This window comes from Ricinus communis, chromosome 4 (genome assembly GCF_019578655.1).
Source record: "Ricinus communis isolate WT05 ecotype wild-type chromosome 4, ASM1957865v1, whole genome shotgun sequence".
Taxonomy (NCBI): Eukaryota; Viridiplantae; Streptophyta; class Magnoliopsida; order Malpighiales; family Euphorbiaceae; genus Ricinus; species Ricinus communis.
This window is the reverse complement of record NC_063259.1, coordinates 21,083,848-21,155,936: the sequence shown is the minus strand read 5'-3', so window position 1 is coordinate 21,155,936 and position 72,089 is coordinate 21,083,848. Positions and strand designations below refer to the sequence as shown.

At 31.0% G+C, this 72,089-nt stretch overlaps 4 protein-coding genes and 1 pseudogene across 7 annotated transcripts; all 5 read right to left on the bottom strand.

Annotated features, from left to right (window-relative positions):
- Positions 1-4,122: 4,122 nt before the first annotated feature.
- LOC8265482 lies at positions 4,123-5,899 on the bottom strand (annotated as a pseudogene).
- A 6,830-nt stretch (positions 5,900-12,729) lies between these two features.
- On the bottom strand, positions 12,730-14,693 carry LOC8265481 (berberine bridge enzyme-like 18). The gene has a single exon (XM_002523102.4). It carries the CDS (start codon positions 14,648-14,650, stop codon positions 13,043-13,045), a length of 1,608 nt encoding a protein of 535 aa, XP_002523148.3. The 5' UTR covers positions 14,651-14,693; the 3' UTR covers positions 12,730-13,042.
- A 15,858-nt stretch (positions 14,694-30,551) lies between these two features.
- LOC8265480 (patellin-4) lies at positions 30,552-32,999 on the bottom strand. The gene is made up of 5 exons (XM_002523101.3): positions 32,768-32,999; positions 31,578-32,674; positions 31,358-31,482; positions 31,122-31,266; positions 30,552-31,029 (listed from the first exon to the last, which is right to left on the bottom strand). Exons 2-5 carry the CDS (start codon positions 32,649-32,651, stop codon positions 30,766-30,768), a joined length of 1,608 nt encoding a protein of 535 aa, XP_002523147.1. The 5' UTR covers positions 32,652-32,674; positions 32,768-32,999; the 3' UTR covers positions 30,552-30,765.
- A 3,987-nt stretch (positions 33,000-36,986) lies between these two features.
- LOC8265479 (twinkle homolog protein, chloroplastic/mitochondrial) lies at positions 36,987-53,441 on the bottom strand. The gene is made up of 21 exons (XM_015721782.3): positions 53,056-53,441; positions 52,767-52,885; positions 52,160-52,215; positions 52,020-52,077; positions 51,827-51,937; positions 50,262-50,345; positions 49,705-49,785; positions 47,672-47,737; positions 47,469-47,585; positions 45,288-45,335; positions 45,107-45,192; positions 44,952-45,012; positions 44,386-44,568; positions 42,362-42,493; positions 41,804-41,865; positions 41,127-41,225; positions 40,826-40,957; positions 39,801-39,897; positions 39,590-39,724; positions 39,163-39,230; positions 36,987-37,300 (listed from the first exon to the last, which is right to left on the bottom strand). The coding sequence occupies exons 1-21, from the start codon at positions 53,321-53,323 to the stop codon at positions 37,246-37,248; spliced, it is 2,118 nt and encodes a 705-aa protein (XP_015577268.2). The 5' UTR covers positions 53,324-53,441; the 3' UTR covers positions 36,987-37,245.
- Positions 53,442-59,057: 5,616 nt separating this feature from the next.
- Positions 59,058-66,611, bottom strand: LOC8265542 (primase homolog protein). 4 transcript variants are annotated; one of them, XM_002523099.4, is made up of 13 exons: positions 66,352-66,608; positions 66,153-66,274; positions 65,835-65,890; positions 65,670-65,721; positions 65,479-65,589; positions 65,012-65,092; positions 63,581-63,661; positions 61,545-61,610; positions 61,334-61,450; positions 60,935-60,982; positions 60,752-60,837; positions 59,948-60,008; positions 59,058-59,327 (listed from the first exon to the last, which is right to left on the bottom strand). In XM_002523099.4, exons 1-13 carry the CDS (start codon positions 66,494-66,496, stop codon positions 59,238-59,240), a joined length of 1,116 nt encoding a protein of 371 aa, XP_002523145.3. In that variant the 5' UTR covers positions 66,497-66,608; the 3' UTR covers positions 59,058-59,237. The 4 variants fall into 4 exon arrangements, 3 of the variants coding, with proteins under 3 accessions (XP_002523145.3, XP_048229381.1, XP_048229382.1); XR_001535489.3 differs by having other exon boundaries at positions 59,205-59,327; positions 60,735-60,837; positions 66,352-66,611; XM_048373424.1 differs by lacking the exon at positions 63,581-63,661 and having other exon boundaries at positions 66,352-66,611.
- Positions 66,612-72,089: the final 5,478 nt, after the last annotated feature.

The window sequence follows — 72,089 nt, the reverse complement described above, 5'->3', positions numbered from 1 at the left end:
TCCTTCAAACTTGCTCTTCATGGAATCCCACACTATTTTGGCTGTACGTCTGTCGAGAATCTACTCAAAGGTTACTCTATCAATAGCTTGATAAAGGTAATGCTTTACCTTGTGATCCATAACTCTGGCAGTTTCAAGGTGCTCCCTCTGTGCTTCAGTTAGCAACGTTCCAGCAGATGGCTCTTCGAAATCATTCTCCACTATGCTCCATAGTCCTTTGGCTCTCAGCATGTTCTCCATCAACTCGCTTCAGTGGTTGTAATGACCATCGAAGTGAGGGAGCTTCATCTTCTCTTCAACCATTTCTTTAAAAACTGCAACTTTTTTTTTATTCAGCCCCTAGTAATGGCTCTGATACCAATTGATAATGTTAAGAACAATATGTAACTCAATACTAAACAACTGGATTTGAAATGGGAAAAGTATTCCTATTTTATTCAACAGCCTTGGCTTATGTAGCCATACATTCAATAGAAATTCCTAAGAAGCAGCGAACATGTTTAATTAAAAAACAAACTCTAAACTAATCCCTGAACAAAATGGTTATTAAATAGAATTGAAAGACCAAGTAACGACATGCATGACTTGGTAAACTCTTAAGTCTTAAGCTTAAGGAATTAGCTATTTCAATAACACCATTGAAGTTATCATCATGAACTTCTCCTCTGTAATATTTAGCTTCCTGTTTAGATTTAAAGGAAGAAACTCTAAGAATCGCAAATAGCCAATAAAAGATGCAATTGAAGATCATGAGATAATAACAGGCGTTATTCATTTCAATTGTAGAGATTCAAGCCCATGTGAAAAGGGAGGAAGCGACGAAAGGTGGCAAGTGAACAAGAGATGCTCGAGAGCGAGCACAATGGTAGGGTTTTCAAGCTAAATCCACTTGAATTGGAGAAAATTCCATACATTGATTAAAAATTAGCATAGGCATAATTGCAAGAGACCAAGAGAAACAGAATATAAATTGTTGATAAGGGATGAGCTAAAAAAAAACAATCTGTGTAATGATTAGAGAGAACCAAACACTGAAGATTGCACCTGACTTAAAGTTGAAAGAATTGAGGATGTAAGAAATCATCACACCATGAGTCAGAATAGCAACAACGAAAGCATTGTAGAGGTCAAGGAGGAAGGCATCACTGAGGTCAAAGAGGAAAGTAACATAAGGGACAAGAGCAAGAGCCAGAGCAGTTATAGTGTTGTGAGCAAAAAAAGAAGGCAAAAAGCAAGATCTAGAAGGAAAGAAATGGAAGTTGGAATAAAGGGCAGTGGTAGGGCTAAGGTTAAGGTCAGGAGAGTAAGAGGAGTAGCTATTGTTGAAGGATGAGAAAAGAGCACTAAAGGAGTAAGACCAACTGAGTCAGCATCTATTGTTGACTCATCTCTTTTTGTATTTTTTTTTCAATTAAAAAATGATATAGTCAGCAAAAACTACCATTTTTAGTAGTCGGGTAGTATTTTAGAAAAAAAAAATCAAAATTTAATGCTTTCTATAATAATATTAATAGTACTGATTAAAATTATTAAAACGTCCAAAATTAAAAAACTTCATGTAATTAGGCCATATAAATATAAATAAATCTATTTTATGAGAAATTAAATTTGTATTAAAAGGACAGAGAGTGTAGCCATAGATCCAAGAAAAATTGTTTATACAAAGGAGAGTCACAAAAATTGTTTTTACGAAGTGAATAACATTTTTACAATCAAAATAAAAACTCACAAGAATTTCCTTTGAAGATAAAAACTTTTGTTGGTTTAAAAAAAAATAAAATATTTTTTTTATAAAAATACAGTTTTAACAATTCTAGTCCATTTCACATGCACTTCCACTTCTATTTTAATCAGAAGACTTCAAATCACAAATATATGTATCTATAAATCAAAATAATTTCTTATAATAAATTTTGAAAAAGGTGAGTTTTTTTAAAATAAAATTCAATAAATTTTAAAAAAGTCAAGATGATAATATTTTTTATTTTATATAATAAAAAGAACTAAAATGAGAAAGATAAAAAAAAGAAGTTGGAATCCAAAGAAAAAGAATAACAGTTCAAGAAAAGAAATTAAAGACAACTAGTAGTTTACCCATATGTTGCACGGTTGTGGTTATTATTTTAATTATAAAATCAAGTTGATAGATATAATTTAATAAAATTATCAATATTTAATATTAATTATAAAATTTTTGAAAAGTAGCAAGCTAACTATTTTTAAATGTTCTTAATATTTTCAAAGTTTTAAATTTTATTAATGCAAGAATATAAAATTATTTTAAAAATTATCTATTAATTAATTTTAATATTATATAAATTAATAATTGATATTATGATTTTCTAGAAATTTATTATATAATTAAAAAATAATTTATTATTGAGTATAATATTAAAAATATAATTTAAGATGTTATTTTCTAGAATTAGAATTATTATCTAATTATAAAACTAATTTATTAGTTAATATAAAATTAAAATATACTTAATATGTTATTTCTTAGGATAGAATCAGTATCATTATTTGATTATGAAACTATTTATTATTGAATATAATATTAAAATATAATTAATATATTTTTTTTAGTATTAGAGTTAGTATTTAATTATGAATATAATTTATGAATCAGTAAATTAATAAAAAACTAAAAATTACACCTAAGCTTGAATTTCATATGTCATAAGTAAGTAAACATGTCAAAATAAAAATTTTATGTGTCAGAAATTAAGCATATGTATCAAAAAATTATAAATCTTAGAAATTAATATTATATATATATATATATATATATATATATATATATATTTCTCTAAAAATCAACGAAATAGAAAAATATATCAACAAAATCATTCAAAGTAACTACTTCTACATTACAAAAAGCACTTAAATTTAATTTCTTTTTCTTCATGTTTATATAATGTATTTTTTTGGATTAATTTTTTTCTTCATACAAAAGAATAAATGCAAATCAACTTGTCAATATCATTTATATTTCTTTTTTCAACTTTATTATGTATATGTATTATTGAAGAAAAAGAAAATAGATTATTTAAAGTTGCTTTTATGGAAATATATATATTGAATATAGTTAAATTCTTATTATTTGTTGTAATAATATAAATTTTTATTTTATTTGATATTATTTTTAAAAGATAGTTTATCAATTTAATATTTTGGAACATATGAAATGTTTCAAGGTATTGTTTAGACGTGCTAATTTATTTTTTATTAATTATATTTGAGTTATTTTGTTCCTCTTAAATTATTTTATTTTAATATTGCATCTTATTTTTATTTCTATTTTAATTTACGTAGCTATCGTATTATAGAAAAAAAAAGCCTCAATGCTTGTACAAATACTAAATTTTTTTTACGAATCTCAATATACTAAATCAGACAATAACAAATTATGCAAAAATTTCATTAGATGACTCAGTAGAAGCAATAAATTTTAAATGAAGTATCAACTGTTTGAAATTACTAATTCAACATGGCCAGACAATATTCATATACTAATAAAAATAAAATATTAAGATTTTAAGGACATCTTAGTAAATTAGTATTATCAGTGAGGATTTCGAAGATTAAAAGAAATTTAACTAATCAGTCCTCGTTACTAATTATTTTTTCTTACTTTCTCAAATTAATCGTATGCTGTGTAAATTCTATTGATTAAAGATAATTTTGTAATTTTAAATTTAATTTAACCTTATTTATATATGAAAATATGTCTTTCGACTTAAATTTGTATCAATTATTATATTTTTTATTATTAATGAGGCTAGACTAGTGTTAATTAGTTTTGATTATAATTAATTCTTTAAAACAAAATATTAAAAACCAGATTTCATTATAGCATTAATTTTCATTTATGGAACTAACAGGATTTTTCCATTACAGAAAAATCCCTCTCCTCGCACATATATCAGGCATAAATGTTAAAGAAAAAACGTAAAATTGTAGAAGAGAAAAATACGTAAAAATATCATGATTATAAAAAATAATATAATCCGTGTAAATTCCTAAAAAGAAAAATCCTCTATTGGCAATATCAGAAGTTACAAAATGAATTTTTATTTTTACACAATGAATATATTTAACATGCACGTTAATCTTTTTTTCTTTTTTTTTACAGTATAACTTTATTTGATTATGCATGGAATAACCCAATTCCACACAAAAACATACCAACTTAAGAGACCCTAAATGCATGGATGACCCAGTGTAGAGAATACAAACATCCTTATTATCAATTCTTTTAGCTAATCAAATTATCCATCTAATATCTAATTTTACCAAGAAGAGAGAGGCTGGATGCTCTGTTCGTTCCTGAAAAAGTTGGCAGGATCAACTGTAGTCTTGACATGCACCAGCCTGTCGAAGTTAATCTTGAAATACTTTATTCCCCAAATGCTTGCTTGCTTGTAACTTGTGTTGCCCAAGTTGTTTATCCCAATGTCAAGATCCCTGTAGTTGATATATGCTGCTCTTGGATTCTTTGAAACATAGGGAGCCAAGAAACTGTAGAGCCTTCTGATCCAGCTTATATGCTTTCTTGTTGCTACAATTCCTTCCTCGTCCCAATACGCCAGGTGCTGAATCTTGTACAGATTTCCTGCCCTGTGTGGAAATGGAATGCTGGATTCTGAAATCTCGCTCATTCTTCCTCCGTACGGGCTAAATATCAGTTGACCTGCACCGACATCCATTTCGGAGAGCCTCTCCCATATGCCTTCCAGTGCAGTTTCAGGCATTGGTTCTTTGACATAATCGGATTTTGCTTTGAAATTCCTCACGGATGGCTGAGTCCTGTTAAGCAAAATATCCAAGGGTGAATTTGAAAATCCAGCAAAGTAGAGGATGGACTCGATCCAGCTCATGTCGATGCAATCTTCTCTCACCAAACCCAGTTCAGGGAAGCTCTCTTGCATCAAAGGAAGAAGCCTGTCGACTCCACCGAGAAACAAGGAGTTAAATGCTGCTCGTACCGTTGTTTTTCCTTGTTGACTGGTTGAATTAACTCTCTCTATAATTACTCTAATGAATAGATCTTCATGAAGCTTTTCTGCTATATATTGCCACCCATTGACAAGTTGAGTTGCATTTTGTTTCAAGGTTTTTTCCACCGTAAATACAGTGACAGTAGCTGGAACTGGAACCAAGTTAATCTTCCATGAAATAACGATTCCAAAGGTATTTCCTCCACCTCCTCGAATTGCCCAGAAAAGATCCTCACCCATTGAAGCTCTGTCAAGAACTCTACCATTAACATCAATCAATACTGCATCAATTATATTATCCGCAGCAAGCCCATATTTTCGCAACAACATGCCATACCCTCCGCCGCTGAAGTGCCCACCAATACCGACGGTAGGACAAACACCTGCTGGAAAAGCTAGAGTTCTGCTTCTCTCGGCATACTATAATATAATTTGCCTATAGTTGCACCAGCTTGAACCCATGCAGTGTTCTTTGCCGCATCAACAGTGACGGATTGAAGATTGATCAGATCAATAATGAAAAATGGAAGAGCAGAAACATAAGAAAGCCCTTCGTAGTCATGGTCACCACTTCGAACTCTAATGTGCATGCCATATCTTTTAGAACATATTGTGGCAGCTTGAACGTGGGATATATTCAAAGGGGTAACAATAACTAGAGGTTTTGGAGTGGTACTTGTATTGAACCTTGGTTCTGTATGGAAAATTGCTCAACAGATGAATAGGAAGAGTTGATTGGGGGTGTATATGACTCTGGAGATGGAAGTGGAGTCTTGAGATTGAAGGTGAAGACATTCAAGAAAATCTTCATGGGTGTGAGCTGAAGTTGCCCATGAGAATGACAAATGAGAAAAAACAAGAATTGGAAGGATATAGCTTGGAAAATTCATGTCTGTCATTGGCTTACTTGCTTAGGGTTTGTTTTGTGCATGTTAATGTTCATGTGCAACCCCTATTTATACTAGGGCAGATTGAAAAAGGGGATTGCTTTTGCGATCAAGATGAAAAGAAAAATGTGAATGAGAATGACTCAGTTTGCCACAGTAAACACCAGGCATAGTTTTTCATTGACCTTTAGTTACTATTTTTTCATTCACGTAATGAATTTGTCTTACTATCTAAATTAGGTACTAAAATTGTGCAATTTGGTTTCTTTCTTTCTCAACTGTGGTTCAAAAGAGGGAGGCAGGACAAGCAAAAAGCGAACGGCTAATCATCAGTTTCAACTAAAAGGAGTAGGGCTGCTGCTAATTCATAACCAATCCGAACGTGTATGATCTTTTTCTCTCTTAATTAATTACTGATTACATGTAAATATTTTGTTAAATTAGAGTCCACGGATAAATGACATAGTTTCTGATCTTCTATTCTTACTCATAGGCCCGGTTTAAGGCTCTAAGAAATAGGGGCCCTAAAACATTTGGGGTATTTATATAATTATTGAATCAGGCCCGGCTCAATCTGGTTTGTGGCTCTAGGTAATTTCTTAATTTATAGTTTTGTTAATATAAATATATTTTAAAAATTATTATGTTTTTTATCTATTGAAATGTAAAATTATTAATTAAATTTTTATATTTAAATCTAGATACAATTAAATTATATTATTTTTTTGTAACATGGTTGAATATAAAAGAGTTATTAATTTTAATTTTAAAAAAAAAAGAAATTTCCATTAAAGATACCATAATGAAAATGATTAATAGTATTTATATAAGTTATCCGTATATTTAAAAAAATAATTCTTTTATAAAATCTAATATTTTAACTAGTATTTTTATTTTTTTATTTATAATTGTCTTTTATAATTTTTAATTTCAAAAATAAATTATAGAGAGTTTTTTTTTCTTTTTTGAGTTTTTCTGACTTTTATATGTGATTATTGAATATCCGTTGATTGTTTGTTTTTCCCTTTTTGTTTCCTGTCCTAACTTCCACCAAGTAAAATACAAAACCAAAAAAAAAAAAAAGAAATCTCACCTTCTTTAGCTCAAGATACACCGTACAAGAAATATGAAAGGAAATATCTTTTGGGAGGTTTCTTACATATTTCCTTCTCCTTTGTTGATAAATCAGAAATTTTATTATCTATCAAATAAGGAGAAAGAAAAAAGGTACTCATATTACTTTTACTTTTATTTTATATTTTTTTGTGGATTTATGGTGATATTGAATTTAAATATACACAAATATTTATTTATGAAGCAGTGAAAATTGGCCAATTTAGAAATTACGGTACTATTATGTCTTTGAGATTACAAACATTTGAACCATGTGTATTGGTAACTTATGATGTGAATTTAAGCCCCTAAAAGACCTAAACGTGTTATTTTTAAAATCTTGCTAGGTGGAAGTCTTAATTTTGTGATAATTTTAAAGTTATGCCTATAAAAGAATCAAATATTGATAAATTGAAGCCCTGGAGCCTCATTTTATCTTGAATTCGAGGATTTAGAGCTTCAAATAAGAAATAATTTTAAGAACCTGTTCACCTCAGAATTTACAACTTCAATATAAAATCATTGTTTTATGATTCCATATATTAAAGGTTTATCCCAATTAATAAGAACACATATAAATATATTTGCATGCATCATTTGATAAATTTACATGCATGTATTAATTATGCGAAATTGAAATAAAATGCCAATTGCCTTATTTTGCCATATTTGTATTTTATCCTTGATCTACTAATTTTACTTTTCATTTGTTTTCATATTTAAAGGCTATTAAATTTATAAGAAATAAGAATGAATATGTGTACCTTTTAACTTGGTTTATTTAGATGTAGATGTTGTCATAGACTCCGTATGAACTTCTAGTTCCTCTTTCTCCAGCCAACTTGTCACTGATGTAGCTGCTGCATATGTATCTTTTGCTCAAGTCCTCCAATTATATTTTATGGTTGTTTTTGTTATGACTTCACCCATGAGAGCTATTTTCACTCGGTACTAACTTTATTTTAGATGTGATATGGCTTTGACATACTATGTTTGGCTATTACTTTGACTTTATAATATAGCCATGCTTTACATGTATACAACCAATTCACTCAACACTTTGCACATTACTCATTCTATCTATGTATTTATTTGTACTTGTCTGCATTTAATATAGCCATGCTTTACATGTATACAACCAATTCACTCAACACTTTGCACATTACTCATTCTATCTATGTATTTATTTGTACTTGTCTGCATTTTAGTTAAAAATTTGTGCTTTTAGCCGTATGGTATTTACTAGAAATCAGAAACAAAAACAACACAAATCACTCAAGATTTAAAAATGACCATAAAGCCTACTTTTATTAAAATCAAGCTTTCTTTTCAAAATAAAATAACATAATACTAGCCTTATATTTGGCTTCGTATAAAGCAAAACATCCTAAAAAAATATATGTAACATAGAAAATATAGAAAACAACATAAATCCTACCAACTACTAGCGGCCACTTCATTGGCCTCATACTTTTATTTCTTACTTAACCATTTTCCTACATGGTAGGATAATATTTCTTCAGGTATTTGCATTAATCTTTTTTTGCCTAGCCCTGAAAAACTGGATATGCCTCTATATCTCTTGCCATGTGAATATGAAATTTCTTAGCAAAGTAGCATGCTAAGTGAAGATTGATCGTGTTAAATATTTAGAAAAAAAGCCTCAACTTAAAATTAACAACTAAATTAGCCAATTCACTATATTCATATTTAATAATATGTTCTAAAGTATAATGGCTAAGAATCCAATAACATATAGGGTAAGGGTTGTCAATGTCAATAAAACTTGAGTAAGGCTTGTGAAAATCCGGTCAATCTATTTATCTCAAGCCAAGACTACAACTCTTGCCCTACATCTCTTACAGCCTCTATTTATCTACTCACTGTTGTCTTTGTGGGTGAAAAGGTTGGTTCAATGTAATCCTATATTGAGTAACTATTAAAGGATTGCCCTCGGGTCTCCCCATATATTCAAACCTTTACCTGCCACATCATACATAGTAAGTTGATTGACATAGATCTAGTGAGACAAATATGGCATGTCATTATTATGGCCATTTGGGATTGCCATCCTAACATTCTCCTTATTTTGTGGATGTGCATATCTTTCCTCAGCCCGGAAGGCATGCGATTAAACCACACTAGTAACCTCCACATTATTCTTAGGAATTCTATCATTATTAGTAGAAGATTGTTCCCCGAGTTCCTTTTAGGTATGTTTCTCTCTTGACATTTAAATTCTTACTCCTAGGACTAGTAGGACGACCAACAGTTAATTTTTCATTTATTTCTTAAGATACTTATTTTAGATTTCTTCAAAACACTATTAAAAATTCTAACAAAGGTTCAGTAAAAGGATTAGACATATTAATACATAGACATCCAAATACATCGACAATAGGTGGTGCACATAACTCTTTCAATAGGTGGTAGCGCCTCAGCGTGCTGAAATGTGCCTTGCGGCACAATCTTCTTCTCTAACTACTCCACCATGTGAGGAACAGAAACTTCAGGTTCACGTTCTGCTTCATCAGCAGCAACCTAGCTTCCTTGAGACTCCATTGGTTCTTTTCCATACTATTTCTTATTCTTAGGACCATTATAGAACAGTGTCCCACTGGGGTGTCAAATTATGTTGATTGCAAAATGAATTTACAGGCGTGCCATATGTATGTGGTACACGAACCATCATGAACTGTGTTTATGGATTTCAAACTCCTTTCAGCCAAATTTTTTTCAATGTTCTACTAATTTGGCAATAAAATAATTGTAAATTGTAAATGTGAATTGCTAGAGTAAAATTGATTGTAAAAGTTCAAATACAAAAAAGTTTCATTGCTTAGTGAAAAAATTCAAAGAATTTTGTTATTCTTGAGTTTGATTTTTTTTTTTTTTTTTGTGATTATTGGATGTCCATTGATTGTCTGCTTTTCCTTTTTTCTTTTTTTTTCTGGTTTCCTGCCGTAACTTCCATCAAGTAAATCTGCAAATGATAAACTATCCGTCTGAATTGAATAACTGTCGTCCTTTTTCCTCTTTTGTCAACATGTATACCATGAGTTAAAATTTCAAGAGTAACTGTATGGAGAGAGTTTCAAATAACTTTCTAATTGAATCTCTCTTCGCTCACCTTGTGTCAAAAATAATTGTTGTTCATATTTTAATTAAAATAACTAAAATAATTATTTTAATTAAGTTCTTTAATTAATAACTTTCACAGATTGAGCTTAATTTTGGACTGGGCTTCATTAATTTTTGGGCTCGATTTCTTTATTTATTGGGCTAAAAAAATAATATAAACAACATCAAATTTCTATTCATCTCCTTTTTTTTTTCTTAATTCTTTAATCTTCTCTCTTCCCTCGTTCTCTCTGTCTTCTACTCTAAAGTGTGCTTTCACAAAATTATAAAATTCATTAAATCAAAATTTACTAGATTGATTCAAGGCAACAGGTAAGATAATTTAGTATCATTGTTCATATTAATATTTTTGAATAAAATATTTCACATATTTAGTTAATCATACTATATTTTCAATTGAAAGTAGATGTGAACAATTTAAAATATATGAAAATAGTTTTGGTTCCTTTTATAATGCATCTAAGTTAAAATTGCTTGGTGATGATAATATGATGAAAAATTGTTTAAATTTGAAAAGTTTTCTAAAACATGATATGCTTTGTAATATTGATGATTTTGATTTATTTTCAGAATTAAAAATTTTAAAAGAAATTATAAATGGAAAAATAAAAATACCATTTGAGACACTGAATTTTATAAAAAAAAAATATTTTTCAAATACATGAATAGTTTATAGAATACTATTCATTATTCCTATTCTGCACGATATCTTTGGCGAAAAGAAGTTTCTCAAAATTAAGATTATTTGTGTTCAACCATCTCATAAGAAAAACTAATTTAGCTATATTATCAATTAAAAAAGATTTATTTTTAAATTTGAATATAAAAATTTAATTACTGATTTGCATCTCAAAAAGAAAAATAATTATTAAATAATCTTTATAATATATTAGAGAAATAACTATTAAATAACTTTTATAATATATTTATACTGTAGAGGCTTCAAATTGAATCTCGGCTTGGGCCACAAAGAGTATTGAGGCAGCCTTGCTTACTCATTGCTTAGGGTTTGTTTTCTGCATGTTAATGTTCATGTGCACCCCTTATTTATACTAGGGCAAATGGAAAAGGGTGATTACTTGTGATGAAGATGAAAAGAAAAATGTGAATGAGAATGGCAAGCTTTTCTTGTGAGAACATTTCAAACACATCCATATTGGGTTTTCTTGAAAAAGAAATGGATTTAGAGTGGGTCCATGGAAAGTTCAAATCAATAAATGAAGAACAAGAACATCTGACTTTTGACAAGTTATATTTTCTTCATATACTATATATTCAATTATGGGATAGTTTTAGGATAGGTTTGTTTCTTGATAAAAAAATCTTATCTATGTTAATTTTAATTTTTCAAGATCCATTTCAAGTCCTAAAGCTTTGAATACATTGTAAGAAAAATAATTTACAACAATAATTTATCTCTGAATCGTACTGATAAATTATAATAATGTGTCAAGATTGAAAGAAGAGTCAATACTTCACCAAAAAAGAAAAATAGTTAATAAAAATGGTAATACAATTAATTATTAATGTTACATGAATTGAAGGATGTTTTCTTTTGTATGAGGGATGTTAATGCACTTTTTTCCAATTTTAATTTTATATATTTAATATTTAAGATGTCTCACTTAAAACCCTAGCATTTGAAAAACAGTTTACCTAACTTTAAAATTGCTGTTAACTGAAGTGGTTTAATTAAATTGTTCTTCAAGTATTTAGGGTATAAAGTATGTAATTGCGATTTAACAGTATTTATCTATATATGAAATTCTTATTTACATAAAGACGTATAAATTACAATAAATAAAAATATAACATGTATATATAAATATTTTATAATTTAATATTAAATAATTAATATATATTTTTTTTTTATTAAAAAATAATAAATATATCATACTCATCTATGTATCGGTTTAGTTACTAATCTATATCTTTTTCCTATAATCACGTCTAGGGCCTCACTTCGGATAAGGCCAGCGGTACCTGCCATCAAACACAATTAATGGATATTATTCCATCTAGTAATTAATTCCTGTTTATTGTAATTTCAGATACTTCGTTTGACCTATTCATAAAGTATTTATTTCATTTAATGTAAATTTTGTAATTATTATATAATATATTAAATATAAAATTCATTTACAGATTAAATTTGTTTTTAATCTTTTTAACAGATTTCAATAAAAGAAATTTTATTTTTATTAAATAAATTCATTAATAGATTTCAGTCCATTAAACAAAAGAATCATTGTCTTTCCTAGTCAAATTTTAATATCAAAAGCACCCAAGTGTTAGGAAGATTCTAATGTTCTGAGACTAATGGATCCTCAATAGGTTAATTTCCTAGCGGATTGATCACATAGAGTTAAATTTCATCAAATATTACTTTGGGAAAACAACATCTTCGCAAGGCAGACCTTTGGAATTAAAGATGAAAAGTCTTTGTACCTAATTAATTCGACTGCTTGACTAATATTAAAATTTCTGCACTTAGTTGAATTGTATAATATTCATGAACTCAAAGTATATAATAACGTCAAAACCATATAGGAAAAATAAATAACAAAAAGTAAATTAAAGTAAATAAATAAAGGAAATTTCTTTTTTCAAACCAATAAAAAATAGTACAAGGACACATAAATTCAATGGCAATATCAGAAGTTACAAAATGAATTTTTATTTTTACACAGTAAATATATTTAACATGCACGTTAAACTTTTTTTTTTGTTTTTTTTTTTTTTACAGTATAACTTTATTTGATTATGCATGGAATAACCCAATTCCACAAAAACATACCAACTTAACAGACCCTAAATGCATGGATGACCCAGTGTAGAGAATACAAACATCCTTATTACCAATTCTTTTAGCTAATCAAATTATCCATCTAATATCTAATTTTACCAAGAAGAGAGAGGCGGGATGCTTTGTTCGTTCCTGAAAAAGTTGGCAGGATCAACTGTAGTCTTGACATGCACCAGCCTGTCGAAGTTAATCTTGAAATACTTTATTCCCCAAATGCTTGCTTGCTTGTAACTTGTGTTGCCCAAGTTGTTCATCCCAATGTCAAGATCCCTGTAGTTGATATATGCTGCTCTTGGATTCTTTGAAACATAGGGAGCCAAGAAACTGTAGAGCCTTCTGATCCAGCTTATATGCTTTCTTGTTGCTACAATTCCTTCCTCGTCCCAATACGCCAGGTGCTGAATCTTGTAAAGATTTCCAGCCCTGTGTGGAAATGGAATGCTGGATTCTGAAATCTCGCTCATTCTTCCTCCGTACGGGCTAAATATCAGTTGACCTGCACCGACGTCCACTTCGGAGAGCCTCTCCCATATGCCTTCCAGTGCAGTTTCAGGCATTGGTTCTTTGACATAATCGGATTTTGCTTTGAAATTCCTCACGGATGGCTGAGTCCTGTTAAGCAAAATATCCAAGGGTGAATTTGAAAATCCAGCAAAGTAGAGGATGGATTCTATCCAGCTCATCTCGATGCAATCTTCTCTCACCAAACCCAGTTCAGGGAAGCTCTCTTGCATCAAAGGAAGAAGCCTGTCGACTCCACCGAGAAACAAGGAGTTAAATGCTGCTCGTACTGTTGTTTTTCCTTGTTGACTGGTTGAGTTAACTCTCTCTATAATTACTCTAATGAATAGATCTTCATGAAGCTTATCTGCTATATATTGCCACCTATTGACAAGTTGAGTTGCATTTTGTTCCAAGGTTTTTTCCACCGTAAATACAGTGACAGTAGCTGGAACTGGAACCAAGTTAATCTTCCATGAAATAACGATTCCAAAGGTATTTCCTCCACCTCCTCGAATTGCCCAGAAAAGATCCTCACCCATTGAAGCTCTGTCAAGAACTCTACCATTAACATCAATCAATACTGCATCAATTATATTATCCGCAGCAAGCCCATATTTTCGCAACAACATGCCATATCCTCCGCCGGTGAAGTGCCCACCAATACCAACGGTAGGACAAACACCTGCTGGAAAAGCTAGAGTTCTGCTTCTCTCGGCAATACTATAATATAAATTGCCTATAGTTGCTCCAGCTTGAACCCATGCAGTGTTGTTTGCTGCATCAACAGTGATGGATTGAAGATTGATCAGATCAACAATGACGAATGGAAGAACAGAAACATAAGACAGCCCTTCGTAGTCATGGCCACCACTTCGAACTCTAATGTGCATGCCATGTCTTTTAGAACATATTATGGCAGCTTGAACGTGGGATACATTCAAAGGGGTAACAATAACTAGAGGTTTTGGAGTGGTACTTGTATTGAACCTGCGGTTCTGTATGGAGAATTGTAGAACAGATGAATAGGAAGAGTTGATTGGGGTGTAAATGATTCTGGAAATGGAGGTCGAGTCTTGAGATTGAAGGTGAAGACATTCAAGAAAATCTTCATGGGTCTGAGCTGAAGTTGCCCATGAGAATGACAAGAGAGAAAAAACAAGAACTGGAAGGATATAGCTTGAAGAATTCATGTCTATCATTAGCTTACTTGCTTAGGATTTGTTTTGTGCATGTTAATGTTCATGTGCAACCCTTATTTATACTAGGGCAAATTGGAAAAGGGTGATTACTTGTGATCAAGATGAAAAGAAAAATGTGAATGAGAATGGCAAACTTTTCTTGGGAGAACATTTCAAGCACATCCAGATTGAGTTTTCTTGAAATAAATGGATCTAGAGTGGGTCCATGGAAAGTTCAAATCAAGAAATGAAGAACAAGAATGTTTGACTTTTGACAAGTTATATTTTCTTCATCTCCTGTATATTCAATTACGGGATAGTTTTAGGATAGGTTTGTTTGTTGGTAAAAAATCTTATCTATGTTAATTTTAATTTTTCAAGATGCATTTCAAATTCTAAAGCTTTGAATACATTGTAATAAAAAAATATATATTTTTACAACAATAAGTTATCTCTGAATTGTACTGATAAATTATAATAATGTGTCAAGGAGATTTCGTATTTTATGCAATAGAGTACTAGAAAATGAAGAGTTAATAATAATGTTAATACAATTAATTATTAATGTTACTTGTGGCCGGTGATGAAGGCCAGAGGTGGCTGGTGGTGGTTAAGTAAAGGAATTGAAGGTTGTTTTCTTTTGTATGAGTTTATTATAAAGGTCCCAAAAATAATAATAACCTTAAAAAAATAAACACAAAGTAAAAATAAAAATAAAAATAAAAATTTATTTAATTTATTTGAAAATAGCATATTTTTCTTTCAGTGCGAAATTTCATTTCCTTATAAACTTATATGAAGGAAAAAGATGTCAATAATTTTCAGTTTATCAACTGAAATCTTTTCGCCTATATATTTGAAGAAGAACTTATTATTGTCATCTCTTGTTTTTAGTGATTAAAATATCTGAAAGAAATCATTTCTTAATAATCTTCGCAAGATATATCATAATCTAAAAAGGAAAAAGACTCAAACATAAGGCAACGAAAAACAATTACAGGAATGCTTCATTTGTCGTTAGATAAGTTTAAGCTATCGTGTTATTTTAAATAAAATTAATTATATAATACTAAGGGATATCATTTATTAAGCGTAGTATATTATGAAAATTTTAGTTGATTTCTTTGTTTGAGTTACGTGAGAAAAAGAAATATCTAATTAAAATTGTATTTTCAAATTAAAATATGTATCTATTGTCAGATTAAGTAACACACATCAGTTTACTAGGATCTGATGTTCTTTTGAGTTAGTTTAGTCAAAGGTGTTGCTATACTCGAGAAGTCTTGCACAAATTGGCGGTAGTAGCCTGCCAAATCTAGAAAGCTACGAACCTCTGTCACCATGGTCGGTTTCTCAGTCAGTCACCGCCTCCACTTTCTCGAGGTCCACTTGAATACTCTCTCTAGACACAACATGACCTAGAAAAGCAACGCTTTCTAACCAACACTCGCACTTGGAGAATTTAGCGTATAACCGATGCTCCTTCAACATCTGAAGTACCATTCTCAGATCCCACGTGTGCTCCTTTTTGCTTTTAGAATACACGAAGATATCATCATTGAATACAATGACAAAGCGATCCAAGAACGGCTTGGACATCCGATTCATCAAATCCATGAAGACTGCAGGAACATTAGTGAGTTCAAACGACATGACCAGGAACTCATAATGCCCATAATGCGTGTTGAACGCCGTCTTTGAAATGTCTTCCTCACGAATTCTCAACTGGTGATACCCTTATAAATCAATCTTGGAGAAGCATGTGGCTCCTTGAAGCTGATCGAATAGATCATCGATGCGAGGAAGCAGATACTTATTACGAATTGTCGCTTTTTATTCAGCTCCCAGTAGTCAATACAGAGGTGCAAGGTACGATCCTTCTTCTTCACGAACAGAATAAGAGCGCCCTACAGAGATGTACTAGGTCTGATAAAACCCTTATCCAAGAGGTCCTGCAACTGCTCATTTAACTCCTTTAATCGACTGGTGCCATTCAGTAGGGTGCCACAGAAGTAGGAGTTGTACCCGGTACCACATCGATGCAAAACTCTATTTTTCTATCAGGCAGCAATCCTCGTAGCTCTTCTGGAAATACATTGAAAAACTCACAAACCACCGGAACGTCCTCAACTCTACCTTTTTTTTGTCGATGTATCATTGACTAATGCTAGATATTATTAACACCCACGACGAATCATCCGTTTAGCCGTAATGGCTAATATGAGATTCGATGGGGTAGGTATCTGCTCGCCTTTAAAATGAGACTCTGAGTCTCTCGAAATTCGAAAAGTTACTTGCTTTTTCCAACAATCCAACATGGCATAAATCATAACCAGCCAATCCATTCCCAGAATTACGTCGAAATTCATCACGTCCAACAGAATTAAAATTGGCAATCAAATATCGACCCTCAACTAACACCGGACACGATTGAAACACAATATCGGTCCTTATGGCATCACTTAACAGCAAAGTGACTGACATAGGAACATGAAGTCTAATCGGTTGAAAACAAAACCTTAAAGCAAAACCAAGCAATATAAAGGAATGGGTAGACCCAAGGTCTAACAAAACTCCAACATCAAAATAGCAGACTGGAATAATACCTAATACCAGAGCATTAGAGGTTCACGCATCCTGAAGGGTGAGAGTGAACGCTCTTGCATGCCCACGGCCTAACTACTGAGAGCCCGAAGCCAGACTCTGAACTCTGCCCCTTGATCGACCTCCCATAGGTCTACCTCCAAAACCACGATCCTGCTAGCCAACAAACTGAGATCCATCCTGAGAATATCCAAGAACTGTTAAAGAAGCTAGTCGGATCACACTAGCGGGCGAGTCCTTAAGGAAAACTGGCTAACTGAAATAGCAAGGACATGCTCGAGCCATATGGCTCATCTCGCCACACCTGAAACAAGCTCCATTGTAAACTAGGCACAGTCCTTGATGTGATCCGCCACACATCTGACAGGTGCTGGCTCTAGAACTAGAGCTGCTGTAACTAAAATTCTGCTCACTGCCATTGAAGCGTTGTCCTGGCCTAAATCCTTAGCTACCCTTCCGATTGTGTCTACCCTTCTTGTGAGTACGATAGCCTCTCTGCCGGCCTTCTTGTCAAAACTCTTGAAGTAGCCTCCACTGCCGTAAAACGACACAGCTGGTTGCGCACTAATCTGACCTTTAGTCTTGGTCTTCCTTTTCTTGCCTTCATCCCCTGGCCAAACCCTCATAGGATCATCTCTATCTGTCTGGCCATGTTAGTCACCTCTAGGAAGTTGCTCCTCCTAGACTGAACCAAGGAGACAAACTATAGACCAAGTCTCGAAATATACTTGTTGTTCTTCTGCTCCTCGGTCCCTACAGTATAAGGCGCATACCTACTAAACTGCACAAACTGTCTAGTGTACTGTGCCACTGACAGGTCTCCCTTATCCAGCCTTTCAAACCTCTCTCTATACTCCTACTTCGCATTGAAAGGGATGAAGTACTTCTCGAACCTGTTCCTGAACTGTCAGTATGACATACCATCCAAAAATGGATGAATATAATCCCTGAACCACCGAGATGCTATCTCCTTCAAAGAAAAATATGTTATCTTGATGGTCATCTTATCTGAACAGTGCAAATCTGATGCCCTCTTCTCAATCTCGTCCAGGAAGTCTAAAGGGTCCATAAATACCCATCAAACTCCATGGATCCTAGCTTAGTAAATTTAGACATGGGAACCTCGTGCAATTCCGATACGGACCTCTGACTCCACTGAACCTTGGGCGACTGCCTCTTGAAAAGCCAACAACTACTATAAAGCACTCTGCATCCTAGTCATGCCAACTACAAATACTTCAACTAGGACTCTACCAAACTGGATGCCTCCTGAGCCTCGCCCTGAGTTGCCCCTCGAGGCCTACCTCGCCTCTTGATATCACAGGCTGGGACTGCTGGGGCCGACTGGATGGAATCCTCATTTTGGGCCTCTGCTGCTGCTGCTGCAGTCTCTCGAGTCTCAACATTAACAAAAACTAAAAATAAATAACAAGATATCAAAATAACAACAGACTCTCTAACATATAGCATAGAGACTAGAAGCAACTGAAACATGCAAGGACAAACTCGACCCTAATTCTGCAGCATAATTTTCAACTTTAATATGAATTTATTTATTTAAAAACGGATTTTGCTCATTGAAATAAAAAAATGAATTTTTTCTCCATTATTGACTTTTGGTGGATTAAAAGGTTATTCTATTAATTAGAGCAAACAAAGATCAAAGTTTTTTATTCTTTTTTTTTTTTTTGTTGAAAGTTCTCGGTAATACTATGACTTTTAGAGAATTATTTAATCTTTAGATAACTAAAGAAAGGCAAAAATGTAAAGTATTTTAATTTTTGACAGTATAACAAATAGCAACGTTGCACAATAGCAACGTCAATGAAATTTTATATTTTAAATATTCACAAAAATATTCACGAAGAACATTTTCAGTAATTCTTAAAACTCGATCATAAAATCAACAATTTTAAAGCTTAATTGTATAATAAATAAAAACTTAATTAATTATCTAAAGAGAAAGTTAAAATGGTTTAAATTAGTGAGAAATTGAAAAAGAAAAATGAAAAACTTTGTCAGGGGAATAAGTTTTGTTTTCCGGAAATTAATTGAAGTCGAAGAAAATAAAAATTCAAAGTTCAGTATAAATTCAATAAACTTTGTTTGCCGGTTTACATGAATATTTCATAAGTTTGCATGAAGACGATTTCATTTGCCAATGACACTTGCATGAGGTTTGCAGATGTACACTCTTTTGCCCTTGAATTGGAATTTCTTTTTTCTCTCTAGAAATTCATTTGTCAACACCCAAGAATTAAAAAAATATATATATTTCCTTAGTCAATGATCATTAATTATCAATAATATAATAATAATGAAATAGCTATGCACCAAAATAAAATTAATAAAAATATAATAATAAATAAATTATTTCTCTAATTATATATAAATATATATAATAGTCAATTTACGGAAATTACAAATATTTTAAACCTTTTCCTATCACGACCGTCTTCCTTTCTTCCGCATTCATTCATCTCAAAACAAAGAGCCAGCCAACCTCACCAATTCCATTCCAATTCTCTAAGATAGAGCAGGATAGCTGCCATCAAGCTGCCCCCTTTATTTAGTTGCATGAGACAAATAATTATAATAATTAATCATTTTTACGACCATTATTATTATTATTATTATTATTATTGTAAAATTAAATTTAAAAGAAATTTTATCCTTTAATATCACTTTATAATATTTTTAAAAAAATAATAGTAAAATAGATATTAAGAAATTAATTTATTGATTAATATAATATTAAGATATAATTAAGATATTATTTTTTAAAATTAAAATTAGTGATAATATAATATAATATAAGAGATTTAACACGTCTTATTTTCTTTCTTGATAATAAAACTTTTCATTTAAAACTTACAAGAAAACCCAGAAAGAAAAAAAGAAGATCATACTATTCCTGGTGCATTTCGGCATAATCTTCTGAAATGAGAATTAGGGTTTGCAAGAGAGAACAGGAGCTATTGCTGAGAAATTATGCGGTTGGACGACGTATATTCTCATCATATTCTTATACGAAATAGTCTAACTTTGTGGTTCTGCTATTTTATACAAGAAAACTCTTGATTTTGGTTTAATTTTTTGCAAAAAGAATTCGTCAATATTGTTTGCACATGTTTTCTTTTTTTCTTTAGTTAGAAGATATATATATTATTATTTTCTTTTATTTATTTCTTAACATTTAAATTCTAATGTCATTCGTATTTTAATTTTATGATCAGACTAAAAAAAAACTATACAATATGTCATTGTCGATTAGGTGCATAAGTCATTCATGAATTTCACTCTTTGACCGACTTAAAATTCAATCTGACTCTAATATTAATTTCACATGCAACCTCTAATCGTAGCCATATATATCCAAGCATGGCTGTAACTTAGATGGCTCATTCTACCCATTGCTCTACTTTCTATTCTCAGTAATATGAGCTCTTCAATATAAATTAAATAGAGATTATTGAATCATAGAATAAAAATATTGCTTTCCCTAATTGAAACTTATGTATTCTCTTGCAATCTTGTATAAGAAATAGTAGCAGAAGAGAAGATTGAGAATCAAGAAGATGAGAGAGAAGAATTAGAAGAGAGATCAGAAAGAGAAAGTATGAGTTAATGCTATTATTCAATTCAATTACATGGTGTATAACATTGTGCCTAATTTTGTTGTCCATACTAAGAACATGAACCACAAGATGCATATATATTAATTCTATTATACACTTTTAGGACAGATAGATACACTTTTAGACTATAGTCCATGAACCATAAAACGCATATATAGACCCGCGAGGGCATATCCGAGTTGGTTGGTTTGAAAAGTAATGTTGGGAGAGGTGGGCTAAGTTAAATATAATAATATATTGGTGCACACTTTCTATATCTCCTCTTTTTACAAGATGAACAGCTTAGCTTACAGCACAGTGTGTTCGGCACCACACTGACTACTTGTGCATTGAACTTACCGTAAGAGGTCTGAGAGGTATGACCCTTCTATTAATCACTAATATCTTATTCTTTAGTTTGTGTATAAAAGTAACAATTAAAAAGATATATGAATATGAAAATAAGCTTATATATAAAATCCAAGAAGACATTGTCAATCCTATTGATGTAATGAAATCCCATCTCTCTTTTATGGCTATGATATGATCTTCTCAAGAAGGTATAATGACATGGAAGGTCATAATATGAAGTAGAGTCAAATCACTTTTACTTGTCTTGCAGGTAGAAGCTGTAAATAAAAAATATACTGAAAAATCTAAATTTAATACTACAATGTTCAGAGTCTTACACTATATAACTGTAAATATTAAATCTATTAAATGGGTACTAGAAAAATTATGTTATACTTTTTTCTTTATGATAATAGCATCAAACAATAGATAAACCGAACCAAACCCAACATTATCATAAAAGCTTTGTATTAATATTTATATACATAGCATATAACATTAGAAGTAAAGATGATTTAGGAGTAAAGCCTTGATAAAAACATATTAGAAGAGAGTTAAAGATTTTAAATTTCTTTTCAATTTCGGATAATTTATCTTCTAAAGTCGTATTGCAATATTTTTAATAATTAATAAATATTTATATTCTTAAATGTAATAAATTAATATATAAATATATATATATATATTTTAAAACATACTAATTATACTTAGTTCAAATATATTTTAAAACATATTAATGGACTTAATTATTTTATCAAATATAATATTTATATTTTATTCTTTAGCAATTAGAAATTATATATTAATATAAAAATAAGAGGTTAACCTTCAAATTAGAATTTTCTTAATTATGCTGATTATATTCTATTATAATTAAATATTTATTTTAAGATATGTCACGAGATTTTTGAAGGTTCCACTAAGAACTTATTCCACCATAATGCAGAAACTATATGTACATGAAAAAACAACAAATGTAGAATGGGAAAGAGAGGGGCTTAAGATGTTACAACACTTTTCGCAATTGGTTGGAAAGGGAACAATATTGAAAATTCTGCACGACATGGATAATCCTTTATTCTGTTGTTGTGAAATTTTATAGAATAATAATGAATTTTAATGTTACAACAATTTTGAGTTTATTACAATTTGAGATGGAAATATATACATGCTGAGATTCTGAGTCTTCTTTCTAACGGTTACTTCTGCATTTTTGGGGAAAAGGTGGAAGTGACCTTTCCTGCAAAGCAGGAAAGGATGCTCCCTTTTTCCCTTGATCAGGGATGAAAGGTATGCACAAGTAACCTAGCTTGTGCAGCCTCTAAGACCAAAAAGGTGCTGCTATTTTCTGTTTTCTTCAACACTCCCCCTCAAGGTGGGTTCGAATAAGTTTATCGAGCCCATCTTGCTGAGAATCGAGTGATGATTCTGATTGTCAAGAGATTTTATGAATATGTCTCCCAACTGATCTTGACTCTTAATATAAGGTATTTCAATTTCTCCTTTCTCGACTTTTTCTCTAATAAAATGGCAATCCACTTTGACGTGCTTAGTTCGCTAGTGAAATACTGGGTTGGATGCTATGTGACGGGCAGCTTGGTTATCGCAATGTATTTTCATACGTTCTTTGCTTTCAATTTTTATATCCTTGAGAACTTGTTTGATCCAAATGAGTTCACTAGTTGTGGATGCCATTGCACGATATTCGGCTTCAGCACTTGATCTAGCAACCACACTTTGTTTTTTGCTTTTCCATGTTACCAAGTTTCCTCCGACAAAGACAGAAAAACCAGTGGTTAACTTCCTGTCACAGCTTCCAACCCAATCTGCATCAGAAAAACCAACTATGTTAGTGGAGTTGTTTTTCTTCATCCAGATTCCTTGTCTGGGTGTTCCCTTGAGGTATCTAAGGATCTGGTCTATGGCTTCGAGGTGGCTGGAGCGAGGAGCATGCATGAACTGACTTACCATACTAACTGCAAATGAAATGTCAGGTCTAGTGATAGTCAAATAAATCAGTTTTCCTACCAGCGCTGATAATGCCCTACGTTGGTTAAGGGTTTTCCATCTTCAAGGTTGAGTTTGACTTTAGTTTCCATTAGAGTGATGGCCGGTTTAGTTCCTATTTTTCCTGTTTCCTTTAACAGGTCAAGGGTATATTTCCTTTGAGATAGGAATAATCCCTTGTTAGATTTCGCCATTTCTATACCAAGAAAATAAGAAAGTTGGCCTAGGTCTTTGATATCAAATTCCTTTTTTAGGCTCTGTTTGACCTTTTCTATCCCCTGATCATCGTTTTCTGTTATTATGATGTCATCAACATATTCTAAAATAATAATAGTATGTTTATTAGTGTGTTTAACGAACATAGATGAATCCGATTCACATTTATTGAAATGAATGCTTAATAAAAAAACGGCTAAGTTTGGCGTACCATGCTCTCGGGGATTGTTTCAGGCCATAAATTGCCTTTTTTAGTTTACATACCAGGGAAGAATCTGAGATTGACTTATGTCTAGGAGGTAGCTTCATGTAAACTTCCTCTTCTAAGTTTCCTTGTAAGAAGGCATTCTTGACATCTATTTGGAACAGATTCCAACTCTGATTGATTGCTATTGAGAGAAGGATTCTGACCATATTCATTTTAGCTACAGGAGCAAACGTCTCTTGATAGTCAACTCCATAAGTCTGCGTGAAACCCCGGGCTACAAGTCTTGCCTTGTATCTTTCAACGGTTCCATCACTATTGAACTTGATTTTGTATATCCACTTACATCCCACGGGTTTTTATTTGGTGGAAGTGGAACAATACTCCATGTCTCATTCCTTTCTAGAGCAAGGAATTCTTCTTCCATAGCTTTACACCAAGTGAGGTCAGTGTTGTTTTCATAGAAGCTTGCGGGTTCAACGAGGTTGGAAATCTGACATAAATAGTTGCGGTATTGATTAGATAAGACATTATAGGAAATAAAATTCTTAATCGGATATGTTACCGAATGAGACACAGTCTCTAAATTTCACAGGAAGTCTAGTTTATATGGTAGATCTTCGCAAGGCAATTTATTCTTCTGTTACTTCTTGAGATTCGGCTTCTGGAGTAGGATTGTCTTCCCTTGAAGGAATTAGCCTAGAGACGAGAGGGGACTCCCCTTGAAGCTGACAATCCTGGTCCGAGCTGCTAAGAGGGAAATCAGAGTTAAGCAGAAATAAAGAGGGGGGAGGACCATTGGTAAAGTCAGTACTAGTGGAAGTCGTGTAATAGGGATCATTCTCTACAAAACTGACATCGCGAGAGACATAGGTTTTATGGGTCACGGGATCATAATATTTGTATCCTTTTTGGGTGGAAGAATATCCTAAAAAGAGGGTTTTGACAGAGCTGCAGTCTAATTTATACTGACGCTTTATATGGACATAGCAGACACAACCAAAGACTCGAAGATGACCTAATTCTATTTGACGGCCTTTGAGAACTTCTAGAGGGCTCATGTTTTTTAAGGTGACAGTAGGTAACCGATTGATGAGATAGGTGGCAGTTAAGAGAGCATCCGACCAAAAAACGGAAGGGACATTATTTTGAAAAAAAAAAGTGCGAGTGACATTGAGAAGATGTCGATTTTTGCGTTCAGAAACATCATTTTGCTCTAGGTGTTAACGCATGTGGTTTGATGCAAAATCCCATTTTGTTTAAAGAAAATAGAAAATTTATGGTTTACGTACTCCGTACCATTATCGGAGCGAAATATTTTTAATTTTGCATTATACTGATTTTTGATAAAATTAAAAAATCTTGGAATCGAGAAAAAACTTTGTTTTTTCCTATTAATAAATAGATCCAGGTAGTACGAGAGTAATCATCAATAAAAGTGACAAAATATCTAAAATGATTATAAGCAGTGTGTGTTTGGAAAATTTACACACATCACAATTACTCGAGTTTAAATTGTAATAAAATAATTTATTTAGAAAGGAGTCAGAGGGATGCCCAAATCTCCGATGCATGAGCATGCCAGGGGTGGAAATGGTTGACATAAGGCATTGCGGGGGAGGACTATGAAGGTAGTAGAGGCCATTTTCTAGGTGTCCTTTACCAATCATCTTCCCGGAATTTCGATCCTGAAAAAAGACTGAAGATTGTGAGAAAATTGACATTGCAGTTCAAATTTTGAGTAATCTTACTAACAGATAACAGATTAGAATTAAATTCATACAGAAATAAAAAATTATTAATGTTGCAAATAAATAAATTTGTGGTGCCATGGCCATGAATTTTGACCTTATTCCCGTTTGCAACGGTCACATGATGGGAATCCTTGGTGGAATGAATTTTGTTTAGTTTTGCAGGATCCCAAGTCATATGATCAGTAGCATCGGAGTCAATAATCCATGCATTTTGATAAGATTTAGCATTATGAAACAAATTGTTTTGAACTGAATCTGACCTGTCGGGTTGTACCGACCCGAATCCATGTGGTTGCCGAATCAAAGCTTGGACTTGGGCCAGAAATTCGGTCATTTGGGCCTGACTGGTGGGTTGGGCCTGAGAGGCCGGCTGGGCTTGATGGGCCTGTGGAGCTAGATGGGCCTGTTGGGCTGGAAAGGTCTGTTGGGTCAGATGGGCTTGATTGGAGAATGGGCCTGGCCCAGCGGAGAGGTCCAGCCCATGAAGACCATGGGTCATTGGGTCGGGTCGGTTGGGAAAACCCTAGAAATTCGGGTTGCATTTTGGGTCGGGGCATCATATATTTTTCGACATATGACGCCCTCATTCCCAAATGCACTCTCACACCCTTTCTAGGGTTTTCCTCCATTATCATCTCGCTTCTCCTGTCGCCTCCCTTCGAGCCAGCCCCCTCCCACCCTCTCGATGGCCTAAGCTACGGATGGAGGTGCCAACAGCCATCGCGGTGATGGCCCTGCTTTTTGCAATGGTCACATCGCACGATGGCGCTCGGCCCTCCTCTCTGTCGAGCTTAGTCTCGACGGATAAGGTATGAATGGCTGTCCGTGCTTTCTGATGACCCATTCATAGTGTTCCTTCTGGTTTCTTCGTGTTGGATGGTCGCTATCACAGCGTCTATTGACGGCAGCCGAGAGGCAATGAGGATCTGAGAACGCAAGCTTTCGTAGCTTGAATCCAGGCCTCCGAGGTAGGTATAAATCAAGTCTTGTTCTGCTCTTCTTTGGAGTTCTTCTGGATCATTAGATGGAGGAAGGTAATTTTATAACTCTTCCCATTTAGTTAATATCTCTGTTGCATATTTTGTGGGATTCTTGGTTCCCTGAGTGATTTGAGAAAGTTCCTGCTTCAATCTAAAAATGTGAGCAAAATTATTTTGATGCCCGTAAAGGCCTTTTAGTTTTTTTCAGATTGCCTTTGTTGACTCCATAAGTATACACAGTCGGGAAATCTAGCTTTCCATGGTATTAGTGAGCATAGACATGACCAGATGGTCATTTGTCTGCCACTCTTCCATTCTGTCCAGTTCTTCTTCTGTTGAAGCTTCTGGATTTACAGGTTTGGGTTTTTATTTATTTCCAGTAATGAAACATAATTTTTTTCTGCCACTGAAGGCAATGGAAATAGATTTTGACCACTCAAAATAATTTTGACTACCTCGCAGGACAATGTTTGTAATTTTTGTGGTTTCTGAGTGAGCCATTTTTTAGGCTTGAATTTTATGTTGATGGGGTAGATGATGACTGGTTTCAGACCAGCTCTGATACCATGATAGAACAATGATGAATTTTAATGTTACAAGAATTCTGAGTTTATTACAACTTGAGATGAAAATATATAAATGATGAGATTCTGAGTCTTCTTTCTAATGGATATTTTTGAGTTTTTGGGGAAAAGGTGGAAGTGACCTTTCCTGCTTTGTAGAAAAGTATGCTCCCTTTTTCCCTTGGTCAGGAATGAAAAGTCTGCATAAGCAACCTAGCTTGTGCAGCCTCTAAAACAAAAAAGGTGCTTCTATTTTCTGTTTTTTTCAACAGTTGTCTTGATGTCTTGAGAAAAATATTTGTGTTTGAATAAAATTCTATATTTCAAAATAGTAATGTACGGGCAAGTGTTCCAGGCTTTACGAACTAAGGTGATAATTTTGGTGCAAGTTCAAACAATTTGATTAGGGGGGAAGAAGAGAAAAAGAAAAGACTCGCATTGTAATTCATCAATGTCTCAGATTACTCGACCATGTAAGAATGCTATTTGATCGTGTAAGATAAACAATCTCATGTGCCTAAAGTCGTCCTCTTATTCTTAATATGGTGTTAATTTTGCAGTTGATATGGGCTTTTATTTTTATGGAGGTGGAAAGAACATGATGAAAAAGTTTTACCCATTTTAAGACATGTATTGCTATTGATGCTTAATTATGCATGGGAGATTGTAGTATGAATTTTTGCAGTCATTGAATATTATATATATATAATTTATCATATTTATTATAGTCATTTCTTAATATAAATAAAATCACTAAATAAAATGAGCTTTAAAATAATTAAAATTATATTTTACAACAAGAATAGTAAATAAAAATTTTAGTAATTTTTCAAATTAATACTTGTTATAAAATATAATTTTAATTATTTTAAAGCTCTCATTATTTGATGATTTTATTATATTAGTAAATTTACTATAATAAACATGATAAATTAGTTTAATATAAAAATATAAAATATCTTAATATTCAATGGCCGTAAAAAGTAAGTCCATACTATAATCTTTCATACATAGTTAAGTATGAATTAAAATGGGTAGAAATTTTCCATCTCATTCTTCCCATCCCAAAAAAATAAAAGATAATACCAATTGCAAAATTAATACCATATTAAAAACAAGAGCTATCATGGAGTTATTGATCTTACATCATTAAAGAGTATCCTTACATGGTTGAGTCATCTGAGACATTGGCATAATTTCTAATATTGTTCTATTTCCAACTAATTCTGAAAAGCTTGTACCTTTCCTTCTCATTCGACATTTGTTGTGTTTTCGTGTACGCATAGTTTCTGTGTTATGGTAGGAGAAGTTCCTATTGGAATCTCCATAAATCTTATGCCACATCCAAAAGCAAATATTTAGTTATAATAGAATATAATAAACATAATTAAGAAAACTTTGAATTTGAAGGTTTATCTTTTGTATTGCTAGCTATTTTCTTTTTCTTTTTTTGTTAATAAATTAGATATAGTCAAGAAAGAATTATTGAAATATTGTTATATTGCTATTTTTATAGTGAAGAAAATGAAAATTATGCTTTATATATTGGCCTTTTTTATTATTATAATGTGTGGAAAAATACACTTCTCGATAAGATCAAATTTTAGCTATTAAAATATGAAATTTCACTACATAAATAGAATTATCAATATTTTTTTTAATTTAATATATTAGCTTATTTTGTATTCATATATATATTTTATAATTGTTACTTTTATACACAAATTAAAAATCAAGTTTAAGTAATATATTTAATACGATAATTGATTACATTAATTATCGTATTTACTACTTATATATTGAACCAAGTACAATTAGTTATATATATACTAATTATACTTAGTTCAATATAAATATTTTTATTAATCATTAAAAAATATTGCATAATGATTTTCGAGATATAATATTTAAATTTGGAAAAAAAATAATGATTTTACTTTTTTAATATATTTTTTTATTAAGTGTTTACTTTTAAATTTTTTTCAAATAGTTGGATCGTTATTATTATTATTATTATTATTAAAATATTTGTACATATTATACAATTTAACAACGTAAACTATATTTCATATTTTTAATTATTTTTTACTAGATGTAAAGTATTTGAATTGGTTTCATAAAAAATATGAGTATTCTTTTATTAAATATAAATAAGTATTTAAAAATAAAATAATAAAATAATAAACCGAACCAAACAATCAAACTATAAAATAAATCAAACAAAACAGTTTCGATTTGGTTTTGATTGAGGTTTGCTAGTTCGGTTTATATTATTCCTATTCTACTATTACTAATAATGCTACTATTATTCTTATGATTAATACTTTTAACTTTAATAATATATCTATTAATAAAAAAACTACTACCACTAAATAAATTTCACAGCAATAAACACCATAATAATATTGTAACAATATTATCATAACACATAATATTTTATTTATCATATCTAACAATTTATAAGCACAAATCCCCATACAACTTGAAAGGTATCACTACAAATTATAATATCATTCAATAGTATTAATAATGTCATCATTAAAATTAATAATAGACATATAATATTTAAAAATTAATATCAAATTTTTATTATAAAATTTAAAAGTAAAAATGCATACATTATATCATAATAATAATAATGACAGTATACAAAAAAGTAAATAACGTAAAAAGAATTGATTACCACAAAAATACAAACTTACAAATATTTTTGTTTCTGTTATTATGAATGGTTGAACAGAACAATAATTTGTTAATAATGATTTGATTTAAAGAAAGGGATAGAAGAAGAAGGGACGAGTGAGTTAAAGAGAATAAATGAGAGGGAGAGAGAGAGAGAGAAACAGAGGAGGAAAATGCTGGGAATGAAAATGAGAGACAGCAGAGAGGAATGCCTGCTGGTGATTTATATAGTATTGATCTGAACTTCTTCTATAAAAAGATTTGGTTCAAGTTCACGGATTTTGCTACATGCAGTAGCCTGCGTGCTGCAGGGAATCCCTGCAAACTGAAGTAGCAGCCTGTGATGGCTGCCCAGACTGAGCCGTCCGCCCAGAGGATTGGCGGTAAGGGCCTGTGCACATATTTGTTTCTTAGATGTGATGTGATTGAATGGAATTTTCACTTTAACATAGTGGCACCACTGCTTTTTCCGGCCGCTAATATCTTTTGTACTTTATATTACATAATCATAGATACTTTTTGTCTTTTTAACATTAGAAATGCATCTTTTAGGCTTTAAAATTCTTGTTCTTCATTGATTTTTAACAAATTTGGAAAAGAAATCTAGACTTTCTCTACTAGAGAGGAGAAGAAAAAGAGAAAACACAAAAGAAACCCTAGAAGAAGCTCAAAGACTACACAGAAATAAGAAAAGAAATAGACTATATTTACAAGAGTATTAGGGTGACAAACAGAAAGTAAAAATAGGTTAAATTTAGAAAGTAGTTTAATAAAGTTTTTCTTTCTTTTTTTAATCTTTTACCACCCTGTAAATGAAATTTCTAAAAAATTAACCTCAGAATGGAGTTATTGTTTTTCAAAAGCCATAAAATCCCAAGCTTTGATAGTAGTACGGTACCTAATTAATCTGAGAACAGTAAATGGAGAATGTTAAGCTCTAATATACTCGATAAATATATATTTATTACTTGTACATTACAAATCAATCTGTAACCAGGAAACCCTCCAAGAGCAAAAAGATTAAAGATGGAGAAAAATGAACTAAAACAGAGGATCTTCCACAAAAAGAATCAATCAATGGTGCGATATAAAGAATGTCATAACAAACAAAACTGACAATGAATACAAGATTGGAATTTATATAAAGATGGTGGTGTCTAGAAGGAAGCAGCAGCAGTCTTCTTGGTCTTGTATCGATACAGAACCCTCTTCTTCTTGCTGGAAGTATTTTCAATTGTCAGGACAACCTTTCCAAGCTCACTGTTGGTAAAAGTGTTGCGAAGTGGTTCTTGAGATGAGCTCATTTTCTTGGCCTTTTGAATTATGACAGTGTAAGACCCCTCGTCATTTGGTGCAAATTCCTCCTTGTAATTCACTTCCCAACCCAAAACAGTCAGGTCCCAGATCAGTGTGACCCCAACCTGCCATCAAAAACCAGGAATCAAGTCAATTATCATCTTCCTTGATTTCCTTTTTCTCTCCTCTTTTAAATTGTTGGGTACAAAAGTATTACCTCTGCTGTAGAGATCTCAATGGTTTCAGTTGATCCTGCTTTGACAATAAGCTCAGAAACTTCATCATCTCCTGCTGAGAACTCGAAATCATTCTCCCTCTTGAAACCACCATACTGGACAGGGATTTCCTGGGCTGGAATGTATCTGTTGAAAGATTCACCAATTTGTCAGGAATCTTGGTAGCTATTTGCAGAAGGATTCAAGAAACGTAGAGGAGATTGAACATCCAACTTACTTGAGTAAGGTCTCAGTAACCTTGGCAGGGCGACTAACAACAAATTTGCTCTTGCTTCTTTGAGTTAAGAAAGGGGACAACAGTGCATTGAGAGCATAATACCAAAATGGAACATTTATGAATATCTGCCAATTCAAAATCATAGATTCAATAAAACAAGACATATATACAACTTTGACATGAAGCAAAAAAGAAAATTGATCAAGAAAAGATTACTCACATTTCTGGCAACAAATTCAGGATAATTGTCCTGCAAAAGCGAAACAGCTTGGTTCATAGCAACTCTAAGATCTTTCTTCGATGGAGCAGGAGAGTTCTTGAGATCATTAATTTGAAGCAAAGAAGTGACACCACCAGGCTTCAAATCAAGCTTTTGAATGCCCTTTTCCATCAGCTGAAATCTCCATCTCAAGAACTGTTTGCGCCTTTGCTCACTGCCAAACGCCTTGGAGTAGAGATCTGCATCAGCAAAAGCACCATAAATGTTGTAACAGACAGGGTGACCTTCACGATCTACACCATTCATGTAAAAGGCTGAGCTTAAATCCACTTCCAAATCTTCTTCCAAGATCGAATCGACGTTTGATTCTTTCCTCCATTGCAGGGTTTTCTTTAGCATCTGAAAGGCTTCATTGACTTTGAACTCTCTTGCTCTCAGGAACTTCAAGAGGACAACATCTGTTCCTTGTGCTCCTTTGCTAGGCAAAAGTGGGACTCCCCAAAGAGAGATATCTTTGTCTACTATTTCTTCCTCCTTTTCCTCCTCAGGTTTCTTCTCTTCTTCACATTCTTGCACTGGTTCTGGTTCTTCATTCTTTTCAGCTTCTTTATCTTGAACTTGCTTCTCACTTTCTTCATTCTTCTCAGCTTCTTGTTCTTGATCTTGTTTCTCACTTTCTTCAGTCTTTTCCTTCTCTGTCTCTTCTTTATCTACCTTCTTCTCCTTCTCCTCCACCTTCTTTTCACTTTCTCCAGTCTCTTTCTTCTTGGGCTCATCTTTCTTGAACAATTTGTTTCCAAGAATAGCTTCTTCAAGTTTGGATTTAAGCTCAGTGAGAGCCTTTTTCTCAAACTCCTTAAGATCAGAAAGATAGTTGCTCTCTTCTTTATAAGAAGAGCTCTTCTGAACTGTTTTAGGCATGGAAATAGTAGAATCACCATTCACTTCAGAATCCCCACCTTTTTTGGTGTCTTCATTATCAGCATCAGCAACAACCTGCTTGGGACTTTCTTCAGGAACAACAACCTCAGCATCAGCAACCTTAGTTTCCTCGACTTTAACCTCAGCAGTCATGGCTTTTTACCTCTACTTTTCCACTGAAACAAGTATATCAAACAACAACAATAAGAAAGTCGTAAAAAAAAAAACCCACTCAAGAAACAAGATCCAAAAATGGAAAACAGACCCACCTCAAGAACTGGATTATGTTTTTTTTTTCCTTCCCCCTTGGTGTTCTTGACTCTTGATAGTTTGAGAGCTGCAGTATGAGTTGTTGGTACTTGAAGGGCCAGAGTTTTGTAACGGTTATATATTTTTCAAAAAGAAATGAAGGGGGCCCCACCAACGGTAACTTATCTGGTGCCAGCCACCGCATGTGGTAGCCGTTGGGGAGATTCTTTGTTCCCGAGGGTTTTGCTAGCCTGGAGGCCAGCAATTTCTTAGCATGTGAGAATCCTTTGGGACCCACAGTTATTTTTTTTGGTATAATAATCAAATCAAAGCAAAGAAAGAAAAAAAAAAAAAGCTGAGCTAGCTCAGATTTGTAGTTTTATTTTTGTTTCAACTAACAATTTCTTCCTAAATTAAATATTTATTAAAATGGGTTTGTTATTTTATGAAATACTTAGATCTTCTTTTTATATCATGTTTTTGCATTTTAGAAACATCTCAAAAATGAAGACTTCAAATTTTTTAAATTTATTTAAGACTTTTTCTAATTTATTAAAATCAGGAACATCTTTTTAGTTAAAAATATATTTTTTTAATTTAATTTTTTTTAAACTGATACTAACTAAGATAGAGAGAGAGAGAGTATGTCTTAATTTAAGATTTTTAGAAATATCTCCAGAAAAAAAAAAAAAAAAGAAACATCCACTATTATTTACACAATTGTCTGGTCCCATTTTTTTGCTTCAAAACTCAAACTCGAATTTATTGAATGAAATTATTGATTATATGAACATGATTGTTAAATGTATGTACTAAAAATTTAATTGGCCTTTTACTTTTTGATTCATATATTGTGATATTATTATATAATGAATATCATTTTATTAATGGCGTTTGTCTATTTTTTATTTTTATAGTAATATAATTATTGAATGAGTTTAATAATGTTTATTAAATACTTCATTCTCAAGAGTTGAGAATATGAATGATGGATGATCTTTAGAATAAATATTATAAAATAGTTTTTTTGTTATAGAATTAAATATTGGATATCTTTAATCTAGAAGATCAACATAATGCGTTTAACCCTATGATTAGTATGAGATACTAATATATATAGGATGGTGAGTCTTATACCATTTAGTACGAGTTATTAAGTTAATCATTATAAATCACTTGTGAGACGAATAAACTAAACATGACATATTTACTATCATAACAAAGTTATCATAGTAGAAAACTTGAGAGAGGAGAAAAAAATCTTCATTTTTAATAATTGAATAGCTTTGCTTGAAGTTGGTCGTGTGAGATAATCTAGAGAATTTGTAATTGCAAATTTCTATTTGATTCTCTAACAGAAACATCATCAACAATCAATAATTGAATTTTGCACTTCAAATGTTATTTTTTTCTTCATTTTCTTCATGTTTATAAAAGAAAAAGTTTTTTTTTTTCTCAACTTAAATCTTCAATTGCAACTTATAATCTTAATTTCTATGAAATATGAAATATGAAATATTTAGAGCTTTCGCTGCACCACTGTATATTCAAAAAAATCAATCAATTTTCAAAAGTACAATAGTATTCTTTTTAATGATTTTAATAATTTGACAATCAAAATTTACCAAAAGGTAATATTACCTAATAAATGGGTATCTTTATATTTTCATGTTTTTATTTTCTATATAGATAGTATTGTATATGATTGATTTTAAGTGAAATATTATAGAAATGAGTTTGATAAACAGAAAAAATAAATTTTTGACCTACTTTTCAAGTAACCATTAAAATCTTTAGCCCTTCTTCTAACTAAGAAATTAACTACTAAAAATCATTTGTATTTTATTGTGATTTTTTTTATAAAAACAATTTTCCTTTTATAATTATTAAAAATATTATTCCACCATTTTTTTTTCCCCTGAAATATTTCCATACTAATTGTAATTCCTCTATTAAAACCAAAGAAACTATTTTCTTATTAATCTTAACTAATTTTGGGATGCATATTTGCAGATTTTCTCTTCCATTTTTTTTATTTTACATTGTTTTCTTTTTATTTTTTTTAATTTTTACATCCACTCTTATAATAAAAATTCAAATTACTATTAGAAACTAAATAATTAGTCTCTCTCACAATGGCAGAGACAACTGCTGTAAATTCCAATATTTTATTTAGGATTTTAAAGTTTCCAATGTTATGTCTTTTTCCATTAATTAATCAGTCGGAGAAGAACAAAAATTAAGAAGAAAATATATGTTCTGACATATTCCTTAACATATACTAACAAAATTGGTTTTTCTTAATAATAATTCTTGTCTTAACTCTGAACAGAAAGCAAAGCATCCATATAAAAAGTTTAACATATCAGACATTTAATGGCATATACTCAACATGCCAACAAGAAGTAAATAATTTGCAATCCTCTAATTACATAGATTTTAGCCCCACAAAGAAATAATATTGAAGCCCCCAAAGAAACATTTTAAAAATGAATTTATCTATGGGTATCTCTTTTGATTGGCATTTTCTCAAATCAAATATTGTCAATTCTAATAAGCCAATACCTTATGTTGTATATTTAATTAAAATTATTTAGTTTTTAAATTAAATATTAACCGCCTATTTTTAAGACACGAATCAATAGTCTTCAAAATAGAGTGTTGAAGGAAGTCGGGATATCTAAAAGAAACAATTTTAATGTCTTTTATTCTGAAAGTATTTTATGATCTTTTGAATAATGTCATATTTCAAATTGGATAAATTTTTAAGTTTTTATATGAATATATAATTATATTATATTCAAATATGAAGTTATTTATTTGCATCCATAAAAAGAAAGATTATACTTGAATATAAGTAATTTATTCTTTAACAACCAATTCTTTCCAAATATTAAAAAGAAAAAGGAAATTATACTTCTGTCAAGAGAGTTGCCCTGAACTCAATATGTTGTAGAACAAGATAAAGGTCCTTTTGACTGCTTCTTTGCATCTCTTACACCTATTTCTGCCTTTGTTCTCGACAAGGTTGTGGGGCCACACTACTCTGTCTTGGGTTGGCCGAGTTCAAAAGTTTTTTTTTTCCCATTTTTTATTAATAAATTTAAGCTCGAGATTGTTCGAAACGACTTCAGCATCGTTTGAACTATATCTCATCAATATAATATGGAGTAAAATTTGATTGATAGACAATTGCTATTAAAGTAACCTGAAAATTGTTCTTGACGTGGAATGAGTTGTATGAAACCCACAAAAATAGTTTTTCATCTTTGCCTCAGCTGAAACCAAACCCAACCATGATTTTCTTTTAATTATATATATGAAGACAACTTGGATGATTCACAGAACCCAATTAGGCAGTTGAATTCTTTAAACAAAACAGATTTTTACCTAATCTTTTGTCATTGTCTAATGATGATAAACTAGTCTGTTTCTCTCAACAGTATCAGTTCCATAAGTTTTGTCCAAACAAAAATGAAATAATATCACTCCAACGATATCTATCTATAACTGAAAATTAACCATCAGACTTTAGCCTGATAGCCAGATATTTATTATCGAAGATTGAGGTAATATCCGATGACCAGACATTTAATATGAAAAGTTGAAGTCTCAAATTCTAAATTCTTTTTCTTTAAAATATGACAGTTTATTTCCCGCTTTTTCTATTTTTCTCTAATTTACCGTACTAACAATATATTAGATATCCGATTTTTTCACCAATCATTCAATTTATTATTTTTATAATAGATGGATATCCAAATTGTGTACCCCATGATCATGCACCTTTGCCACTCTGAACTTAAGGTATAACACTATCTTCAGCACGATTGGCTTGTTTCAACAAGTCGAATAAAAGTGCGGCCCCTGTATTAGTGTGAGAAAATTGCATAGACATCATCTAAAAGTGGAGCCAGTTAAGCTACAAATCTACCAACTGAAACTGTAGCTTGACTTTGACATGGTCAGGTCATGAATTCTTCTTATTTTTGATAAGTATAAACAAATATGCAGAAACTCGATCTTAAAATCTTACCAAGTTGAAATATAAATCTACCACCGGATTAAGTTGTTTGTAAATTCGGGTATGGATTCTGACTCCCCCCGCAAGCAGAGATTTCTTCTTTGATCAGACTATACAAACTCTCAAAAACAAGCATTTGTAATAGTTGCAAGAATTCATTTTTTGATTTGAATGCTCAGAGGTGATTTATTGCAAACAAGGCCTTAAGAAAAGTATGCAAATGACAAAGATTTACCAGGTAGCTATTACTCATTTACCTGATGCGCTGAAATGTTATATATTACAGAGCACTAGTTTACAAAAATTACACCACTTTTAAAGTACAACCATAATGTAGGAAGATTTTTCTGAAAGAATAACAAAGCAAAATTAACAAAAATGATGAACACAGATTTTTCAATAATATCATCTTTAATCTATGACTCCTAATATATATACAAGCATTTTCCTCAATGATTACCTAATCGCCTATCCTTATGGCTGTTCCATCTTCCCAAATGTAGCAATATCTGAGTATTCCCCAGTTACCCTGCCAAAGTGCATGTACAGGACTCATCAGCAGTGATTTCATGAAGAACAGGGGGGAGCAACAAATACCCACATGAACTCTAGAAATACAAAGACGTATTTGACACTGTAAATGGTTAAAAACACTGTCCGAAGGAAGAAACAATTAAATTTGAGCAAATCAGACAACTGATATCTATATCTCGTCCTCATTCTCAATTTGAACAATAAAAACTCAATTTGTGTCAAAGACAGTCTCTTTTTATTAACTGAAATTGACCCATCCTCGACAAATTTTATCAGTCGAACAATCGGTAGGGCTGCAAATAAGTCGAGCCACTTGCTAGCTATTGGAGCTCAACTCAACAAAAGCTCACACTAGCACATTCATTTTAATCAATGAGCCAGCTCAATCTTCTTTTAAGGCTCATTTGCTAAATGAATCAAATTAAAGCCTAGTGATATGAAAATATATATATATATATATATATATATATATATATATATAAATATAAACTAAAGCTTTTTATGCATTTTCAGTTTTTGCCAATTCCTTAAAACTAATAGTACTTGAAACTTTGTCATTGGTTTCAATTTTAGCAATTAGGTTCAAATTGAATCAACTCAACTCAATGGAACTAAGCCTTAATACCAAATTAATTGGGGTCGGCTATATCTATTCCCTTTCTCCACTTCAACCATATCTTGGAAAGATATAGAGCCACTTGATCGTCTTGCCAAAAAAAAATTATTATTTTATCATAAAGATATATTACTAAGTTTCCTATATTAATGAGAGAAAGAAGGGGAGTATGGGCAAGTTAGTAACTTAGCATTACAAACATGCCATTTTATTTAGCTCAGGAATAAATATTTATTGCCAACTTGAACCTAATTGCTAATATTGAAACCTGCATAAAGATTGGGATTTCTTGTCGTTTGGCTCTAATAAATGAACCTAGTGGTGTTGGGTAAAGCTCCGGTCTTCTAACTTAATGAGTTGATTAGTTTATAGATCTATGAGCCAGCTCATAATAATTTATTAACAATTCAACTATGAAATTGAGACTGATATGCTTTTACTATACGACCTTTATTATTTACTAAGAACTTTATTTTGAAAATAATATTGTTTCAATTTTATGATATAATATTTGAGAAGTATATATTTTATCATACAAATTACTAGAAATGAATAAAAATTAGAATGCATATTAAGACATCTAAAATAATATCAAAATTTGTAAATAAGCTAGTCAATAAGTTTACTTACAACTTAGTTCAACTATGTTGAGAAAGACTGATTTAATGTTGGTTCATTTAATCTTGTCCAAGTCAGTTAGGAATAGGGTTCTGCTCAGTTCAACTATGTTCCTCTGAATAAGTCAAACCTGAACTAGTTAAAACTCAATTCTTTTGCAGCCCTAAAACATATCTCACAAGACCTCAAACATAGATTTTTCTAAATCCAATGCGCCCTAAAAATGAAAAATATGGTCTTTAGAATCAATTACTAGAATTAAAAAAAATAAAAATCCGAGTTGATGTCAGATGAGATTTCCAGTGCCCAAATTGATCAAATTCAAGTGGAGCATGGGTCGTAGCAACTAATCAAAAGTTTTATGATCGGATTCGAACAAATTTAATAATTATTGCCAATTTAAGAATTACAAGCTCACTATCACTTCACCTAAGCATTTTCTAACCAATTCTTGCTCTGTTGTGCATTCCATATTTTATTTAAAAAAAAAAAAAATTCTTCCTATCCATATTCCATGTTAATCATGCAATTGAATTTTGAATCCAAGAGAACTTTCTTACTCATGGCCAAATTTGGATTTTCACAAAATGATAAAAAGTCAAAAAGTACCATGATTCTCATACCTATTATATGACAAGAAGGCGTCACCTATGGTCCCAACAACCTTATTTCTCACCTTCCGCACACAAATCTGCAAGTTAAAACCTCAGAAATTGGTTATCATCTATGAATGACAACAAAAATGATGATTATCACAGCACACCAAACAGAAAACCATGATCCCTGTGTGTGTGTTTTTATGCATGTATGCATCAGACATTGCGTTCTCCTGAATGCGAGGGATCACGGCACACCAAGCAGAAAACGATGACCTCTGTGTGTGTGTGTGTGTATGCATGTACGCATCAGACATTCTGTTCTCCTGGTTGTTATTTACTCAGGTAGGTTATATTTGTTAACTGTGTATATGTGCCATAAAAGAACTTTAACAATAATGAAAATGTCGATGATTGTAATGATCCAGCACAAAAGCACATGCATTTAACTCACCTGTACTTGATCTATAGCTCCAGCCTCTGGATCCCTGTTACGATGAACAACAATTCCATTGTCACACTTGTTTATGAAGTGAGCACTCCCACTGATATCATATAGATTAGGAGGAGATCCAGTCCAGTTTTGCAACTGTTAGACAGAGAGTACAGGTAAGTGATTAAAGTGAAGGAATAGTTTGACAAAATCAAGGCTTGAGGTGACCAACCTGTCTGGGATGTGCTACAAACCAAACATGACATAAGTGATGTTGAGCGAACCGCTTAATCAACGTAAGCATCCGACTTACATACTCTGTCTCAGTCCTGTCACAACCAAATTTCTAGCTTGAGGACAAACAGTAAATTTACAGCCTTCTGACACAAGGACCAAAAATTACAAATCCCCATATAAACCAATAGTTTTCTTTTACATTTGGTACTTGATTACTCCATCTAATTTCTGAAATGCAAGATTCATTTTCAGTTAAGATACTGAAGAGAGCACAAAAGAAAAGGGAAAGAACCATGTTATTTAGATTTATTTCAAAAATGCAATTTGAAGGGTTGTGCATTATCAGAACCTTACAGAAAATGTTTATACTTGCAATAATTTATTCATCAATAAGCTTACAAGAAACTTTGCAACCAATATCAAAATATGGATTGAGGTTGCAAGCAAATGCGGTCAGGCATACAGCTGAAGCTTCAAGAAGAGAAGGAAAAGAACAATAATTTTTTCTGATGTTTTAAAACCTAATGCAGAATTCCAAATTCCTCCTTTGAAAGCTTTTCAAATCACACGAGGAGGATCCAGTACCATAAAGTTGATAATTCCACACTATTACATGCCACAGGCAGGTGGAAAAGTTATAAGCAGTGGGAATTTTAGTTACGATGATTGTCTTTAGGCTCCTCACCCCATCCAAGATTTGCCATAGTAAAATGGCTTTTATAACAAAAACACTTCTGAAACACATTAGTTGAGCATTTCAATCTATAACTTAATTTTCCCTTGCAAGGGACATGCAGTTAAACAAAGCTATTTGTACTTTCACAATTACTCAACATATCTCCAAACCTGAACTAACTGGACAGACCAAATCCTAACTTTAATTACTTTTATAAATATGAATTACGAGGCCAAAAACCATTACTATGGAAGGTTGGGTGTTAAACAAAATGAATCACCAATACACTAACAGTAATTGTTAAAGAGTTTGGCAATGATGGGAAAATGGGATCAAAATCTCACATGCTAATAGGACGCTGATGGTCAAGCTCATTGTACGGATCAATGACAAGTCCTCGCACTCCATGCCTTAGAACCGCTGCTCTTGCAAGTTTAAGAACCCAATCGACACTTGGTAGTTTATCATCCTCACATCTACTCCATGGTCATGGGAACAGTAATGTCAATATATATATATATATATATATATAAATCAGAAACCAATAGTCTGATCAAACCAGGAAGAATTACAATAATCAAGTGGAATAGAATTTCTAGTTCTAATGCCCGAATAGTAAACAGATAACTCTAAAAAGGAACTCACCTTATGAGGTAAAATGTATCAGCTAACCACTGCTTCCCTTCCTCAAACTCCTCAACATTCATTCGTTTAACAAATTGTCCATCAATATCAGAGGCATAACTATGATAGGCAAACAAAACAAACAACAAAATTAACAATATTCAAGGCCTGTGAGTTAGAAAACTATCAGTAAAGTACTAGAAGTAACAATTAGAAGCACAAGCCATGGACAAAGATAACATATTCAATAACTAAATCATTCAACATGAAAATCTTACATGATTTTCATGTATTGACAACCTTCCTTGCCGATCCATAATCGGGAAACATACCCATTTCCAAAATACCCAAGAAAAAAGAACCAATTTGTAACATCAAATGTTTCAAGCATGCAATATGAGCAAATGCATCATGATACTGAAGAATGGTCCATACAAAATATTTGTTATGTAAAATGAAAGATTGTTCTGACATAGTCCCCATAGAGATCTTTAAGAAAATAATGGACGTAGTTGAGTTGGTAATGAAGAAGTAAAGTTTGAAGCAAAGAATGAAATAGCTGTAAAGTTTGAAGCAAAGAATGAAATAGCTGTAAAGTTTGAAGCAAAGAATGAAATAGCTGTTACCTCATAGAAACTACAAAAAAAAAAGAGCCAAGTACAACTTGGAGCAACAACAATAAATTCCCACAAACTTACCGTGCATCAAAAAAGGGCTTTTTTATGCGTTTCTCTAAAAGTTTCCTAGCATGCTCCCGAACCTATAGGATAAAGAAATAACAAGAGAGTAAGATGACCTTCAGTTACCAGGGCATTATGACTAAGATTATGTTTCAAAAGGTTGAGATGCGAATCACCTGACAAAGACATGAGTGATCAAAATATGTAATCTTGAAATACATGTATTGTTAATAGAATTTTGAAGTAAGCTATTTCCTAACATTGATTCATCAGATAATTGAGCATTTATAATTTACTCATACAAGTAGTGATGGGATAGTTTCTAAAGACAAATTGCAATTTATTGAAAGGCATATAGTGATAAATATGAACAATAGAAACTGATGTTCACTATCATCATAAGTTATTCTGATTAATCCATAATCTAATTACGCTCCAAATTAAATAGTATATATATCCCATGTGTTTTTATGTAGTTAAATAGACAGAGCAGGATGCACGTGCATATATGGAGACAGACAGCAAACACTTACATCAAAGTCATACAAGTGAATACAAAAAGGACAAATAGCTTACTCTGTTCTCCATAGAGCAAAGTGCAAATTTCCAACCAACACTTCTATTAAGATTGCACAAGAGAGCGTCAATCCACTCACTCTTACCAGAATTGGGAACCCCAGTTACTATAGTCAGCTCTCCTGGCATAACCTAACCAAAACATAATACAGAATAATCAAATCAGTTCAAGTATTTATGAGGATTTCCAATAAGTGACAGCTAGTACACACATGTTAACCTGATTTGTTCACTCATCTCTATTTCAGAACAGAATTCAAGCACAAACTCACTTCTAGAGGGAAAATAAAAATAAATAAAGATGCATAATACTTAAGAAAAAACAGCCTTGGTTATTTCCCCAAGCACTTAAAATTGATTGGAACTTAGCAATTACATTTAAAAGTAAAATTGATATTTGGCTGCACTGTCATTTCAGCCTTTTTCTTCTCAAAATTCATGAGAGCATAAAATTGTTGCTCCTTGAGTTTCAGCACCAAACCATGCAGTAGAAACTGTGAATTCAAAGTCACGATCATAAAATAGCTTTCATCTAGTTCAAACTCAACAATTTAGATTAGAATTGCTTTTGTATTTTACACCTGTCATCTTTATGTGCAAGGTTGTTTCACATCTTTAGAGTACATATTATAGCTTCTGGGCCAAAGAATGATGAGGGAAAAGTAGCAAAAGTTGAATTCAAATCACAGCATTTACAGAAAGTTAGGCTCATACGGAACCAAATATATGATAAATTATTCATGTTACGTGTTACTAGCCACAACTAGTCTGCAACTTGGTTGAATTGATACAGTGATGTTCATTATGTTAATGAATGAGAGACAATATCCATGATGCATACTTTTTCAGAACTCCTTCATATCTTTGATACAAAAAAATTTAACACATATATGCAACAATTTGATTGGGGGGCCCTAATTAAACTATTTTTACTAGTTTGATGAAATCTTATTAAGAGTTCTATCTTAATCAAATAGATATTTACATTAACCTTGATTCTTAAGAGCTTTAATCCAACTCGACTAAGTGTACAAGTTATTAAGAGGAGAGGAATGTTTAATTTCTAATATAACTTAATCAAACATATATTACATTTAACCTGGATTGTTAAGAGTTCTAATACAACTCAATTAAGGGTACAATTTTGTTAAAAGGACAGGACAGGTTTGTTTAATTTGTTGATTTGTTGATACATCGGCCTTTTAGTACTTTCTGTTATTAATACCAATAGTTGTGCATCCTCAATTATATATAAATTTGAGAGAGAGAGAAGAATGGACGACCCCATTCTAGGGGAGAGTTTCAGTTCAAGAAAAAGAATAAGAAAATGAAAACTGGCAATTGCACAACAGATTCTAGGATTGAGAGAAACCATTTCAATCCCTGGTGATTTACTCTTAGGCTTTTAAATCGTTTGGGAATCCTGACAACTGATCAGTTTACAAGGGCTCTGAATGCAATTAATTTAGATGATAATTTTACTAATGGGACCCCTGAAAGATTCTACTATTAAGCACCCAGGAGGTTCCTAGTACCAGCCCATGTATGAATTCAAATATTGTAGGAATCTTCAAAATAAAAGATATTTTATCAACAAGAAAAGAATTTGATTAGTTATAAAATTATCTTGCATTAATGTGATTATCATAATTATCTCAGTGAGGAAATGGAAAAAGAAAAAGAAAGAAATGAAAAACAAGAGAACTCTCATCTTTTGATATTAATGCTGTAACTTTTGAAAACAACTAAATGTTGAAATGTTGAATGGAAGAGAATGAACATAAGGTATAGCAATTAATTAGGGTCTGCAGATAAACTTCACAAACAATTTTTTGAAGATATTTTTGAAGACATGTTGTACACCTTTATCACTCAATCAATAAGCAAAAAATTTGTAGAAGATATATAATTTTGTTAGATAACACACATACAAGATAAGAGTACTCTTTATTATGGAAAACAGAAATGCAACCTTAATGAAAGAGAAAAGAACTGAAAATTCATAGAAATCAAACTATGCTTACATTGTATAACCCATCTAGAGAACTCCACCCAGTTGAGGCACCATATTCAAGACCAAGAGTCCGATGATAATATGCATCAATTTCATCAAAATATTCCATGAAGTTAAACAATCCACTGATAGGGTACAACTCTGCATTGTCAATCACTTCCCTCAGCGCAGTAGGACCCAAATACATGAGCACCTGAGAAAATTGACAAAATGCGAGCCACACTGTCTGACAGTAACCTCAAGAAAAAACAATCTACAAAAGTAACTGCAGCAGTCTTTGGGCGGCCCATCATACAAATAAAAACTACATATGGAAGCAGCAGTTAAACATACAAATCACTGATCACACGGCACGTTGCATAACCAATAACTAAGTAACAAACAAATAGATCAGTAGAAGGAAAAATAGCCTAAAAGCGCATTTTCCATTTTTGCTGAAAATGCTTCTAAATCACCGTCATTATTCAATAATTTTATAAAGAATCATAATAGCAGCTCAGGATAACCCAAGCAGAAATTCAAATTGAACTTTAAAACTCATTTGAAGCATTATGTGCAGAAAGAGGTGAGCCTGACCTCATTAGCATCTTTGAAATGAGTATCTTTACTTTTCTTTGGCCATCTGATTCGCCAGCATCTGCATCCATAGAGAAAATAAAGGATAATTCTCAACAACTTGTATAAACTGTTTTCACATGAAAAATATCGACAATGTTATCACACAGAAAAACCTTTCTCTCCCAATGCGACGTGCAATCTCTTCAGCTAAAGCTTGGCCAGGTGGATCCCCATCCGTGGCAAGTATTATGCGAGATGCCTATTAGAATAAATATTTCAACATCATTAATGTTTAATTCAAAGTGTTTCACATTAATGGGTGAACCAAAAGCAGTGAAAGTATTATATACTAACCTTATCCAAATACTCTTTGCAATTCCAAAGATATTGATATTTTGTGTCCTAGCTTCACAAAATAGAAACAAGAATCAACTCCAGACTTCAAGATCAAAGCAACAGATATTAAAATCATTAGCACGGGATTCACTTTTAAAGTTGAATAGGTACTTGCAAGTTTGATAAGGCAAAGGACGCCCACTGGTTAAAACTAAAACACTACTTTATTAATTTGTTGACAGCCTAATGCTAGAGCAATTGAAAAAAATGATTTACATCTATGTGATCACCTGTGAAGATGAAATGAACCACATCCTAATGCTAGAGCCGCAAAAGAATGACTTACATTTGTGTATTCACTTGGCTGTAAGGATGAACTTTGTACAATTTATCATAGATATTAAACATGCAAGGCAAATCAGAGTGCAAAAGGGTCCTAGAGGCTAGGCGGAAAACACAGTCGCGCGCCTTATCGAAGTGCGGCACAAAAAAAGATCATACTATAAAGCTAATAAGGCTCTTAACATACTACGTGCATAAAATCATCAACTAGATATCGAGAATGAAACAACAAAACTTTAAGGGTTTCGCTTTTAGATGTAAATTTCATCTTTCACAATGAACCATGCAAATGCAGGAGAATTTCTATTGCTTTAGCTTCAGATCGCAGTAACAAGAAAACCCCAACCAACAAACAATATGCTTTTCCACTAGCTAGGGAAGCTAGAGATGACCCAGCACTGCATAATGAGTTCACATAACAAATGGTCACAGAACAAAGCATGTTAAAATTTCTACACGGGAACTTGTAACCTTCCAATAATTGCAGGGATGTTGTGCTTGGTTTATGCATGCAAAATTGCTTGTCTATGGCAACTGCAAATGCAACATGGGGGCTGATGCTTGTCTAGTGCTAGAAGGTCAAAGAAGTCAGTGACCTAAAGTTTGCGACCAAATCTCCATTGCATGGAAGCTGTAACTATAACCGTCCTAAGGTACCGAAAGTCCTTTTAAGTTCCAAATCACAAGAAGGGCATAACAATCTAGCCACTGTCTAAGAGAGACACTCGATCAAATACTGGAGGTATCTCCCACGATGCTTCATGTCATGCCAAATTCGCTCAAGACTAGTGCTCATTCATTAATCCAAAAATCACTTTAAACATTAATTGTTAATTAGAAAGGTGGCATGTAAATAAATATTTTATCAAACATGCATGCCAGTTAGTTTATGAAAGAGTTAGGTGCATGGGCAAGAATATACTTGTAGTACCAAAAACATTTGATCATTACCATGCCGAAGTTGGTTTTTTAAGTTTTTGGGATATCTTTTTAGGTGAAGTTCGGCATGATTATCATGTAGTCAATCAGAGTTGACAATCATGGTCTTGTCAACAAAGAAGTCAGGATCAAATTCTTTCAATTAACATTCTGCTCCTCTCCTTACTAGTGGATCCTCAGACTCATTTCTCTCATTCTATCAAACTAATCTTATTCTTGGATCTTGTTCATAAGATTTCTAAAAATCAATATTTTTACGTATTCTTATAATTTCTATATGCATTACAGTATCCTATATTTTATTATTTTATATTCTATTCTTTCTCGCCAACTTTCTTATATTTTCTTTTGGCCTTATATACCTTAGAGTAGGGGTTGAAAGACACTTTTAATCTCTCGCAATGGCTTTCAAGAGGAAGAGTTCAACTCTCCTTTAATACTCCAAGTAGCTTGGATATTGAGTTATTGGTTTGTTCGGCAATACTTTGAGGATATGTAAGGTATCATAGACTTCATACTTTTCTCTTCCTTTATTCTTGTAAACAAATCTCTTTTTCTAAAACTGAGGTTGGCAAGCCCCTTTGCATCATGGGCTAAGCCATTTCCAGAAAGAGAGACAATAGAGAAGAGGCGAAACTCAACAAGGAACTTATCAACTTATTTTGACTTAATAAAACACCGATCGCCATCTCACTTTGCTTGTTTTATGTAAAAAAAAACTCAACCAGGAGAAGCGACAGGCAAGTCCACAATTTGAATTGACAAGGCAATAGAAACACTGTACACTCTTAACAGAGGAGATAAAAGAAAACACTAGAATTTAACGACAGCAACATTAACTATAACAAAAAGATAGTAACAATGACAATGGTAAAAATTAACAGTAGCCAGAATCAGAATTTAAAAGTTGACACGGACCTGCTCTTTAGATGGCAATTCTTTTTGGGAAACTTGTCCAGGAGCACCATCAGGTACACTAACACAATTACGAAATCCAGCCTCTTCCATTGCAAGCTTGTCCATTTCACCTTCGACCTATAATCAAACATCAAGTATTAGGTCTCATGTTAAGTAAATAAGTTAATAAGTAAAGAATATGCAACTATGGAGAAACTACGTACAATAATAATATCATCAGTTTCCTTGATATCATCCAGCCCATAAAATATTTTGTCTGTATCACTTTCCTGAAATAAATGCAGATAAAGTATCAAATTCAATCTGGCAAATCCATGCAGGCAAAAGTAAACAATTCATCCTTGATCTAGCATGACGGAAAAAAATACTTTGTTATTCAGGCCCTGTTCCTTTTCGAATTTCAGCATCAAAGCCTATTTGCTAACAGCATGAGAATTTGATTTGCAAGCATTATTGGAAAAGCTTTGCTAGATTGAAAAATAGCAGAAAATTACTTAATGGACCCCCATCCCCATACCAACAAAAGAAAGTAGGCACCAATAAAAGATTATGCCATAAAGAGCTCTTCCCTTCAAACAATTCAGCTACTGTAATTTGAAGATGAAAAATATAAAATAAAATGTATAAGAAATAATATAAACCCAATCTTCTCTTCTCTTCTTAGATCTCCCGGAATTGAGCTAAACCAATCAAGACCATCATTTAGTACAAATAAAAAATCAGCACTTCCAAGAACTGCCCCAACATCTCAGCTTTTCCTTTCCTTTTTATTGCTTTGCACTTTCATAAAATGAAACCTAATATTCCAGCTAAATATTTGTACTTTTAACTCATATGAACCTTCAAATCAATAACTGGTCCATAGATAAATAGATTTTGGCTAGCTCTTTAATTCAAATCTATAGAGAGATAGATGCAGAAATCAGAAACCAAATTTCGCTGTTATGAATTTTGAATCTATCTCAGCTACCTTATAGAAGTCCTAAATCTATTAAGAGTAAAAGTACAAACAGAAAAAGGAAAGAAGAGGTCCATAATATAACTGAGATAGAGGAAAATACAGGATGAGTTTATACTTCTACCATTTCTGCCACTTGATTTCATTCTCTAATGCCAGCAATCAAGCAGACTTCAATTCCAAAGTCAATACTGTTCTAATACTTTTTAAAACTTATCCTGCAAGATAAGACTTTTATCCAATGGCCAGAGAGCTTGTTCCAGCATTTATAGCCAGACACCGAAACAAGAGATAGTGCCAAAACTAAATCTAATGATGTTATTAGAAAAGCTAGTGGCTATGGAATCACTAACCAAAAGATCAATCTAAAACCTAAGCAGCTTATATTTTCACCTGGTATCAAAAACCATGATTTTTATACAAATTTCTAACTATGCACTAACTTTTCAATAGATTCAGATGAATATGGTTAAGAGAAAATTTTTGTCAAAAACCCAAGTTCTCCAATGTTATCTCAGCCCCTGTATCCAATTATAAACAGACTTTCAGTTAAAAACCAACACTACTTGAACTAGATTTCATATGGAATTTCCAAATTTCTCATATTTTTTAGAGCTTGAATAATGAGAAGTATATTGCAGTAAAACCAAAAAAAAAAATGGTTGGGTTTGGACTCCAGAGCAAGCTGCAAAAAAGATCTAAGAGAGAGGTTAAAGAACAAAAGCAAAAGCAAACTAAAGATTGTATAGATCACCCTTAAAGAAAGAAGCACAGCAAAGTGAGAGAGAGGCCAGTATAGCTGTAAGGTTATATTAAAGGGGGAAGAGAATGTGGATACAGCTGACATGTTCGGCCAGTAGATTTTTTTACTGTTTGTTAATCCCGGAAAGTCATTTTTCTAAGACACATCTAGATGAATTGCTCATGCCATTAGTAAATAGGCTTTGATACTGAAATATGGAAATACAAATACCTGGATAAACAGATCCAAGTAATAAGGACTCAAGTAAATTTGCCATATAAGTTCAGGGAATTGAGCTCTTGCCCATTATATTCCCAATAGACTACTGTAGATAAATTTCTTTCATAGATAATTGGCATCAACCCCAGAACTAAATAGGAATGTTCCAAGAGAGATAAATTTCATAGAAGGAACCACTTACAGAGGTTCAATCCGAGGGCCTAAGGAAACTTCCTATACCACTTGATGCTAACCATAAAAGGACAAGAATAAAATCCTTTAGATTTTTTATGCCAACCTTAGCACTTAACAAGTACCTGCCAAAAATTCTTATTGATATCGCGATACTTGCAGCTGGTGAGTTCTCCATTTCGCCAATATGTAAATGCTATAACAATCTGTCAGTATGATGGAATAATTATTAGAGAAAATAGAACTCTCATCATGTTATATTAAAAAAAGATAAAGGAAAACCAAGCCTACATTTTCTGGAGGCAATTAACTAAAAAGCACCAAAAGCGCCACCCTAGATTACAGAAGTATAAATAGACAATAAGCAAAGCATTTAAAATCCTCTTCTACATGCCATAAGAGCAGAAAATATTTCGCTTGATCAATAAATTTGTTTGACTCTTCAAACACTCAATAACATAATGCACATAGTAATAATTAGATATTACTAGAATGATATATTAGGAATAAAACATTCATAAACAATCTGAAAATGATAGTGAACTACAGTGTAACAGTAGAATTCTAGAGTTCAAAAACTATTTATTTGCCATACTCATTTAAAGTTCAAATGAATCCGGTTCCATGATTAATCACTAAAGACCACAGGTAGTATTACTGAATCAGTAATATACACACACACCTGATTACCATAACTTCTTTGCATGACACGATTTCTATGCAACGTCTCTGCTGATATTAACCGCTCCGCGAAAAAACCAAGAATCTGAAAGAAGGAAAGAAAAAGTCATAAATAAATGCGTAGAAAATGGATCTGAATAAGCTTACACACCCCAGTACAATCTGAATACAGCCTCAAAAAAGATATAACAAGGAACATATGAGTGCAAGTCGACATGCAGAATTCTTGCATATTTCACATCATAATTCATGAATCAGGTGAGGCAAATTATTGCAATAGAATTTTAATCTGCAGTAAATTTCCCCCCAATCCTGAGTGCAGCGAACAAAACAAACTGTTATAAAGCAACCATTCAGTATCTGGACAGAAAAAGTGTTTGCCTTGACAATTAAATTTGATCTTGCTAATTAAATCACATAATACTCCACCCAATTGAAAGATGTGGAAAAGCAGAGTGAACTAAATTAGAGATTTGATCTTTTTCATCCATAAACCTAAAATTGAAACAAGTAACATGATTAAATTATGATTTTACTCAGGCTAGGAAATGATTTTGGACCATGCTCAACTCACCGGAATATGGGTTTGCAATATGAACATTCAGCTTTGCTACAATGTTCAGTTGGCACGACCATTTCTCTATACAATTTTTTGAGAACTGTTCCACAGACTTTTTAACACTAGTACATCCCTGTTGTGACAACAGGCCTAAAACTAAAGAGTCTATGCAATATAAGTTCCTCCCTTGAGACTATGAGCTACATTATCAGAAAGTACCACATCAACTGACCAACAACATGATCCTTTGTTAGAAGGAGAGAGAATAAGTGGGACACGTGTTGCTGACGTGTTCCACTTAAATAAATGAGGACTATTTTTCTTTTTTTATATATTACATGTAGACTGCCACATCACTTTTCCGTTAAACAGTTTTTGACAGATATTGACAGAAGGGAGATTTGCGATACTAAAATTAAAGTGTAGAGGGTTTAGTTACAAATTAAAAATTAGGGACTTTGATGCAACTAGCCCTAAAGTTCAAGGACAGCAAAGGTAATTTAGCCCCTTTTTAACACTAGTACATCCCAATTGTGAAGGCCTAAAATTTCTAAAGAGTATGCAATATAAACCCTCCTTTTATATCAACTGATCAACAACATGATCCAAAAAGAACTCGCTAATACCCAATAGCCATGGGCATTAAAATCACAAGCCAATCTGCCCTTAACAGTATCCAAAACTAATGGCATCGCAGGAATTTCACAATAATTATAGCAGCCTAATAGACCTTTAAAAGAGTTGCAATATGTATATCTGCAAAAGTTTTCCCTGCATTTTTTATGGTTGGCCCTACAAAGAGCCTCCTGGTGGAAGCAATATGGACCACCTTGACACATGGAGGACAGACTCAAATATGCCTATATGGCTAAGAAAACCTCGCAGCATCTAAGAGGGTTGAACCTTCACAGGCAATGGAAAGGGAATAAGAATGTCAGACATCATCCCAACTCAGAAACATCTTTAATAAAAATGAGGGGATAGAGAGGAAAAGAGAAACCAACAACCTCGGTGCATAGTGGTTGCAATCCAAGACCCTCCACAGTGATTTTTCTTGTCAGCTTAACTTTTTTAGGTTGGACTGAGCTTTCATATGTAGAGTGTCTTCCTGCATAGGACTGAACCAAGAGCAGCTAATAGGAGAATAGAAAACAAATGATAAAATAATAGTTAGACACCTCAGATGAGCAACCATCTTACCTTCGTTCCACCATTCCACCCACACTTACCTCGAAAGCAATTCCAGGTTGCATTAGCCCTATACAACAAAGAGGAACAAATTTATCAATCTGCTAGAAGCTAAAAGTACAAATTGATAGCGGGAAACTATAAGAGCTTACCCATCTGGGCTGATAAAAAGAGATAATGATCTCTCCCCTGATTGCCCACCGTTGCACTAATGCAAAAACAAAAAATGACACATTACTAACCATTGGGATTCAATGTTAAGGAAAGGTTAATAGCAAATATGAATCGAAATTTTACAAAATTGGAGTCAAAAGATTCAGCCTCATTGCTTATAATTTTATGAAAAAAAAAAAAAGAATTATTACAAATGTTCAAACATTTTGCATAGGTATGGTCCATCTTTCACAAGAAAAGCAGAAAGGAATAAAGACAATCTGCTGTTAAAGCTTAAGGTAAATTTATGGTACTGGCAGTTATTCATGAAAATACAATCTTGTCATGATCTTTTTTTCCTTTAGTGATCCAAAAGTCAGCCATCAACCATTTTTAACATGATTTTGCATGAGTAAGCTTAAAAGTTGAAAACTTTAATGCATATAGCCATAAAATTAATAAATTAACAGATTAAATGAAGAACAAGAAAAGAAAAAAAGAAAGTCAATTTAAACATTAAATATTCTCAATTCCCAGAAGCAGCTAAAGCAAAGCTAATATTAAAGGGCGACAAAGATTCCATGTTAAAAATAAAAAAAGAACTACCATAGGACACAGTAAACTACTATATTGTCCGGGAACCAAATTCTCCATTTGAATACCAAGCACTTCCAATTTTCCTCTTAATTTCTCCAAATGCGGCTTCTCCGAGTCTTCACTAGAAACTGAAAAACAAAACAAAGATATCCATAGCAAAGGCTATTAAAAATGTGAACCTTTTTCTCTATCTATATCAACAAGCCCACGTACATCTGTTTTCCTTCTTGCATTTAAAGAAAAACCCCAAATATAATTGCCCAAAAACATGCAAAAAAAAAAAAAAGAATAAAAGTACCTGGAGCTGGAAGAGTAGCAAAGCCATTAGTTTTAGGGAGATAAGGGCGGTTTTTAGAGATGGGTTTTGAACAAAATACTGGCAGAAGGCGTCTACATGTGTGGTATTGAAGCCTACCTGAAGAAGAATAAGAAAAAGGAGAAAGTGGAGGTAGTGTTGTTGTTGTGGGTTTAAGGAATAATTTAGAACCCATAAAACCGACTTTTGAGGAAGAGGATGAGAGCTTGTAAAGATGGATTTGAGGACTGTAATAAGCATAACGAAACATTTTATTGATTTGGTTAGCTTTTTCGGAATACACTTGAACAGAGCGCCATGGAAAGAAGAAGGAAGAAGGGGTTATAAGGGTTTTAAGGCTTTGTTTAAAAGAATTGGATTATGTAAATGAGTTATTTGGCACTGCAAATTATATGATTAACAAGAAGTCCTTTCCTCGCGAATGGACCACAATTTTTACCATTTTTTGTTTTAAACAGCAGTTTATGGAAAAAAATTAATAGTATTTTTAATATTTTATAATTGTTTATTATATTATCTAAAAACCGTAATTATTTGAAATATTCTAAATAGAATTTCTGATATTTGAAAACTTTATTAAATTAATATAAAGATTTAAAAATTAAAATTAGTGTATTTACTATGTAGAGAATTAAGATTATAAATATAATTTGTATTAAATAACTATTTATTAACTAATATAATATTGAAAGTATAAAATTATTTATTTTAAAATTATATATTTAATTAAAAAATTAATTTATTAGTTATTAATATTAGTAAATAACAAATATAAAGTTAATATCAATAAATATCTATGTATTAAAGTAATGTATTATTAATATTAATAAATATTTATATTAAAAATTTATATTTTTATATAATTAACTACATAAAATCATAATAAGAATATAACTAATATGATATTTTTTAAGATTAATTATTATTATCTAACTAAAAAATCGATTTATTAGTTGTTGTAGTACTAAAAGAAAAAACAAAATATTATTTTTTTAAGTTAAGATTCTTATTTAATAAAACAATTATTAATTAATGAATTAATTATATTAAAAAAATTACATATTAGCATAATGTTTGTATAATATGCATGTTGCATTTTGTTTTGCCAAATACATACACAATACATCTAAATTTTGCAAATTAGTCCACTTGTGTATTTTGTTTTACCATTTAGATATCTAAAATGTCTTTTCCCCAATGCAATATTTATTTCTTGTGAAAGGAGTGCATGCAGAATGCTTTGCCTAACATGTGTAGAGTAAAGAATCATAAGCAATCACATTAAACTTATTAATTCAGTTGTATCTCATTAAAACACTATATTTTTTTAATTGAAAATTGTATAATTCTGCAATTCATTATCTTTTTTAAAATCAATCTTCCTATAAAATGAATTTTATTGCTTATGTAGTGTTTGATTGAATTTATTAAATTTATAAAATTTATTTATAATCTAAAATTTATATGTTTTAAACGGAATAAAAGTTAATTTACTATTTTACATAATTAAATTTATATAGAATTGATTATAGCTAAATAAATTTAAATAAAATATATAAAATTTTTAAATAAATTTCACATTAGTTTGTTCATATATTGCATAATACTAAAATATCTCTTTTAATTTTATCATTTCTATTTTATTTTCTCTTTTATATCTTTTTCTTAAATGAAATGAATTTTTTTACGAATTTCAACCAAATATATTATTAAAGTATTTTGTACTGCTTTCATAAAGCATTAGGTAGATAAATTTATTTGATATTATGTATATCAATTTTATTGTGGTTTGTTTGTTATTAATTTTTTTTTTGTTAATATCCATTAGGTACTTTTGACAAAATTGAAATTTCTATACAAAAATAGTAATTCTAAAATAATGTCTTAGGATGCTCAATGAAATTGTTTTTTATTTTGTATTTCCTACAGGCTGCAACTTAAATTTTTATTATTTTATTTGTACTTATTGACAATATGATGGATTTATGGGTGAATCTAAGATGGCATTAGGGTAGACCTTTTACAAATAACCCAAAACCTAATTATATTAATGAATCACTAAACTTATATAGAAATTATAGTATAGAAAGATTTAGTTTAATATTGGAGGTGTACTAGAGAGTTTGGTTATGGTAGGATTTTATGTTAAATTTACCTAAACAATTAACAAGTCTTCATTGTACAAGCGTATTCCTTTTTTATATGAATTTTTTAAAATAAAGTAAATGGGTGTATGTATCCCTTTATTTCTAATGTTTTTGAAATGGATTTAAATTAATGAATCTAGTTCAAATGGCAAGAGCGATTGCTCTTAAGAGATGAAGGTCTTGAATTCAAATCCTCATTTTTACACCAAGTGAGATTTCGTCTTTTATGACGAGTATAAAGAGATGGCTACCCTCTATTGTGTAGCCCACGGCCTATTCAGCCTCCTATAAATTAAAAATTATATCATGTTTTTTAAAAGTAAGAATACTTGATTAATAATTAAGAATTCTATAATGAGAACAAACTTATTTTGAAGACGCTCCAATTTCGTTGATAATTCAATGAACTTTATATTAAACTAAGAATTCTAACAGCTAATTATTGAAGATTTGGAGCAATACTATTATATAGTTACCACTATTCAGCTGTAAAATAATTTAATTAACTAATCAATGTTTAGCTTATATGAAATAATAGGCTATACATATAGTCATGTACTAATATTTTATCTGGACTTTTTATCTTTTATGATCATGCCACTAGATCGCCACAAAGACTTTTAACTTTTTTTTACAGAAATAATTCATCTATGATTTTGTTTTATACAATTTGATCTGCAATTAGTTTCTTAATATAAAAACAAAGTACTATTATCATCTTCGTATCAAACTCTATACTTGGATTGTTATTAAAAAAAATATATAAATTTTTTACTTAAATTTGGTGTATATCCCTATTTATACACCAAACCGATATTGACACATATTAATTAGTTTTAAACGATGAGTATGTATCAATCATCTAATACTATAGTGTAAAACACTCATACATACGTGTCACCTTTCTATTAGTTATGGTGTATACACCAAACCTAGTAAAAATCTACCAAAAGAAATTGAATTTAAAAAGTTACTATGTATATAGCAGTTGATGAAATTGGAATTCCCATCTTTCATCAATAATTTTAAAAACTTCTTTGTATTTTTTCTCATTTCTATTGTAAGTTTTAAAATAGCTTACTTAGCTCAATTATAGCTTCACATAGTACCCATAGTCGGTCCTCACTCATTGTCAATAAACCTAAGAACCCAAATAAAAGGGCCCATAATTTTAAGAATATTTGGCATCAACAATTTCCACAACATACTTCCTTATTGCTTTCTTTACCTATTCGCTAACAACCCACTCTTCACAAGTGAACATAACTCTTAATGAATTTTTATATTAGTGGTTGTATTTTAGTGTGAGATAACAAGTACCAAATCTTATATTTCCTAGCCTAGTGAGTTCTTTTTTGTTTCATAAACTCTCTCATCAAGTTCAATAAACCCTAATGATTATTTATGTAACCTATCGTGTTGATAGTCCTTTTCAAATTCTTCTGAAACTTTGTTTACTTTTTCAAAGTTTTTTCAATTTAAGATCAATGTGACGTGTTACACATGAACTCCCATGCAAATAAGGTCTTTTTACTTATAAGAGCTCACTAACCAATTTGAAATTGGATCCATTATCAATAACGACCTGCACAATATTAGCTTCCTCATCATACTTTACAAACTCATTAAGCATCTTAAATATTCTTTCAACATGCATCTAATCATTTCATAAGTATTGTTTTTATAGGATAATTAACTAAAAAAATTGTTAATATTCTATTAGTTCTACTAGATTATCCATCATACACTATAGAGCAACTTTGTCTCAACCATACATCTTTATGGTTCCCCGAAGAATGATTTAGATATAATACTTTTCTCGAAATTAGAATTCTATTCATGGTAGCCAAAAAGCTTCAAATTCAGGCCATATCATCGAATAGTTTCAGCTATCTATTTAAAAAAATTCAACCGAACACAATTAAATAGAATTCCAACTTGATAAAAGAAACTTAGCAACCAATAGCTAAATTCCGACGAACAATGATCACATTCCGGAGACTCTTATATTCAAAAAATAAATTTTAATATTATTTTTAAATAATTTATTTAACATCTTATTTCTACACTAATTATTATAAATGAATTAAATATTAAAATTAAAATTGTAATTATATTACATATATTTTTTTTCTATAACCAAACATAAAATGATTATTACATTATATTATATTATATTATATAATTGATTACGCTACATTTCATTATGTTATATCAAATGTAGCTTTATTGTTAATGAATAGAGGTTGTAAACGAGGCCACTTCTACAATAAATGAAGAGTCTAATTATATAAATAGGGAAAGTGGCAGAGGATATGTAGAAAAGTGATATTGATGATCAACTAACATAAAGTAGAATATATATCAGAGATTACAATAAAAGAAAAGCTGAAAAAAGGGCAAATGTAAATGATGAGATCTTGTCATGTGAAACTAATATTGGGTAGTAGGAACATAAATTGATTAAGGGTTTATTCTTTTAATAGAAAAATAATGACAGAAGTGTTGTAAGAAATTCACAAAAGTCTATTATTTTTTTATATAATTGAGGGTTGGAATTTAAATTCATCATAAGAATTTAAATTTAGAAAAGATAAAGTTTAGATACATAACAAAGATAACTCTTAAGAACTTCTTGACCTAGATTTTTTAAATGTACTCTAAACTCAAAAAATAAGGTTTAAAGTTATATATTCAAATAAAAAATTCTTAGTTTGATTAATTTTTTTCTAATAATAAAAAATTCTTATTTGAAAAAATTATTTTTCTTATTTTTCTATATTAATTTTTTTTATTTTCACTTTTGATTGTAATTTGTAATATGTAAGATCAAATCAGAAAACGCCTTTCATTTCCCCCTCTTCGTCGGCACTTGCCGTCTTTCTTAACAAGTCCTCAAGCCTCTTTTGCGCCGCCTTCCTTATAGAATACGCCGGTTTGACCCTGAAAGCCGAATTCTACGGTAGAGAACATTGTAATAATAAATGGACTAGCATATTTTGTAATATTAAAATATATAAATCATTTCAATCTATTATGAAATCAAATTAATTTTTAATATGAAAAGATTAATGGAATTTCGAATATGAAAAATAGAATTTTAAAATCTACTTATTAAGAATAATAAATTCTAAATTTTTAAAAATTATAAAGTTTGAAATTATGAATTTCAAGACTTTAAATTTTCAAGAATTTAGATTTTCATAAAAAGAACAAAAGCAATTTGAAAAATCAAGTAACTCACTGCTCAATATGATTTTGGGTTTTATTTCAAAAATAATTTAACTAACTGATTCTTTGATTCTAATTCAAAAAGATTAATAGTTAACTGAATTGACCAATTATATTCTTACTAATTATTTTTTATAATTTATATATATATAATTTCTATATAATCTCTTAAGATTATTTTTTAAATGTTTAAGATTTATATATAATTTCTTATAAATAACTTTTAGAACATTTATCGTTTAACTAAAAAAGGATGAATCGAGCCCATTTTTCTCTTTCCGTTTATAATGCTTGAATTTAGAGTGTAATTCAAATTAGTGTTGGATGTTTAATTTTTTTATTTAATATATTACTTTTTTTAATCTTTTATTCATTATTTTTTTCAAATCTTTTGCAAAAAAATGTCAATTACTTAATTTTTGTAAAAGTAATTTTCAAAACTCAAAAAATAAAATAAAAAGTAACCAATTCCAAACATCCCCTTCCTTGTTTTTTTCCTTTTTTTTTTTTCTTTTCTTTTGAAATAAGTAGCAGTTCTTTTAGAACATATTTTTTTAATTAAAAAAAGATAAAAGCTCTTACACCAGTAAAATTGAATAAAGCACATCAGATCAATGATATCCTTTCTTCATTACCAATAAGGATAACAATGGGTGATACATGTAGGTCTCATATGCAGTTCTGCAAAATCTTCAAATCCCTGCCAATGGCTTCAAAATCTGTGTACAATCCCTCTACTTTATATGGAATGTGTTTATTTATTTTTTTTGGTCTCAAGCACAAAATTTAAATAGCCTGACTTATGGCATGCGAGTGATATAGCTCTGCAGTTTCAATTACTTCCTTCAGAGCAATTGGCCCTAAACACTTCAGAACCTGCGGACAGGAACAAAGAGAGAATAAGCACCCCTGACCAACTCTGAACAGAAGAGCTTGCCAATTTCTTAAAAGAGGTATGTTAAAATATGCTAACTTGGCAGCATAAAAAGGTTACATTCGAGGGTGGCTAACAAACAAGAACTAATGATTCTAAGTGCAGGAAAACCTGCAGTCGAAGTTCATCAATTCTTGAATCACTCACTGGCTAGATATATGGCTTAAATGTCATACTATCATCTCAATTATGTTTTTGTTTCTCCCCCTTGCTTATGTTAATTTCATTCTATGATTTGAATAGCTGTTCCTCCAATGCATGAAAAATATTTAAAATGCCAATGAAGTTCATTTATTTTAGTAAATTACTTATGTCTTCCCTCTTTTCTTGATTACATAAAATTGATCATCCTAGTTAACATCTTAGATTACAAGAGGAACTTCTTGTTCGTCTTAACCCCATGGTGAGATGTAAAGCCTAACTTATGCTACTTCCTTTTATGTTTGATTTTTCAGTTTCATCTTAGTACCAAGCATTCGAGCCTTAATCTTCAGAAACATCCGGGTCAGTCAATATTCAAATGCTCGTCAATGAACTGAAAGTCAAAAGATAACAAACAAACCTCATTTGCATCTTTGAAACAGCGGGAGTGATCTTTCTTCGGCCATCGTACAATGCAACATCTGGGGACAAAGGACGTATAACAAATAAATCTTAAGTATTTTGGCATAAGATATACTAGAGGAATAGAAAATGAAATAAGCATTCTGGACTCTGAACAACAAAAGAAAAAGAAAAAAATCCCTCAAGTTCTGGAATGCACAGCATGGTTGCAATAGCTTAAAACCTGAAATCAAGTGTAGTACTGAAGATATTGTATATACTAAATTTCATAATATCATAATTTCAGATCATCCAATTTAATGATAAAACACACAGTCTGCCATTCCATGATCTTGTGCAGTAAAAGTAAGGGTAAAAAATGACTAATAACTCTAACATGCTTGATAGATCCAATGTTGAGATTGGGTGGCTGATAATAAGTTTCTCAGTGAAGGGCACATGAAGTAAAGTAAAACGAAGAAAAACCAGTAACAAAAGAAGATGAAATAGCTTCACTAAGACTGATAGAAAGAAACCACATAGAGAATAAGAGTACCTTGAACCATAGAAGATATTGAAGCTAATGATCTTAAGACCATCAAAGGATTGTTCCTCTCTCATTAAGCACTTTTTTGCGAAAAACATTGACCCTTTAGTAAACTCAAGTATAGTGAACAGAATAACTCCTAATGGGACAGCCAACAATGGAACATTTTTACTCTACTGACCACCCATAAAAAAAAAAAAAAAAAAACCAATTTCTGCATGCATCATAAGTGTTAAAGTACAATTAAAAGCTCTTCAACCTTGCGATGGTTGTCACCTTTCTTTTCCTAGCCGGCGTGCTAACTCTTCAGCCAACGCTTGCCCAGCCACGTCACCATCAGTTGCCAGAATAATGCGAGAAACCTCAAAGATGTAGGGAAAAAAGAAACAAAGAGGGTAAGAAGAAAAGCTCAAAGGATCTTTACATTGCCAACTCAAGCTCTTCTCAAAAGGTTCACACCTTATCCAAGTAATCTCTGCAGTTCCACAGATATTGATATGCTTTGTCCTATCTTTGCATATGCACAGACAAATTAAGAGAAAAGAGGAAATTAGCAGGGAAGTTATTGTTAGATTTATCCTTTTTCTTAGGAATGAAAAAGCGGAGAAGTAAATTTTCATGTCTTGTTAAATAGAATCTTCCACAAAGTTCATATATCTTCAGGGTGCAAAATTGTTGACAATAGTAATTTCTCATGCACTGGACATGGTAAGAGCAACTCCAAATTTTAATGGAAAAGTACATTGTCATATAAACCAATTGGAAGCTGCTTGTTCAATACTAAATACATATGCACAAACAAAATAAATTCATGAAAAGCAAAGGCATGATTCAGAAAGCTTCTTATCCAGTTCGTACATTTTCCAATGGTGGCACATCTTTAGTGGAAACAACTTGTGGTGCACCGCCAGGAACGCTTACACAATTCCGAAAGCCAGCTTCCTCCACTGAAAGCTTATCTATTTCCCCTTCAACCTTTGACAGAACCAAAGAAATAAATTGCAATCATGGAGGGAGAGAGAGATTCAAATAAATGGTTAAAAAATGCTAATAAGGTGACAGCATTTACAATTATAATTTCTGTGGTTTCATTTATGTCATCCAGCCCATATAACCATTTTTCTGTGCCCTTGTCCTGAAAAAGAATAGCAGAAATTCAATGTGTTATGCATCAGAACATAGTCATTTTTTATTATAAGATCATGACAGGATGATGATGTCCAGTCAGTCAAAAGTGTTTTCTTTCTTTAGTTCTTTTTTTCTTCTGTTCGAATTGGATATAAGAATCTAGTAATGCATATTTGGTAGATCACCTACTAATTTACGATACCTCTCTTTTCGTTTAGTTCAGTTACTAAAGGTCATCACCTCCTTCTATGTACATGAGCCTACAAACAGAAAATACAACGCTAAAAGTGAAATTAATGAAGAACAAACCCATGAATTAGTCAAACTATCCATGAATCTCAAAATGCCATGTTTGATATTATTGATGTGCTATTTCTCAAACGGGCATGTAAGATGAGTTCTTTGTTAATATTAGAAGTTCTATTTGTCACCTATCGCTAAGTTACTGGGCTATTATGATGTATACAAGTGGATGGGCACCCTCTTACTTTCAACTAACTTTTGGGGATGAGTAGGGTTGGCCATTCGTGTCATATGTTGTCTCAAGATACGTATGTAACATAAAAATGGCTAACCATAACCTGTTTATCTTAAACTCAAACCTATTTAACTATGTATCATGTCATGTCGTTTAATCAGGTCGTGTAAAAAATTGCCAACCCTAGGAATGAGTTTTAGCCAAGCTCATTTATCATGGTATGTGATGACAGGTTTGGACCCTACCCATTTCCATGTCACCATAAGCGTGAGGGAAGATGTTAGAGGGTATTAGAAGTTGTACTTGTCCTATATAGCTAAGTTATTATGCTGTTATGATGTAGCTAGCTTAGAAAAATACTCAAAGATTGACTCAATTTTAATGGAGTCAAGTGGGAAAATTCCCTTAGCGTATCCTTTTTTATAAAGGAAAGCATGAGTTACTTGAGATTGCCTAGAAAAATACTCAAGATAGATTCAATTTTAATAGAGTCAAGCTTGAGTTACTGGAGTAGATTGTCGAGCCCAGTTCGAGGCTTGAGAAGTTTGCAAGCCTAATTAAGCTTTTAACATTTTAAATATCATAGCAACTACATTTACCATTCAAATTCAATCATGCTTATTCGAACTCAATCGAGCTTATTCAAATTCTATTATTGCGATTGTCAAAAATTTAAATATCGAGTTGATCAGGATCGAGTTTGATCATTTTGGGTATATCCACTGAGTCAAGCTTGGGCTTAAAAAATAAGGCTCAATCAAACTCAAATCAAGTTTCTAGCTTTGGGTCTTATAGTCGAGTCGAGTTTGAGCCTGGCATTGTTTCAACTCACCTCGAGTTGATCACATCCCAAATTATACTTCTTCATTTCAAGATAAACCAAAGCCTCTATCTATCGGTATGGATCTTCATGAGACAGAAAAGACATACGCACATATCTAAGATGTAACTTTACGAGAGGTTACATTATTAATCACAAAAAAACTATATAATTTGAGCAATCATTTGCTTAAAAGCAAATGTGATAAGAAGAGATATCTTATTCAGAGTTAAATTTAATACTTCATTTTTGGTTTTCTGATTGTATCTTCAATCCTTTCTGTACTACATGTCCAAAGTTAACAGGCCACTACTGCTTGGAAGGAACTGCCGTCAACATGAATTTGGGAGATCAAAACATAGCCTAATTTATAAGTTTTGCTTTGATGGTTTAGGTTAAGCTTCTACATCTTAGTACTACATTTTGACTCTGAATATCAGTTTTGAATGGGATAATAGAATTCATTGTGTAGTGAAAGGGTGCATCTTCTATAAAGGTCTATGTAGAGCTTTGCAGGCTATCACTAAGTCATGTTCTCTACAGACTGAAAGAATATTGTAAACCGCAAATATCTATCTTTTTCTCTCTTTTTTTTTTTTTCCTTTCATGGTCCTGTCTAGTTTAGTCTTTCCACCACATTATCATAACACCTCCTACTACTGCAGTGTAAGGACAATACCTGCCAAAACTTTTTCTCCGTTGTCCGGTACTTGCAACCAACAAGAACTCGATTTTGTCTGTAAGTAAAAGCAATGACATCCTGAAATCATTAATAGTTTAAAGGGATCAGATTCCCAATATTCGAGTGATTGAGACAGATGGTAAGGAAAAATATTCGTAAAAGAGCACTGATGAAAGAAGGAGCTATGAGGTATAAGAACTTGATTGAGAAAGTAGCTTAAAATGTGGAACTCCAACATTACCTAAGCCTACCAGCTCACATAATATGAATTCTATGAGCAATCACATTGCCGTCAACGTAAAAGCATAAAGTAGGAAATCCTAAAATGATTAATGTTTAAATCAGAAAATTCAAGCAATTACATAAGAATCCATCTTGATTCATAAACCAGATAATCAAAGAGAAAAATCCAAGAACTGTAGGCATAAGGCATATTGATGCAAGATTAAATAAATAATTAATGGAAACACCAAAGAAGTCATCTTCAGCCCAAATTTCATAGGTCATTCCTTTTAAGGACCATTTAGAAGCTTGAGTTAAAATTCAAGCTTATTACACGGCCTGATTAATAAGCAACCGATAATATTTGACATCACAAACATGTGGGTACCATAAGAAAATGGACATTAAAGTTACCAAAAATGAATGGATTTATCTTCTAGAACTAACAGCCCAAAAGACGTGACGGTGTACACCAGAACCATGTTCTAATGGGCTTAGTTTATAATTGCACAGCTACTGAAATATGTGAAGTGAAAAGAATATGAAATCTCATAATCAAATAAAAATTTCATATATATATATATATATATATATATATATATATATATATATATATATATAGATATACATATATATGTTTTGTCATAATTATTCTTTGCGGCTCTCAAACAAACTTCTTTCAGGTATAGATAAATGACCATCAGCATTCACTCTTCACCATTATCATGAAATATTCATCATTACTCAGTTCTTAAGTGATTAAGGAATGTAATAGCTCGGAGCAGAGAACAAGACCATAGGCTAGGTATGCTGAAATATTAGAAAGAAATGTTAGTAAATTCAAATCACATGGAGAAGTCAATCCAGGGAAACCCATGTTGCAGCTTACTTCAACACAAACTCACATGACCAACTTGACTGCCTCAATTTACCAAACACAAATACTTCTTTTACTCACTCCCTCAAAAGAATGATTGAAAAATATTTGTCTCCTATTAGAATTTAATGACCACATTTAAGAATATAACCCAAAGGCAAGAAATAGCAACATCTACTAATATTTTGGCATAATGTTCATAGCTACTACATCATCATCAACTCCAAACAGTCTTACCCCGTGAAGGGAAGGATCTATGAAGACAAATCTTTATCTCATAAAATCACAATAGGTAATAAAAAATGGTGCAATGACAAAACTTTAGGGACCTGATCAGCAGCCATCTGCATGACAGAATTTCTCCGAAGGGTTTCCTTAGATATCCCTCTATCACTGAAGTATGCAATTAGCTGGAAAAAAAAATCAACAGTGGGAATGTCAATAATTTATATTGGGACTAGAAATTTAAAAAAGAAAGAATTGAAAAAGAAAAGATGAGTAGTTCTAAATGTCTGTATCTTAATTGTGGAAATATTTTAGGATATGGAGCAGTAAAAGGGTTTATCACATTTTCACTTAAAATATGATCCAACTACCTTCCATCAAATTTTGAGGAATGGACAATAATACTGTTGGTCTTGCTATCTTATGAAGATTACTAAGAAATGCATCCAGAGAATCTCTGACCTAACTGTATGCATGAAAAGATTTAAAAGAAAAAGCACACTCATGCATCTAATATTACTATCTAAATTTAACTTTGTAAAAGGGAAAAAAACAAAGGCAATTTCAATACCTTCTCACCCAGTGGTTCTAGTGCTATGCCCTCTGATGTCGTTTGCCTAGAGGTATTGACTTTTAACATTATGTTCATTCCTTCGTTAGTCGCCCTGTCATCTGCAAAGGCCTATAAACCAAAAATTACCAATTCCAATCTTCTAAATCTAAATAGAAATAGAACATACACACACACACACATTGCCTCACCTGTCCTGCCCATCCACAACAAGTACGGTAACATCTCCACATTGCAAAATCCCTAAAGACATCCCAGCATAAACTTCAAATATGGTCCAAGAAGTCAACTCGCAATTAAATCCATTTACAAGCATATGAAATAAAAAAAGAAAAAACCTAGTACGAACAGCTTACGCATCTTGGATGATATGTAAAGACAAACTCCTCTCCACTGATTTGCCACCCTTGCACTACGTTACCAAAACCATATTATAAATCAAAATAAAATTACAAACAGCCTGTCCAAACACTTAAACATGGCCTGAATAAGCTAACGAACTTCTACTAATACCCAATACCAATACACAAAATGCCAAAACTTTTGCAGCAGTCAATACATCCAAAATACCCTTTGATGGGAAGTAGGTAGTGTACTCTTAAGAATATTAGAAGATATCCATCACAAAATAATAATATTATCATATTACGAAGAAAAAGCAAAAAAAAAAATACCTTGGGACAAAGCAAGTGACTGAATTTTCCAGGTATGGAAGAACGGTCACAGTTAATTCCAAGAAACTCCATTTTCTTCTTCAAGACACTAACTTTATCCACTTCTAACTCTTTCCCATTAGCTTAAACAATAACCCAAACTTTATCAATTTCAAAAAAAAAAAAACAATTTAAACAAGTGAAGGCAAAAAATAAGTACCTGATACTAGAATTGGGGGCATGACGTTTGCATGGAAAGAAAGAAAGCGAGACCCAACAAGAGCCAATCTTCTTCTGGGTAAAATGAGTGGCATCCAATTCTTGTTAGAAGGAAGATGGCAATAATTCGTCAGAGCAATTGGCATTTGCTCTTCGTTCGGTTTTTTTCAGTTGACTACACACTCTTCACAGATAAAACAGTTCTTTTGGTTTCTATTTTCCGGAGATATTTTCTCTACTCTCTCTCTCTCGCCGTGTTAAATTACTATATCTTGATTTACACACTAAAACAAATAAATAAAAAACATATATAAATATTTTATGGTTTAAACATAGACATAAACATACGCAAAACTAAGGCACATAGGGTGAATTTGTTTGCTGAATTTGTGTCCAATTATTAAGTATAGTCTATTTAAACTGTTTTAGTAAATAAATTTTTAAATTTATATTTAAGAATTAAATATATTTAACTTAAATTTTTCAGTAAATAACTTATTAAACTTATATTTAATTATTAAATATATCTAATTTAATTATTTAAAAGATAAAATAACATTAAATTCTTAGATTCTAATTGAATTATAAAAATTAAAAATAATATCTATTTTATTAATTTATTGATATTATTAAAGACGCACTGTACAAGAGCGTGTTTGGTAAAATCTAAAATATAAATTTAATTAATTAAAAATAATAAATTATAAACCTATTTATTAAGAAAGTTACAATTCGACTTATTTAATTTATTTAATTCTTGTTATTTTTTATAAATTAAATTTAAAATTTAAAATTTTTAAATACGTTCGTATAATCCGTCATTAGATATTATATCAGTAAATTAATAAAATAAATTTTATTTTTAATTTTTATAATTTAATTAAAATTTAAAATTTATTTTAAAAAAAATTAAATTTGATTATTTGATTCTTATACACAAATTTAAAAATTTATTTATTAAAATAATTTAAATTATATATATTTAACTCTTTCGTGCAAATTTAAGATTTGTCCAAAACTAAATATTAAAACTATGAGTTTTCTATATCAAGTGTTCAGGAATCCTGTGCAATAATATTTTTAAAATATTAAAAGTTTTCTGACACTGAGTAAATAATATTTTTTATAGTCTTTTATTTTTATTATATTATTATTGATAATTTATTATTATATATTTTATTTTAATATTTTATTTTTAGCTTATTTTAGATTTCTTTTAGTAATATGCTAAAATAATATTAATATTATATATTATTAAAATTAAATCTTATATATACATGAAATTTTAATAACAATTCAAATTCTTATAAAAATATAAAATGTAATAATACTTTAGTATATTTATATTTAAATTATGCTAGTTGTTTACATGTACATTGCATGACCATTGTTATTACTTTGATTATAATATTAAAATTATAAATAAATCTTAATAGAAATTTTAATATTTCATATTTATTTATAGTTTTTTAAAAATAATAATAAATTAATTATTCTTAAATATTCTTCTTAATCTTTTATTACTTTAAAACTTTACTAGTATAATAATATAAAAATTATTCTAAAGATGTTTATTATTTTTATTTAATACTACATAAATTAATACTATTAATAAAATTGATATTACTATATTTTAGTATTAGAGATTATAATTTAATTAAAAATTAATTTTTATTGAGTATAATATTAAAAATAAATTAAAATATTATTTTTAAGAATTAAAATCATCTTATAATTAGAAACTAATTTATTAGTTAATATAAAATCAAAGTATAATTAATATATTGTCTCCTAGGATAGAATTAGAGTCATTATTAGTTAGAAAAATAATTTATTAGTTAATATAATATTAAAATATAATTAATATGTTATTTTTAGGATAGAATTAGAATTATTATTTAACTAGAAAAATAATTTGTTAGTTAACAAATTTAAAATATAATTAATATTTTATTTTTTAATATTAGAATTAGTGTTTAATTGGGAATGTAATTTATTTAATCAATAAATTAATAAAAAAACTACAAAATTATATATAAACTTAAATTTCATGTGTTAAAAATAAGTACACATGTCAAAAATAAAAAATTTATATGTTAAAATATAAGTACACATGTCAACAAAATTTAGGTTTTAAAAAAACATATACATATATATTACATCTTATTTAATAATACTTTAATTTCTAAAAATATAATAATTATAATAATAATTAAATATTAAAATTAATATTTTCATATTTATAATTATAAATTACAAAACACCGTAATAAGTCATATACACAAGTTTGTCAGTAAAAACTATAAATATTAATTATAAAACTACATGCTCATAGGTTAAAAATAAAAATTCATAAATTATAAACTATAAATTTATTACTCGTATGTTTGAAGTTTATATATTACAGTTTAGAAATTTATAAAAAGAAAATTATAGATTCATAAGTTAAAAGTAAAAAATTCATAAATTATAAAAAATAGGTTCATCACAATTATAGTTCAAAAATTATAAATTAAAAATAAATTTACATGTTAAATTGATAAATTTGCAATTCACAAGTGATGAATCTAAATTTTATATTCGATGAAACTGTAATCAATACTTAATGATGATATTGATTATAACTAAATTATTTAATAGTAAATTCTCAAAAAACCTACGTTGTACTCCTAACGAATATACAATTTATGTTTAATAAATCCCAAAATTTATGTGACAATGAAATTAAATTTTATATGAAAAATAAATATAATATTTTATAAAAATATAAAATTATTGTCATAAGCCATTTAAAAGAACTACCGTAGAATGTTAAAATTTATAAATAAAATTCTATATATTTTTGTTTCATTTACGAAATAACTCGTCAGAAGTAAACGGTTTGATTATGAGAAGCAAGAATAGAACAATCGTAAAATTAGAAGAGGGAAAAGAAAAGAGTTTCCCGCGCGTGTGTGTTTCAGTTTGTGCCTGCGCTTGTGCGTGTGTGTATCCTTTGTTTTTTTTTTTTTTTTTTGTTTTTGTGTGGCTTTTGAATGTAAGTGCAATTAGTGTGATTGAGTTCTCTTGTTAAATTTAATTAATTTAGCTAGCTCAAGTAGATGATGTGGCTTAGATTTGTTTAAATATATAAATTTCTTTTTTGTAGTAATTACTAAATCTATGGATAATTATTAAGAGTTTTAAAGTATTATCAAAAGTAATTACTAACCGGCTTAAATAGGAATTTAAATATAAACATATAATAATTTTAATAATTATTCTAAAATTTTATTTTTTTAAAATTTTTTTGATAGATTAAAACTTCATATTTCAGACGTATGTATAAAGATATATTAACTAATATAATAAATTAGTAATTAATTAGCTTATACTAAATAATTCAATTAAATTTGGTGAATAATAAGGTAAGTATTTATTAAAAAAATTTTAATTATTGCTATTAAATTGGAATATTTTTGCATTATAAATTAAAAATATAAAATATTTTCTTTTTTGAAATAAAAAATAAAAAATGTTAAAAAGAACTTCTTAAAGGAGAAATTAACAGAGAACTTGCATATTATTATACAAAATAAAGGCATTCAATATAATGAAAGAAAGTACTGATTAGTAAATGTTAAGGGAAATAATAATTATCTTTTTAGCAACAAAAATAATGAAAAATAAGGCCTAGTTAGCATAGTAAATATTAAGGAGCAAATTGTAATTATCCATAGTGTTCAAACGGTAACTTAGAATTTAAAAAAAAAAAATCTATAAAAGAGGACCCCAACGTTAACATCTCCCTCCAACAACATAGCCTTATTTCTTCTGATTTTTTGACTCTTCTTCTTCTTCTTTTTCTTCTTCTTAGATTCTTTTGTTCTTCTTCTGAATAGAGTTTTGGTCCGAATTTTCTTCATCTTCATAATCATCGTCATTATCATCATTATCGTCATCGTCGTCGTCGTCATCATCATCATCATCATCATCTTTTTCTTATTTTTGTTCTAAATTTTGGTTCTGAAGAATTATAGGGACATGTTCTCTGATTTGTCTTTCTTTTTCTCTTTAACGAGTTTTTGAATACAGGTTTGGACCAAAAGCAAAGATTTTTGATACAGGTTTGGAGATTGAGTTTCTTTCATTGATTTAATTGTTAGATATTTGTTGGTACTAATGAATAGATTGCTGGGATTTTTACGTCACTTGATAAGGGTTAAAGATTAAATAAATCTTATAGAAATAATGGTAAATACACTTTGTTTCTTAATCTTGCTCCAAAGTTTCAAATAGTTAAACATGTTCAATGGTTGGTTTGTACCTGAGATTGAAGATGCATTCATATGTGAATGGGATTTGCCTATACTTTCTCTTTCCTTTTTTTTTTTTGCTATACATACTTGTGACTGTGTGCAAGATTTCTTGAGTATGATGTCTGTTTGATGTGTTTATTATTTGCTTCATATGCGATGTTGTTTGTGATTTGCGCAAAGCCTTGTTTAGGACGTATTTAATTGTAAAGTGGGTTTCCCCTGTTTATAGTGAATTAATCCACATGTATGTTTTATTAGATTTGGGGTTTTAGTTCTATTGATCTCAAGTGGGAAATTTTAATCATTAATAATAACTTAAATTTTGTAGTTGTTCTGTAAAAATATAGGGAAAAGGTACATTTTTGCCCTTAACGTGTGCAGCGAAGATCACATTTACCCTTTTATTGCAGCTTAATGAGCTCTTGTAAGTGCTATTTTAGTTGTGGAATCGAGTATGTTAGAATTGAGCCACTGAACTGGGGTTGTTTTTTCTATTAGTGATTGTTTTTGTTAATCATCAGTTCTACATTAGGAGTGAGATTGGGCATTGGTATTACTAATGGATGGAAAAGTTGTGCCTTTGTTTTGCAAATTATGGTGACTTCAATTTTCATTGTGTTTTTGCTTCTTTATAATATCGATGTCTATAGCTTGTTCTTTAATTGAGTGCCATATATGGAATTGGAAACCACATTCTAATAATGATTTAAGTCATATTCACTGAGTCTTGTATGTTTTCGTTTGAATTGTGTCCATTGAGTCAGAGACTTTGGTTCATTATTTTAAGTTCATATTTTGATTTATTTTTTTTCTGCAGTATCATCTGCTGTAGTTGATGCTTTAGCATTAGTTCTTTGGGTTTACCTTTTTCTTCACCCTCCAGCTTTTTGTTATCCACCTTTCTACATTTCTCCTGAATTTTTTCTTCGGTTTCTTATACTTCAGCTTGATTCATTTTTGTTGTTGTGTTGCTCATCAAATTTGATGTTAGCTTCGTTTGAGCTTCTCCTGGGTTTTGTGCCTTCCCTGTTTAGGAAACAGTGTAGAGAGAGAGAGAGAGAGAGAGAGAGAGCTTTTTTGTAACTTAAAAAAAGACTGAGTTGACTCAGTCAAAAAACCAGAACGAGTTAGAGAATTAAAATTAACATGTAACGCGGTTCAAGTTTCAAAAACTTGAATAGTTTATTTGCATTCAAAAATAGTTTAGGGGCAAAAATGTACATTTTCCTTAATATATATCATAATATCATTTATTGTGTTTTTAAGAAATCTATATATATATATATATATATATATATATATATATATATAGATTGTTTAGAGTTATTTTTTTATGTCTTAGCATTTTTTTATACATTTTTTTATATTTTTTTTTTGCATCTAACATTTAATGTAAAGTAAAATATTCATCTTTCAAAATAAAAAAGTTCTTTCTGTTTTT

What these genes read in the sequence shown, in the direction of transcription:
- LOC8265481 (XM_002523102.4), bottom strand. Translation starts at nt 14,650, where the DNA reads ATGATAGACATGAATTCTTCAAGCTATATCCTTCCAGTTCTTGTTTTT.
- LOC8265480 (XM_002523101.3), bottom strand. Translation starts at nt 32,651, where the DNA reads ATGACTGCTGAGGTTAAAGTCGAGGAAACTAAGGTTGCTGATGCTGAG. An exon ending in CTGAATTTGTTGCCAGAAAT is followed by an intron (nt 31,483 to 31,577) that starts GTGAGTAATCTT and finishes TTGAATTGGCAG; the next exon opens with ATATTCATAAATGTTCCATT. An exon ending in TTGAGATCTCTACAGCAGAG is followed by an intron (nt 31,030 to 31,121) that starts GTAATACTTTTG and finishes TTTTGATGGCAG; the next exon opens with GTTGGGGTCACACTGATCTG.
- LOC8265479 (XM_015721782.3), bottom strand. Translation starts at nt 53,323, where the DNA reads ATGTTTCGTTATGCTTATTACAGTCCTCAAATCCATCTTTACAAGCTC. An exon ending in TGCAACCACTATGCACCGAG is followed by an intron (nt 50,346 to 51,826) that starts GTTGTTGGTTTC and finishes TCCTTCTTTCAG; the next exon opens with ATTCTTGGTTTTTTCGCGGA. An exon ending in CGTCGCATTGGGAGAGAAAG is followed by an intron (nt 45,013 to 45,106) that starts GTTTTTCTGTGT and finishes CTATGGATGCAG; the next exon opens with ATGCTGGCGAATCAGATGGC.
- LOC8265542 (XM_002523099.4), bottom strand. Translation starts at nt 66,496, where the DNA reads ATGCCAATTGCTCTGACGAATTATTGCCATCTTCCTTCTAACAAGAAT. An exon ending in GTCACTTGCTTTGTCCCAAG is followed by an intron (nt 65,891 to 66,152) that starts GTATTTTTTTTT and finishes TTGGTAACGTAG; the next exon opens with TGCAAGGGTGGCAAATCAGT. An exon ending in CGGAGAAAAAGTTTTGGCAG is followed by an intron (nt 61,611 to 63,580) that starts GTATTGTCCTTA and finishes ATTCTTTTTCAG; the next exon opens with GACAAGGGCACAGAAAAATG.